The sequence below is a fragment of the Dreissena polymorpha genome, chromosome 9 (assembly GCF_020536995.1).
Source record: "Dreissena polymorpha isolate Duluth1 chromosome 9, UMN_Dpol_1.0, whole genome shotgun sequence".
NCBI lineage: Eukaryota > Metazoa > Mollusca > Bivalvia > Myida > Dreissenidae > Dreissena > Dreissena polymorpha.
Genome location: NC_068363.1, coordinates 4,810,187 through 4,882,275, shown reverse-complemented (window position 1 = coordinate 4,882,275; position 72,089 = coordinate 4,810,187). Strand labels below are relative to the sequence as shown.

The following is a 72,089-nucleotide window of genomic DNA, read 5'->3' as shown; positions in this document are numbered from 1 at the left end:
TATAAGATTGTTTTGACTTTATGAAAAGCCATTTGTCATTTATATTCGTTTTTGAACAAATTTATTGAACTTGATCATGAATCTTTCTTGAACGTGTTTATGCACAGTTCTTGAATGCGTTTATAAACATTTTTTAATATATTTATGAAACGTTATTGAACACGTTGTTCATGAACAGGCCTTGCATTTTTGTGCATGGGTTTGCATTTGCAAAATTAAAGAGCTAAATAGTTTATGTGAAATATGCCTTCACAAAATGCAATTCAGGGTAATACATTTTCAGATGTGCTAACATTACAAGTTTGCCAAGATGATCAGCTAAGTGACTCCTCAGACTCCATACAATTTATTTACCCCATACAATTTATATATAAATTGTGTGTGTGTCATAAGTAGTATGCGTGGTATGACCGTGAATATGATTAACATAGAGTCCCGTGTGTGCAACACATACGATGGATGCATTAAGAGCTGGTGCCAAGATGAAGGTGGTCTTCTACCACCTTGGGTTTGTTCAAATCATGCACCAGGGGTCACATGATTTTTAAAGACATTAGTAAATAACATTTAAAAGTCTTCTTTGAAACCGCTGGTGTCTGTTGTTCAACATTTAGTTTTTTATCGCAATTATAACACTTAAGATTAGATAAAACATGTACTGATTGTCAGAAAAGCTAGGAAAAGTGACAGTTTACAATTCAGCTTCATATGTATGTATCTATAGCATCTGATGTCTTTTCTCGTGTTTCCTCAACCTTCTGAAGCGTCTCTGCTGTCATCCACTCCTTGTGGGTGTAAGACTTGGGGCCCAGTACTTCTTGGCATGTTGAAGTCACTGCTTCTTTCACGTTCTGCCACTTCTGCTCTATCGTCCCTTCTTCAAGCAGCTCCTCTAGGAACTAGAACTTGTTGGAGAGAGTGACCTTGAACTCTTCTTGCTTCCAGGTGTCTTTCAGAGTGGCGGTGTTGTACCGTTGGCATTGGTTGGGCCCCCCTGTCCAACCCTTCTTCAGCTTTAGTTTCAATCGGGCGACAAGGAGATGATGGTCCGAAGCCACGTCTGCTCCTCGCTTGGCACGTACATCCTGAAGAGAGCGACGAAAACTCCTTGCGATGCACAAGTGGTCAATCTGGTTCTCCGTTGACAGGTCTGGTGACACCCAAGTTGCCTTGTGTATCCTTCTGTGGTGGAAAACACTTCCTCCGATGACCAGGTTACTTGTGGCGCACAGGTCGGCGAATCTCTCCCCGTTGTCGTTCAACTCGCCTTACCCTTGCTTTCCCATGATCTCCTCATATCCTCGGTTGTCACTGCCGATCTTGGCAGTGAAGTCACCCATTTGAATAATGATGTTTCTCTTTGTTATGTCTTGTATGATGGTTGACAGTCTATTGTAGAAGTTGTCCTTCTCGTCCTCTGTACTGTCGTTTGTTGGGGCGTAGCACTGGATTATGCCATGTTGATCATCTTCTTCTTTGTAAGGAAAGAGGCCGTTATGATCCGAGGTCCGTGTGCCTCCCACCTGATGAGCGCTCTCTGTGCCGACTTGGAAAGCATTAGGGCTACTCCCTGGGAGTGTGCTGCATCCTCCTGCTCATGCCCCGAGAACAACAGTAACTCACCGGAAGTCAGTCGCTTCTGCCCAGAGCCAGTCCATCTTGATTCACTGATCCCTAGGATGGTGAGGTTGAACTTCCTCATCCCTGCGGCCACCTGTGCTGTCTTCCCGGTCTCATACATGGTTCGGACATTCCATGTACCGATGGTGGTAGTGGTCCTGGTGGAGATGATTGTCTTCGGCCTGATGGCTTCGAGTTCCACCTTCTCCCAGGTCCGTGATGTCTGTTGTTCTTGTTTAAATGTGATTTGCTTGATAATTTAATACAATGCTGGTTAATATCAATACATTTATTGTTATAATTATGTTGTGGTTAATACCAATACATTTATTATTATAATTATGTTGTGGTTCATTCTTTGTTTGACTCAAACCAAGCGACAGGTACGCTCACATAGTGACTTGTAAACAGCACACTTTTCAACTGTATTCGCACATAGAAAGAAAGGGTCAACTAGGTGCTACGTTTCCTTTGCTTACTTCAGTTAGAGGTAAATTCTTTACATAATTCCAATAATAAGGCCTGGCTTCTGGATATGTCAAGTTTCATTGGTTTGTTATAAATAGAAGTTTACAAAGGCTTCATAGAAGTTGCGAATAAAACGTCTCGTGTAAGTGTATATTTTTGCATAATAAAAGTCATAGTCGCATGGTATTTGTGTTAAGCGTGCTTTTTCGTCACGTGGTACTTTTTCGCGGGTGTTTTTGCGTCTTTTTTTCGTCACGTGATCATAAGATGTTCTCGGCAAAAAAATAGTTCATCGAAACGATAGCATGAAATAATTTAGTATGTACAAAATAATTTTTTTCAAGGCGGTAGTTTTATCAAAAAGATTTTTGATTTATAATTTACAAATTATATTGAGTTCAAAATAACTTAAAAAAAGTTGTTTATTGGCTGCTCAATGATACATTGTTTACTCCCCACGCTTGATCGCGCACCGACTGTCAAAACATTCGGTTAAGTTGAGCAGAACAGTTTGCATCAAGCAAGTTCCTGATTGTTGCCTGAAGAACGCACTTTAAAAGTGAGTACATTCATATTTTACAATGATCTGTTGAAAACTGACGATGATGTATGGTATGCTTTGTAAACGTAATATAGCACTACAGGGCAAGTTAACGTTGTTGTTCAAATTCACTGCTATCGCTGGGTTGTTTTGTTTATAAATGTAACTTAATCCTGTGATTGTAATATTAAAAGTATTCAGAGAGCAAACAACTTCAGTGCCTTCAGCGCTTTGATTTCATACTACGAGGATTGCTTAAATCCTATAAAATACATCTCTAATTGTATGAGCACGGATGGCCGATTGGTCAAAACGATAGACTTATTCCAGGGGTCAGTCGTTCGAGCCCAGTTGAGGATAACTTTTTTTTTCTTTAATTTTATTCTTGTTTGTTATTTAATGGAGCTTTTAAGATCAAATGTTTACATTTATGAATATTAAGCATTAAATGACAAACTGTGAAAAGGTCCCTTTTAGATGTTTACTAAAAAGGCCACAAGGTAAAAAATTAGAACTCATTGATTGTTTATTTGATTTAAATGTGATTTTGTTTATTTGCCTTGTCAGCGAGGTTATTTTGAAGTTATTATCACTTTTATCTTTTTTTAAATCATTAATAGAAAAGATAACTTAAGCTTGATTTGGGGAAAACAGGGCTTGATGCATATGCATTATATGTCATCCCAGTACCAGAGACTCTCTTTAAACGAAAAACACCATACAATCAGAAAGTGTCATCCTTGATAAGCTTGTGCGCACTGCACAGGCTAATCAGTGTGCACACGCTAATCTGGGACACCACATATTTGACATGCATTAAGCCCCGTTTTCCCTGAAAGCAGCCAATATGTACAGATTTGAATGACAAACTGGCCAATGTCGTCGCACAAGCTGTTAAACACTATTGATTACATACACACACTCACTGTCTGCAGTGTACCAGTGGTGAAGTATAAACAGGCAGATGCGGTGGTTATCGTTCTTAGCGCAATTAAGAGCAGACTGACTTGCAACGCATACCACTAACCTTAGTTCTTCGCAAGCGAACAACTAAAAACAGATTACGAGATCAACACGTCACTCACTTGTCTGTCAGTATCACATCATCTAGCTCAATGATTTTACATACGGACCCTTAAAACAGTCTTTGAAAGATACCACTTTGTTCCTAAATCCTTATTATTATGCTGAAAGTCCAAAAGAATTATTGATCACTCCCAAATATGCTCAACTTTATCGAACTACTTATCGAACTTAGTTCGTCGAACAAAACACTGTGTTAAAAACACTAGCAATGTTTAGTTGAAAATGCTTTAAACCGAGAAAATGTTTAGTTTAAAATGATTTAAACCGAGAAAATATCTGATATATGTAGCATACAATAATTATAGTTTTTTTCACAGAAAACAAGTAGAGAATAATGTTATACTTGTTACAATTATTTAACGACTTTTGACATTATGTGATCACTTTGTTTTAACCTCATCCATGTGACTTTCTCAAGAAAACATTGTATTTCCTTTCTTTTTAAATTGATCTTTCTGCGAAATGGTGTACATGTAGATTTTGTATTTAATTGAATGCATGTTATTATTGTATATGTATGTATATGGCGATGAGCTTTTTATGCTAAGTCGAAATAAACTATTATGTTCTGTTTTGCATGCGTGAAAGCATGTCGTATTAATCGATTGGGAAATCACTTATATTATGTATCCGTTCGATAGACAATGAGACTCCAAAATTTATAAATACTCATATTACAAATTCAATGCTTTTGCGTAATTTAATTATTTACAAGAAAAGGCCAGACACATCGAATTAAGAAATGTCTTTGAAAATACAATCGGCAATCAAATTAATACTTAGATGTTATGCTCTAAAAAATACAAAAAGACCGATATGATCAGTAAAATAAACTCCCACACTCTGATAAATACAAAACGTACCATTCTTATATTATTCTAAATAGTACATTCACACTGCGCCAATTAACAAATGCAACACGAATGACATTTCGATGATATGAGACTTATTTTACTTCATTATTTGAGTCGCCTTCTGAGAAAACTGGGCATAATGAATGTGCGCAAAGTGTCGTCCCAGATTAGCCTGTGCACTCCGCACAGGCTAATCAGGGACGACACTTTCCGCTTTCATGGTATTTTTAGTTTCAAGGAAGTCCCTCTTTACCGAAAATCAAGTTTAGGCTGAAAGTGTCATTCCTGATTAGCCTGTGCTGACTACACATGCTAATCTGGGATGACACTTTACGCACATGCATTAAGCCCAGTTTTCTCAGATTACGACTCATTTAAATCAATAGATTTAAAGTTAATAACATCAATTTTTAGGATGAATATTTAAGGGAAAATCTTGCCTTAGGTGATTTATCGAACTTAAGTAAATAACTAAGAAAATACCTAAGAATCTTTGTGGATACGGACCCAGGAGAGGTTTATTGAAACTCTTTCCGTTATGATTGATTGTTCGCCGATGGATCCTCGTCCGTAAGAAAAATATAACCGCGCCCTCTTGTTTTTTTTTTAAATAATTAGTTGAGACGTCCACATAACAATGGTTTACGATGATACTCATTCGTTAAGAACACTAATTAGCTCATGGAGGATAATGAACTGTTCTGGGGGCCGTTTCTGGTACAATGCGTAACTTTACGGACGAAAATGTACGTACGTATAAAGTTACGTACGCTTTTCTGAATGCGTAAGTGCGTTTCTATAAACCGAACGTAGCGTAAAACTTAGTTGCTATGTTTGAATAATCTCTAAACAGAAGTCTGGTGATTGCGCGGACCTTATAGAGAACATTTGAAAAAATTCATAAAGTAGATTTAATTTGCTTTCTCTAACAAACTTTCGGTAGACTAAATATTTATACATTTATCCTTAAGAAGTACCTTTTAAATAGAAAAGTTCTTTCCCTTGTTTGCGAAATTGCGATGAAAAAAGGGGTCAACTGTAAAAAAAAGTTCAATCTCTTGATTCTTTTAACATTAAGTGTGGCCATTCTTTGTTGTGCTGGATATGCTCTTTGTTAAAAAAAGAGATGATTCTTACTGAAGCAAATCTTTTACGAAGGTAAGTCAGATATATTTCAAACTGGAATTGCTGGAGCAAACTGGAAAAAAATGGATGGATAATACTGAGAAGACAGGCATGTGTATTGTAGCTTACACATCTGAATTTACAGAAACATCATCAAGGAGTTTCCTGACAGGAATTCAATTTACTGGAAGGGTATCTTTGATTATATTTAGTGCGTCACTGAATTACAAATGGAATGTCCTATAATGAGAAGAACATTAGCAATGGCCTCTGTAAAGAAGATAGTATTTTTTAACATTTCATTTACTGATCAATGATAATGTACAGTAGTACAGTATGGTTTTAGAAGAATTAACAAACTCTGTAGCTTGTATTCACTTGTCGCACTTCTAGATAATTTTATAACAACCAACATCATGATTTTACCATGTTTATATTTATACTTGTGTGCAAAATATTTATAAAAAAACAACAACAGATTTTTACTCATAAATTCATTTAAAATGAGAATCTTTTTTCTGTGATAAATTAACATTTTCCATGAATGCTTCTATTAATTTGAGTCAATAGGCATTTGCAATTATCATAAAGTATGCTTCTTCACATATATAATTATATTATATTTTTTGTTCAATAATTAAAAAAAATGCATGGATTGGTAAAAAAAAACGCTGGGCTGTAAAAGCTTGTCAGAATTTTCTATTTTTGTAAAGGTCACAGTGACATTGACCTATAACCTATAGACCCAAAATGGGTGTGGCGTTTAGGGTTTTAGCACATTGCCTACAGCGGACGTTGGACAACTAGCTGGCTAGGACAATAGCTCGGGTTTTCTCTCTCCGAAAACAGCCTCGCTAAAAATACAACTTTGAGCATCTTACAACTGTAACTTACCAAAAACAAATCTTATTGGTTTAAAAGTCATAGTGTTTTGACAGTTTTTGTATAAAATGACATATTTGGTACATTTCAATAAATGTTTCTAGTAAATTTACTTAAGGGGTGTTGCGGCAGTTTATTTAACCGAGGATATATTTATAGCAACACCGATGCTATTCTCACAACCCAATAGTTTTGTTATCAGAATCATCACAAATTAATGACCGAGTAGGTTCATAATAGGTACTCAGTGGTTCGATCCCAGGTGCCGTTAACTTTTTTTTCTTTCATTTATTTCATTCTTGTTTTTTTTCTGGAGCACTTTAGTCTTGTTGTTAACATTAATCAATTAAAAGCATTTAATCACAAACTTCAAAACATGCCGAAATTTGACAACAAGTCCCTGTTATTGATGATTATGGTTGAGTTTGATACTGTATGGCCTTATGTTTGTGATTAAATATTGAATAAGTGTTGTGTTTTTTTGACGATGCTGCGAAGCATCGTCTAAGTTATCATATTGTGAAAAAATTCTTCACAATGGCAACCTATGTAAAAGACCGAGCCAGTCCGATTGAGATAGCTCGATTTTTCTAATCGGCATACCTCGCTGATTATCATTGATAAAGGTAAAGGAAGCTCAGCTATAAATAGGACAGCATATTCTGGGAAAAGATTTAATAATAGTTTGAAAACGTTAATTTAAAATCAGTTATATTCAATCCATTATATGTGTATAGATCAATGAAACAACTATGCATTTTTTGTATTGTATTTGACATTTGTCGTAATTCAGTAAATAAATTGCGAATTAAAACGTGTATAATTAACTTTCAACGCGATCATGAGTGTAAAGAAAACGAATTATTTCGAACCTACCATTTGTAAACGTTGTAGCGACTATGGTATATAAACAGCATAATAGCCGTATTATATTTATGATACTCGCTCTTCTGCGTGCTTTGTCATTTTGCATATTTAATAAACTTTTCAAACATAAATTACAGAGCCACATCAGTGCACATACTATGTTTGACAATTCATTCGTTTGTTGGATATTGTTTGCTTTTTTAAACACATATTAGGTCATATCGCGGAGATTTAGTTAACCTTACCATGTGTTCATGGGCGAACTCACGTATTCAAGTGCTCTTACGACTATGTGCTCATACCCACTTTTGATCGGGAATCATCATGAAATTATTGCCGTACTTAACGAACAAACATGCCTAAGCTTATTGAATTAGAGAAAAATAACAATAATCAAAAGAGAAAAGTATATGTTCATGCACATGGGATTGTGAAATCACGTCCGTACACATAGCATCATTAACTTAGGAAAGGAAACAACGAAATATAAAGTTTGGTATGATATACATGTGAAATTAAAGAGCATGGTATAATTAAAGAGCATGCCAAGTTTTGAATTTATATGCTGAAACGTAATGTTATAACCCACACACGTTTAACTGTAACAGACAGTTTTTTAAGAAGTACAGAAAAAACACGTCGAATACCTTCTTAAAGATATTTCTTGTTATATTTGATCGAGAATGTAACCCGCCTCCCAGTTTCGCTGAAAGGATCAAGTTCCCCTCGGGTATTACTTCCCCGTACCCCCAATTTTTTTTCGTACCCTACATTTTCCGTACCCAATTTTGTTCGTACCCAATTTTGTTCGTACCCAAATTTTTGCTCGTAACCAAATTTTTTTTCGTACCCAATGTTTTTCCTACCCAAATTTTTTTCGTCACCAAACCTTTTTACGTACTTAATTTTTGTTTGCATAATTTTTGTACCCAACATTTTCTTACCCATTTTTTTTCTTACCTATTGCCAAATATCTGCTGTTTATTTGTATATTTTTTAATCTATTTTCTAAATTTCGTATGGCTTTTTACGCATTGTTTATTGATTTTTCAAGTGTCTTAAGTAAATATTTGTGAGGCTTGTGCAATGTTCTAAGAGTTTCTAAAATACTTTAGAGTTTACTTAAACCATTTACTTATTGGATCTGTGTGATTTTATAGGACAATGCGATAAAAGTGTTTGTCATCGGCAAATTACATTTTTAAGGTAGCATTATTCGTGGTTGATCACTTGAAAACAGAATGCCCGAATAACGCCCTTTGTTTCACCAGGTTAATACTGTATATTTTTTATTCTAAAACAGCATATTCATATTTTCCCATATAATTTGAGTTATTAAACCACTCAATACAAGTGCAGAGCCTTATATTATGAACATAGTTTAAGTTAATTGAATAAAATGTTCTGTAAAATGCAATGTTTTGAGAAATGTTGTAAAAAACAAATCTTTTCTACCTTAGTTTGCACAAATCTTCTATTCATTATCTAAAACTACAAAAGTGTGATATTGAAATTCAGAAAAGTTTCAATACGAAGTTTTTACTTTATTAATTTGCTTTTTATTTGTAATTCTTAGCCCAATTTGTTATTTGAGGGTATACCATATTGGCCCTCTTGTATCCAAAGCATACAGACAGTTAAGTAATTTAGCTTTAACTTCTTGGTTAATGTTCAATCTTAACAAACAAATGCAAAGTCCTCATAGTTTACGCTGACGTAAAAGATAAAGAGAACAAGTATTATCAAACCAAGATTCAAGAACCAAGCCCTATATAAATATAAGGGTCCACGCGCCGAATCACAGCTTTTCCAAAGATAACACAGCATAAACATGAAGTATCTGTATGATTTATTTGCCATTTCCATCGATAAATCACGTTCGGGGGTCTTAACAAGCAGATTAGCTGGCTTTTATATTAAGCCTATTTTATCAAACGTGGCATTTTGTTGTCATAGCTTGCTTGCATATGTAGTGTCATTAATCAAACTTTATCATGTCAATAGTTTTTTTTATCTAGCTATCAGGCAACAATAAAAATGTTTCTCAGGCTGGATCGCGTTTACTTTTATAAAGCCTGTTTTGATTTTCGATCTCTGGCAGAATTTTTTTTAGTGGTTCACTTGCGGACAACTAAGGTTAATACTGCGCGTTGAAAATCGGTCTGCTCTTTACTACGCTAAGAACGATAACCGTCGCATTTGCCGTCTGAGGCTATTTATAGATGCTGATAAACAAGTATAGTGGGATGTTGTGTAACCTCGTTCATAGTGCATGCTGCTACATGGGGGTTAAATTTGATATGAAACATTCTGTTTTTCTCAGCAGATAGCGGCGATCATTTGTATTAACGGGTGCTAACAATGCAATAGTAGAAGGTTAAGTTTGTTTACATTCACAGTTCTCAATTAATAAAACGTTGAACATGTAGGCAATCGATTAAATATCCTCGATACACATATTGACGCATGCGCATCTACGTTGTGTGCAAACATTCTTATTGGGCTGTTCACAATATGAATGGACGTTTCCGTACAAGCTATTCATATCCGGGTCACTTATTACATTAGTTTGTTATAAAACAACTTATTCCAAACGCGCACGTTTATTTTACGGATTTTAGCAGTTCAATATAATTTTGAGACTGTAGATGGATATGCGATGTGGTACAAATAGAAAATATTTATGAAACAATTGCAGCGAAGAAGTTTTAACTCGTCGTAGCGATCCCCAGACCAATTAATTCACATTAAAAATGTATCTGCACTAACACAAATTTGTAAACAAGCGAAAAAATTAGTTAACATAAATGTACTAATATACGTGAGAGAAAACTGAATAGCACAGAGTTTTGCAATGCTATTTGTAACAAGCGCCCGACATAAAGGATATAAATCTGGAGTCAAGGACTTGCTCGCACTTGATAACGAACAAGTAGTAAACAAACATCAATATAATTCATTGTGACAGGTTTATAGTAAACATGAACGATTTGGCTTTCATATTCCCCTGATACTTACATGTGTGCACCAACAGCTTCCTGTGCAGCGGTCCCGCTAGGTGATGCGGGAGTCTGCGGACACGTCCTCCTGTGTGTAAAAAGTAAAAACTTATTTTATACAACTTGTATTTAGTGTTTTCACATTGAACGTTCACCGTATTGCTTACATATCAAGACAACTGCTTATATTAATTCTGATTTCAATAATCTGAGGACTGTAAAACATACATGATTGAAAAAGCACACAAAGACAGAATGAAGTATGCAAATAAAGACCATCTGATATCGATAACTATTCCTCCTCTATCTTATGTGCATATGTGATATATAAATAATAAATACTTTTGAGTATAATGGTTCTGTAAAATAATTAACTTATATAATCATAGTTTAAAAGCAAACCATGTTTCAGGGATAGCAAACTACGTTAATAAAAAGTGAATGAACATTGTTATAACTATATAATGCTGAAAAAAAGAAGCACTCAAATAATAGAAAACGTAGCTAACTGACAACGCCTACAGTACCGGTGTGAACACTCTATTAACTTTATTTAAAGGATTCTTTTGCCTATATTTCTACCACAGTTGCAAATATAAAGTGCAGTTTCATATTATATATTTGAATCACTTTTGAAGTCCCTTGAAGCTGTTTTCCATTGAAGAAAATCTAATTTGTTGTACTATGTAAGTGTGCGTAGTAAGGCAACACGCTTTTGTGGCAGTAGTAAATCGGACAAAATGTGCATATAAACATAGTAAATCCATTCAATTAATTTTAGATTTTTATTTTTATTTGTTTTTAAATTTTTGGATCTGTTAATGTACATGAATGTACAAAACACATGTTATTAAAGCATGCGACCAAAAAATGGAACTCAACTCATATCTTTTGAAAATGTCGATTACGTGTATGTTGACCTAGTGGGAATGTTTTATCAGGAGAGTTTTCGACACCATCTTTGAGCTTAAGAGTACAACGTTTTTTACAGCAATAATACCTCGTTTAAATGACACTCAATATAAAAAATAGTAATCATCTTTTAAAGACAACCCATCGCACACGATGCTACTTTCTAGATTAAAACTGGCAATAAATCAGACATGGCCGTCATTTCAATGCTGTGTTATCTGTGTAAAGCTGTGATTGGGCACGTACACCTATATGATAATACAGGACATGGTTTTTAGAGGTTTAAACGTGTTTGCTCTGTATCATTAATTTAGTAACAGGACCATGACCATTCCTATTAATATGCCTGCACAATATGCGTAGGCATTCGAAAGAGTATGAGTGATAGTTTGCAATAGGTCACTATTTTCATACATCAATATTTATGTATTTCTCCGTCCGATTGAGTTAGCTGAATTTTCTCAGTCGGTATACCTCACTGATTAGCAATGGGTCTTTTCGTAACAAACGGCGAACAATAGTTGTCGTTGGTTCGGGACGGTATCGAGTAAACAGGTAAACACATCTAACGAGAACACGGTTTGCACCTCAGATCGCTGGAATCGTTATATTTACTGGTCATTTCTATTCATATTTACGTATTCAATAATATCTTCATTAATTGATCAACTTACATTTCTAGTTTGTTTATATTTGTATTATAATTCTGCTTTGCAAATATTATTTCGCGACCCAGAACTTTTTCATCAGTTAAAGTACAGAAACTTTGATAATAGCTTACTGCTTTTAGAACTGTACCCGTTGCATTATTCAATTGATACCCAACATTTTTTCTATGCTGTAAGGTATTTCATGGATTCATAACCAGAATTAATATGTCTTTAGGTTACATTTTGATTGATATTCTTCTGTCACTGTACCATTAAGTCTTAACTATCAGTGTCTGGAAAATTTAGTTTAAACAGCAATTTTCATACCAGTTTAGTGTAAATTTCTTGATTTTTCTGTTAGTAAATTATGCTGTTTTGAACTGTTTTCTGGTTTGAATATTTTCTTTAGGATACTGTGTGAGAGTGATGTGATTGGGCATAGTTCAGTGTTGTGTTGATTATTTTTATGTCCACTGACCAAGTGAATTGACTGAGTTCTTCTTCGGATACAGCACTTATTGTAGATAAAAGATTGTGTGCCCCCAAAAAACAGAGTTTATCTATTTAGCAAGTGCCTTATTTGTCTGCTTGCTTAAAGATTCTGATTTCCTTTTCAATCGGTTATTATTTAGGCATTATAATGTTAAAGATTAATTCATGTGAAATGGAATTTCTTGCATGCTTTTTATTATAAATTATGAATATTTATAATTAGTGTCTCTGTTAATTATTGATTTTCACACATACAGTGTAAATTTAAGTAGAGAATCATTATTGTATTGTCTTTTAATTGAATAAATTATTACATTTTAAAGGGACCTTTTCACAGATTTGGCAGGTATTGAAGTTTGTAATTAAATGCTCTATATTGATACATTTAAACATTCGATCAAAAAAGCACCAGTAAAATAAACATGAATGAAATTACAGACAGAAAAAAAAAGTCACCCTCAGCTGGGCTCGAACCACTGATCCCTGGAGAAAAAGGCTAACGCTTAGATACTCGGCCATCCGTGCTCACATAATGATTGATGTATTTTATACTTTATATAAGCAATCATCGTAGTGTCACAAAATATAACGACTCCAACAGAACTCTCCAAAATATTCAATTATTTCGTGTTGAAATGCTTTATAACTTTCAGGTTTTTAAATCTTCAAAAGATTCCTTTAATAGATTGTTTAGAGTAGGGTAAATATTCAGTATTACTGTTTCCTCACAAATATCATAAGTGCAACAACAATGTGCGTATCTGAAACATTTTCTTTTTAATTTTGTCAATTTACCAAAACGTGAAAAGGTCCCTGTAAATTTATATTGCAAATCTGGGGGAAGTTTTGTTTATTTCAATTCTATCTGAGCTTGTGTTAGTATTGCAACATTGTAACAAAAGAAGTCATTGCTTTTTATGGTTAATTTTTTCATTCAGCAATAAAGTTTAAATGATGTATGCACAACAAATGTAACTAACAGGTGTCTAGATACTATTCTTAAACTATTAACTAAACAATACAAAGAAGAAATAGCTTACATATATTAGGAATAATTTTGGTAAAAGGGGAAAATTCTCAAAATGAGCAATATTTCTTTATCTCATAATTTTTAGAATTGTTTGCAAAAACCTTGTGTAATCCAGTTATTATTTGGGAATTAGTTAAAGGGTCTTTACATGTAAACAACTGGTTTATTGTTTAATAAATCCTATATTGATTGCATTCATTACAATCGTTTAATAAACCAACATTATATTTGCACCCAAAACATGAAGGTTTGTTAAAAATTGAAAAAGTTATCATTGGAGATATATGAATCACCTATGTCATGAGCTCTAAATAATGTAATTTTATGTATTATGACTTATTAAGACTTGAAAACAGAGTAGTAAAAGGGGACATTAAATGCTACTTTCAACTGTTATTTTTAATTCATCTATTTTTTTTTTGAAAAAAAAAGAGCTATTGTCATCACCTGAGCGTCGGCGTCCGGTTAAGTTTTGTGTTTAGGTCCACATTTCTTATACAGTATCAAAGTACTTACTATCATGAGGGGACTGTACAGAACAAGTTGCATAACTCTGGTTGGCATTTTGATGGAATTATGGCCCTTTTTTACTTAGTTACTTTGAATAGTTTGTTAAATTATGTGTTTAGATCCACTTTACTTCTGAAGTATCAAGGATATTGCTTTGAAACTTTAAATACTTTTTTACTTTCATGAGGGTACTGTACCTGGCAAGTTGAATTTGACCTCGACCTTTGAATGATCTTGACTCTCAAGGTAAAATTATTAAATTTTGCTAAAATTGCCATAACATTTATATTTATGATCAGATTTGATTCATACTTTGACAAAACAACACGTACTTGATATACCACAACTCCACCCAAAACATCCCCCAAGCAACACCCCAGAATCCCCCCCAAAAGATTATTTCTTATTGTTTTTCTTATTTTCGAAAGATTATCTAATAAATAACCACACCCCACACTATACCCCCCTCTAACCCCGACCCCCCCCCATTTTTTTTTAACATGGCTAAGAATCCTTCCCCCCTCCCCCATTTTTACGGGACAGGAACCAGACACGAAACTGCCAGGTGGCACACAAATGATGAAATTGGGAAAACCCCAACTGTAGTTATTTTTAGATTTGATCGAGAATGTAACCTGCCACCCAGTTTTGCTGAATGGGTCAAGTTCCCCACGGGAACTACTTCACCGTTCCCCAAACAAATGTTTCGTATCCAATTTTTGTTTCGTACCCAATTTGTTTTCGTACCCAATTTTTGTTCGTGCACAAATTGTTTTTCGTACCCAAACTTATTTTTGTACCCACATTTTTTTCAGACCCAACTTTTTTTTCGGACCCAAATTTTGTTTCGTACCCGATTTTTTTATGCATAATTTTTTCGTACCCAAAATTTTCGTACCCAATTTTGTTTTGTACCCAAAATTTTCGTACCTACATACATAATTGTGGTGATGAAAATAAACTTAAATTGATACTTTAATATCCATCCTCTTCAAAAGCATCGTCACACCAGTACTGTGAGTACTTTGATTTGTAAACTGTTGTGATCCCAATTAAGATTCTAAACAATCAATAATGTTTATGCATATCTCTTACAGTCTATGTACCGGTACTTGTGTTTCATCTTATTGCTGTATTTTATGAAATTTGACATAGACGGTAGGGATAGTTAAACAAAAAAAAATCTGTAAAAAGTGCGGTGACCCCCCTTTTTTATTTTTGTTTTATGATAACAATACGTAGATGAACATTTTTGAGCAGTTTCGCAAAAAGTTATTAGATTGAACTTTTTTAAATTCCATTCGTGTGGTTAAAATAGTAAAAATTGACGTGTTTTGGGGTGACATAAAAATTATAAAAATTAAATTTCTTAAAATTTAACTTGTGTTCTCCATTTTTTTGGTAGTTTGTGGTTTAATAAAATTGTATATGATATATCTTAGCTTATATAATGTCTACATGTTGCCAATTTCATAGGTTATTAATCATTTTTATGCAATTAGAGATTTTTCAGTTTTAATGAAAAAGTACATGTTATATAATGGTGAATAAAATCAAAACAAGGCCGGTGACCCTATGTTTTTATTTCATTTTTCATGTAATATAAGTATGTATTACTCAAATATAAATTTTGAGCAAATGTTATTAGATGGAAAAAAATCAGCAAAACTGCAGCAACACCCCTTAAACACTGAAAACTTTTCAAACCTACTTTAAAATTAGCCATTATTAATATTCAGATAACTTAAGTTTTAGTTGTTACAATAACCATTGCGCAAAGTTAACCAAGTGTGTGAGCTTTGACCTTTACTTCCAGTTCATAATTGCAGCGCTTAAACAACTGAAGCTTGATTGATCATTGCTGGCCCCGTACTACTTCAAAGTACCCGGGGTACTCTTAAGTACACTTCAATGTACCCTGGGTACAGAATTTTATTCCTGCCTAAAGTTTGATATCACCAAACGCACTTCTGAATACGAAACAATATCCTCTTTGAACAAAACCTAAATCAATATGCTTTTTTGAGTACGAGTTTCGATAATATCATCGCGGAGGCCATTTCACAGAATGTAAACGGAAACATTATTAATTTGAAAATAGAGCCAACAACAGCAGATTTAGCCTAAGTATTCCTGGGTATGTTTAAGTATATTTTCTGTACCCAGGGTATATTGTAGCATACATAAAAGTACCCAGGGAACTTTCAAGTACTAGTCCGAAATTATATATATATGTTATATGTTATAGCAAATTCAATTAAAAAGACATATTACTTCTACTTCTTCGGCGAACACAACTTAAGATAAAACAATGAAATAACAATCAATTTGAATTGCTACCTTGTACAAATTGAAATTATAAATGTCTTATACCAGTGGAAATAGTTTCAATAACCGAACTTTCTTACATTCGCCAAATAAGCCCACTGCAAATGAGAAACTGAATGGTGCATATACAAGTTTTATCGTTCACCCATGTGTAACTGCGTATTGTGGTCGTTTTGAGGTGTGCAGTCACGTCTGTATACATCTATTTTGTAAATTCTAATGTATATTCAATATATTCAATATTTGCTCATCTCTACTACAAAAGTGGTATCGTCATTAATGTAAACTTAACACATAATTCCTTACTGTTGATTTTAATGATAACTTCTTATAATATTTACATTTTCTGTGTAAATGTATGTGTTCAGACGATATACTATGTACAAGTCTGGAATAAAAAGTCTGTCTGTCTGTCTGTCTGTCTGTCTGTCTGTCTGTCTGTCTGTCTGTCTGTCTGTCTGTCTGTCTGTCTGTCTGTCTCTCTGTCTGTCTGTCTGCCTTTCTGTCTGTCTGTCTGTCTGTCTGTCTGTCTGTCTGTCTGTCTGTCTGTCTGTCTGTCTGTCTGTATGTCTGTCTGTCTGTCTGTCTGTCTGTCTGTCTGTCTGTCTGTCTGTCTGTCTGACTGTCTGACTGTCTGTCTGTTCGTCCGTCCGACCGTCTGTCCGTCCCCCCGTCCGTCCGTTCGTCTGTCTGTCTGATCTCTGATAATCGTGATGTGGAGTCAATGTAGCTCGCCAGAACTTGCATTGTGTCGTGTGAATCTGCCCACTCGTCGTTCTATGTCGCAGTGTTGCATTCTTCTGTTGCTCGAACTCGCCAAGAAGCGGCGATAATTTTAAACCGTTGAATATTGTCGACGCCTATCGTACACGTAGCGAGGGCACGTCTCATGACAATCGTGCACTCTCGAATAAACATCTTCTGCATGTCTTCACGTCCCGTAGAATTAAGCTTTCTGTTGGCATTCTAGGGCATAACTCGACTTTGGTGTGCATTTAGGGGGGGGGGGGGCTGGAAATCGCGAACGACATATGCTTATAAACTCGTGCAGAATCGTCTACACTCGATCATTCTCGAAGTCAGTTATTATATCTGCGATTGATATACTAACAGGAATATATAAATATATATATTGACTGAGCTCGTCTAAATGTTCGTGTCAATGTTGAAGAGAACTCGAGCAAATGTCGTCCTTAAACGACCAGCTCATCCACTTTAAGGCAAGTGAAAACTCGCCCAACGGCGTACAGAACATGAAGCATGATGATGATGATGATGATGATGATGATGATGATGATGATGATGATGATGATGATTTGATATCCCCCATCCATGTTTGTTCAAATATTGATTTAAATACACTCGGTCATATGCAGTCGGCGTTCTTATTGATCTACTTTAGTCAACAGTCGAAGACGAACTCCGTAGGGTAAGGCTACTTAAGAAATGCTTGGCATTATTAAACTGTATGTCAATAAATCAACAGTGATATTTGCGAAAGTTCTTAACGTTTAAGTAGTTTATTAAAACCTAAAATGTATTGCACTTGTATTGCAACTTGTTGAAGAAATACGATATTCGGTGACTCTTTACTGGGATGTTCTAGATTGTATTTATCGGTACTGGCAATTTCTTTTTCTTTTTTGATCTATTTAAATTAAAACAAATATATCAAGGGAGGATTTTGTTTGAATTTGTTTGACAAGTACTCGTCGTAAGCAGTACATATCTTGGGAACTTTAGCGTGTCATTCATTAATTAAAATAAAAAACAAATATATCAAGGGAGGATTTTGTTTGAATTTGTTTGACAAGTACTCGTCGTAAGCAGTACATATCTTAGCAACTTAAGCGTGTCATTCATTGATTTAAATATTTTTTTAATAAAATAGCAGCTTCATGTAAAGTATTTTATTCAAAATTAAATGCATTTAGCATTAAATGCCAAAGAAACAACACACACTTGAATTGTAACCTTATTTTGAAACATGATTCGAGCGAGTGATTCTTAATATTCATTAGTTATGACATATATTTACAACTAATTAAATATCTTTGCAAATTATATCGGCACAAAAATAAAACGTTATTATTGTTTTCAATATAAAACAAATCTTACAAAAAGACAACTATGCACATGTTTTGTCTTATGATATTATGCAGGCGTTATGAAGATCAAACATTAAATTAATCAACTAGCACACAGTCGAAAACAATGAAGGTGTTGAGTATTTAAAGCCACACACCTGAAATAAAATACAATTATTGTAGTACCAGAGCTGACAAAGACCAATCTAACTGAACTGAGCTAACATGTCGACAGATTGTATCTCACAGTCTCTACAGTATATTTTATTTTACGCAGTTTTGACAAAATGATATATGCATGATATTATTTTCAAAGAAATGGATCTTGATGCAGAACTTCTGCTTAAACTGTAAATGTGCCAAATTCAACAATAAAGTGACAACCGTATACACATTTATAAGAAGCGCTGTTGACATATCAATTAAAATTGTATACAGTAATCTACGTTTTTGTTAAAAGTTGCATTTATATTATACTGCTGTGTCAATGAATGACAATTATACAGTAATCTGTGCTAAAATTAATTGAATAAATATTAGCACAGACTACTGTATAATTGTCATTCATTGACACAGCAGTATAATATAAATGCAACTATTTACAAAAACGTAAATTAAACAATTCTAATACATAATTCTTACAGAAAAAGTATACTTTTACCCATGTTTACAATGAATCAATTCTATCACTCAGCAAACGTCACATTCGTTGAGTTCAACTTGGCGTCTTGTGATGGATAAAGCCTTGTTCAAAACGAAAGTTGAATAAATTGTCAAAAGGAAAATCGAACAAATCATAACAACAATCGATTCGAACATGTAAAATTTCCTCTTTTAGCAAAACTCCAATCCACAATCGTACACAATAGATCCTGCACAATCAACGCAGGATTTCCGTTACAATATCTTTCCATGCCCTACCAAGTTCTTAATATAGATAAAGGTTTAAATTAACTAAAATGATGTTGCGCTCGTAGATTTCGTAGTCTACGTTCGGTTCTCCGAAATATCGGTGCATACGCCGCCACATTTACGCTAAATTACTGATAGTGCTGCAAACAGGCACACATAAGTCGCTTATTTAGGGGAGTAATTGGCCACTGATCATAAACAAAGAGTTTTATATACAGAAATGTTCGTCTGGGTCAGTCTGTAGATTATGGTATGAGATTTCATTTGTTCGAAAAGTGCTGGAAGGCTTCAAAATCCAAAATTGCGTCCAAGATGGCCGTAAAAAGTGTCCTACTCACTGTATACATTACAACTTTTATTTTATGTGGGGAATATTGCTATCCTCCTTCTAAATCAACATTAAATGAAAGGGGTGTGTATCTTAAATGCTTTATTTACATATTACCATGTAATGGAATGCATTTTTGTGCATATTTTACTGACAATCAGCAAAAAATGCTCCAATTTTGGGGGCCAAGTCTAATATCTTTATGTATAACTATCAAGTATTTGATTAAAATGTACTTAAAATCAGGTAAAATTAATAAGTGTATTAATATCCTTTTAAACAAATGAAAAAGAAAACTTTATGGTCAAGAATACGATCCAGATATCACTAAATAATATTTTAATTGATGAAGTGATTCGAAACTGTACTTTCATTTGATACATTGTGTTAATTCATAGCTTCAAACTTAAATTATGATTTTATACCAGTAAAATGTTATCCATTTAAATGAAATTATATACCTTTTTTATGAACTGAGTCAACTTTAAACTCTGAAAGCTGTGACAACTATAATAATATAAAGACTTATTTGATTTTAGACACTAAACATTTGTTGAGTTACTCCCCTTTGATATAAATTTACCATACACATAAAGTTAGCAGACACCAATGTCTAACTTGTTTTGTCATTTTCACAGTTTTCATTTCCATGTACATCTAATATGGTAAGTATTTAACATGTTTATTCATTGTTCGTTTCATAACTACATGCTATGTTAAGAGATTTTAATTGATAAAACTATTTCTCAAACATCATCACAAGGAAATTTGTCTGCAATGTCATTGATGTTATTCATCACATATATTTACTAAAATCCGTTTAAATACATGCAAAAGTAGTGTGCGTGAAAATTGAAACCCTAACATGAAACCTACACTGTCTTTTGTATTTAATAAGATGTGCTAATATTTGTTTTTTCCAAAACTTGAGTAGTACTCGGATAGGTACTAGTAAGCGGACATTGTTTTCACTCATTTTATTATTTTGTGAATTAACTTCTTTGAGTTTTTTTATATTTTTTTCTGTTGATGAATTATTGTGTATGCCTAATATATGTTAATTTCTGCTTATTCTGAACCATTGTTTGGAATATATTAATAGGTTCGACAAAAGAACTTCATCAGCCAAGGGAATGCCACAGTCTTCGGGGAAGAACACATGGCTACATCTGGAGAGAGCTTAAAGATCTACTATGACTGCAAAGTAAGAAAGTATGTATTGTTAATTGTAATTCTGTTGATCCATTATTACAGTCATTTATGAAAGAGGTTTGTGTATACTAAATAGTTAGATATAAATGTACTTACAATGAGAACACAGGCAAGTTATAATTATTATTAAATCAAAGATGATTTTTGTTTGCTTCAAAAAATGAAGCAGAGGAGTGTACTGAAGACATATATGACAACCGTGTGGTGATCCTGGTCTGGTATGACAATGATAATGATATTCATAAATATCATAGTTTGATTTCTCTCAAACATGATCATTGAGAGTAGAACATTAATGTCATTTCAAATTCTCTATTTTTCTGCAAAGGATTTCATATGTATTTCTGTTTTTTCAGGCCCAGATGGTCCTATGATGACTCAACAATGAATGACAAGGAAAACACAAAAACACCTTTTTAAGACGAGGTCCACTTTTGAGAACTTTGACTGGAAATCATAGTGCTTCATTTGTGGTGAAAAGTGCAGCCGTCATAGAGACAATACATCAAGAAGTTTTAGCTGAAGTTGGTCCCTAGGGCCAAACAAAAAAAATTGTGTGTTTCGGGAAACGGCTGAAAATGTTTTTAGGTAGGGTAGGTATTTTTTCTGGTCTTTGCGATGGCTCACATGCTTTTGCAATGGGAATATCCGGAAAAAAACCCATCGTACCGAAGTATGAGCGTCCTAGAAATCGGACCATATTCCGTTTCTTGTTGAATTCTCAAATGCGCATAATTAAATTTGTAATCCGAAACACTCTTCCCTATTTAATTTTTACTCGACGTTATCACATTCTTCAAACAAACTGTAAATGTACAGTGTGTTTTAATCTTTTCTCTGGAGAAGAGCGCGCGCAAATTATTCCCTACATGAACAACGTCACGTCAAACTCATGGAAAGCGTGCGTGCATTAAATTTCCTTTTAATGATCCGTGGTACATTTTAACAGAATGATATAGCGAATGATTTGGAATTTGACATTTCCTCAAAATTAATTGCAAATCTAACACACTTTATATTTATCGTTACGGACGTTTACATTAGTCACTATTGAAACAGTTATTATACTGGTGCAACAGAAAATCTAGACGAAACTGGATTAAGTGTTGGGTGTTGTCAAAACGAATCCCTGAATAAACCCCCTTTGGAAGAAACACCTTCCCTAAAATACAGCATAGCGGAAGAAACCCCCTTTCACATTTTGCATAAACGGAAGAAACACCCTTACATAGCGGAACAAACCCCCTTCCAGTTTTCAGACAGGCGGAATAAACCCCCTTCATAACTGTTATTCAAACTGTTCGAAAAACATTGACACGTAATTCGATTCACAATTTTCCTCTTTGAAGCAATAATAAACATTTTGTATATTACATGCTCACATTAGTATCACTACATTATATATATGTATATATTAGAGACAAAATATAAACTGTGCAGTGACAATCTTGTATCAAGCTCGTATGTACCAATAGGGGTCGTCGTCGACCGGGTTTCATGTTTTAGTTGTATACGTATACCAGGCCACTTTTATCTACTGAAAAGCATTTAAAAAAACAAAATTATGAAAAAAATAGTGTTTGATGTTTAACAACAAAAACACAAATACCACTTTTAAAAAGTCTTATAAGCGGTACGTTGACCATATCTTGTGTCAATTTCATAGATCTATATGTGGGCTTTTAATTGCTAATTATATTTTTTAAAAACAACACACAACCGATTGACATAATTATACACCGAAGTTTGACAGGGAGTTCTGTAGGAGTCACGCTGTTGGGCGGTCGGTCGATTGGTTGGTCGGATGATTGGTTTGTTTGTTTTTCCGAATCAAATGTTTAAAGTTTGTTGAGCGACCTCATTTGTCAAGCTATTGAATCGAAACTTGGAATATGTAAACCCCTTTAAAGTGAAGATGTGCAATACACTTTTTCATGAGCAGTGATCCACACGTTCTTGAGTTATTTAGCCTTGATGGTAAACCTATTATGGCAAACGTATACAATTTTCTCCGTTTGTGAAGTGATCTTTTTCCATATTTCTTAAGCGATAGAATTGAAACTTGAAATATGGCAAAAACATGAAGTGTATGATGTTCAAGACACAATTTTGTTTGCTGTTTCAAAGTGGTGAGAGGGTATGTTAAGTCATGTTTGTGACAAAGCTGTAGTTTATGTACGTTAAATGCATCACGTATAACGATCACGAAGATTAAACATAATTAGTTTTAACCCAATTCCAAATCATGGAACAATTGTTAAGAGTTTAATGGGCAGATATATTGACTTTAATTTAACATTATTGAAATAATGCATATTGCCACTTTTAACCTGAACGTGTTTTTAAATAAACCTTGTAAAATTTTACTTGCAAATTATCTGATAACCTGTGTACTTATTATATTATGCTTGCAAAAACTGTGCATATTTGTTTTAAATGAGACACTCAATACATATATATCAGCACATGTAATTTAATCATGAATAAGGCACAATTCTAATATTGGGAGATTAATCTCCAAGTATAAACATGCTTGACATTGATGTCAATAGAAGCTACAAAGTGGTTCATTTCTGCAAGATTCTACACATCCATATGGAACGCCTCAGCTGTCTCGCCTATATACTTTTATTTTCGTTGTCTGCATGTCTATGGTCGTTACGTGGGATTCGAATATCGTTAGGTACAAGCAACAAGTTGTAGAGTGAAATCTGCATTGTGTTATATATAGTTCATCTATCGTTCTGTACAAACAAAATTCCGTCTTGTAAAGTTCGCATTTTGGTAGGTGCAATTATCATTGTATTATGTTCAGAATTAACTTTGCTCTGTACAAAAAAACTTTTTGTTGTGTGCAAATTACACATCGTTATGTGCTTTAGATAATGCGTTATGTATGTATGACGAGTTTTGCTGTGCAATATACAAATCGTTATGTACATATTTCAATTGGTTTTATCCGATTTTATTGTTGTTCTCTACAAAGCGCACTTTGTTCTGTGCAATACACACTCCGTTATGTAGTTACACTGTAGTGTTTAGTACGTTATCAAAACCGCTCTCTATGAAAAACAGTTTGTTCGTTGAAAAGTAAAATTCGTTCTGTAAATTCGGCAATTCGCTTTGTAAATCTTGAAGTTGTTCTGTGTTTACAAATGTTTATTATGTGCTTATGGCATTTCGCTATGAACAAGTGTTTTTCGAGTAAGTGAACAATAGTTCTGTATATTAGACTGGTCGTTTTGTGCATTTTACCGTTGTTCTATATAGACTATGGTGTTCTATGTGTGCAACTTTGTAACGTATCCTTATCGCAGTTGATTGTGTACAATCCTTACCGTTATCTCGAAATGACTACACGTTCTGCGAACACAACCAACTGTTCTGCAAATACTGTAATGTGTACTGTACATACCCATTATTTACCTGTATTTGTACATAACCTTCAACCAAAATATTGAAAATGGAGGCAATGGAACGTGTTTTAAGAAGCGTTAACTTGGATGCACATTTTTTTAAATTCAGGAGCGAAATAATAACCCCTGACCATATTTGTAAACTGACAAGGAAAGACTTTGTTAATCTTGGAATTAATAGCAATGCAGATATGATGAGATTACGTGTTGAATGTATCCCATTTGGAAAAAAGAACAAGGTGTTTAAGTTCGAAATAACAAAGGATATGATTCATACATTGTTGGAATCGGGCTTTACTGTGAAAGATTTGGCTAAAATGTTGGATGTATCAGAGAGAACAGTGTTTCGCCGAATGAGTCAGTTCAACATATATGTGCACAGTTTTACTGATATTGACAACCAAACGCTAGACAAACGTGTCAGAGAGCTTATTACCGAGTATCCTCGCTGCGGAGAGAAAATGATAGGACAGATACTTCGTGTGAGAGGAATAAAGGTACTCGTACATTTCTCTTACTTTCATTTACGTTATTTCCAAATATACTTACTATACTTATGTTACCTCTATGCCCCTCTGTGCATGTTGGAAAGCAGTCTATGACCAGGAAGTCTTATATTGATTCCGAGGACATTATATACGTGTGCAGCTATAATGTAACTGAATTACGGATACCCATCAAGTACCCAAAGCTCTGCCCATACTTTCCAGGCCCGTAGGAATAGTGAGTGCACCTAACCCAAAAATGTACTATCATAGATTTTAGAATTGATGTTAATTTGAGTTGATATGTTCATAGATTTATGTTTCTATTTTACCTTTTTGGAACGCGTGAAACATTGTCAGAGCACACCAGTGCCATCTAGGAATAGACATTTTCTTGAGGGACCCACCCCCTAGAAAGACTGTGCCCCTTCAATTAAATTGTCCTTCATACGGGCCGTCTTTCTACTAAAAAGCTATGTCTAGTAAATATGGGCCATTCCATGAGATAATCGGATATAGTGACATCTGAGTAAAGTGCATTTGTTTGGAATTGTGTTTGATCAGGTCATATACAAAAGCATTCTAGTAATAATACGTCGATCACTCTTTCTATTCCTACATTCACGTACTCTCACCATAGTAGGCCCACTTCACACACTTGTATTCAAGCTACTGACTGCTTTCCCATATGAAACCTACCCAATGCAGCCCGTGGTATATACTTATTCTAGACACGCATCAATAGCTCAGTCACTTTTGAGTTTCTTTGCATAGGGTTTTACATCGTGTCTCCATTATTTCAGATATATTGAGCTACCCGGCTAATTAGTGACTAGATTGATAATCTGGATAGAAATATCGAACTTCCGCAAGTCACCCGGAAGAATTCTTCTCACGAAAATCCGAAATGGTCGCAAGCGGGCATTGCCTTGTGATTTCAAATCAAGTACTTTAATAGCTAGTGCACGGAGGCCTCAGGATCAGTCGGTAGTGTCTGAGTCTAAATACATGGGTTGGATGTTCGAAATACGACTTGGCCGGCCAACATTCTCTCTGACGTTTAATGACGGGATTTATTCGTCTAACACCACTCAACTTCTGTATTCACGTGGAAAAAGCAGTCAGTGGCTTGGCAATAATATTTTGGATTACTGGTAATGAAATACAAGGGCCATTGATAGGGGTACTTGTCGCCGTGATATAACCGATAGAATCTCCACAAAGGCGTAACCCCAAATCCCCTTTCAATATTAATATCCGTGTGTTGCTATTCCTGATCCATTATCATTCAGTTTTGCTTGGAAAAATTTGCAAAGACCGTAGTCAATGCACATAGTATTTAGATGATTGCTTGACGGTATTATCTAGCTGAAAAAAATGCATATATATCCTGTGCAAAAAAATATTTTCGATTATGGATTCTTGGATATTTCTGCATATAGTTCAGTCATTTTAGAATATGCATAAGCAAACGAAGCAAACAATATGTCACCATATATTATAATTAGATATATATTGTTATTCCACTATTAATAAAGCAGGCGATAAAGGAAAAAATACAGTCCGAAAAGATCCAGTTGCGATCATGACAATTTCAAATTGAACCAGTCATAATTGTCATTGGAAATGCCGACATGCGTGATTGACTTTGGTGAATGTGTTGATGAGGTCAGCAGTATCATATTTCAAATTCGTAAAGTTCATACTGCTTGATCGACTAAGATCCAAAATAGTGAGTTGCCTTCCATGGAAACAGACTACTGAACCATGTCCCTTATAAAGAGACAATTTAACATCTTTTTTGCAAAAGACAATTTCAAGATAGAGTCGGCTCTCCTATTGTCTTGATTTATTTTACAATCATAAGACAGATTATTTATACTGTATTGCCTTGGTGATTAGAACGCTACCCATTGTAAATGATAGGTGGAAAAGAAAATGTTAAAATGTCTCTTATTAACAAGACTATTTTGCACTCCGTACAGGTAAAGAGGTCCCAATTAAGAGAACGACTGCACATTGTCGATAAAAAAGGGATTCGAGAGAGACGCCACAGACGTTTGCACAGAAGAATCTACAACGTGGAGGCCCCAAATTATGTATGGCACATTGATAGTAATCACAAGCTAATTCGATGGAGATTCATTATTTCTGCAAGCACGGTGTTATAGTAACTTTTTAATATGGAACGCCTCAGCTGTCTCGCCTATATACTTTTATTTTCGTTGTCTGCATGTCTATGGTCATTACGTGGGATTCGAATATCGTTAGGTACAAGCAACAAGTTGTAGAGTGAAATCTGCATTGTGTTATATATAGTCCATCTATCGTTCTGTACAAACAAAATTCCGTCTTGTAAAGTTCGCATTTTGTTAGGTGCAATTATAATTGTATTATGTTCAGAATTAACTTTGCTCTGTACAAAACACTTTTTGTTGTGTGCAAATTACACATCATTATGTGCTTTAGATAATGCGTTATGTATGTATGACGAGTTTTGCTGTGCAATATACAAATCGTTATGTACATATTTCAATTGGTTTTATCCGATTTTATTGTTGTTCTCTACAAAGCGCACTTTGTTCTGTGCAATACACACTCCGTTATGTAGTTACACTGTAGTGTTGTAGTGTTATCAAAACCGCTCTCTATGAAAAACAGTTTGTTCGTTGAAAAGTAAAATTCGTTCTGTAAATTCGGCAATTCGCTTTGTAAATCTTAAAGTTGTTCTGTGTTTACAAATGTTTATTATGTGCTTATGGCATTTCTCTATGAACAAGTGTTTTTCGAGTAAGTGAACAATTGTTCTGTATATTAGACTGGTCGTTTTGTGCATTTTACCGTTGTTCTATATAGACTATGGTGTTTTATGTGTGCAACTTTGTAACGTATCCTTATCGCAGTTCATTGTGTACAATCCTTACCGTTATCTCGAAATGACTACACGTTCTGCGAACACAACCAACTGTTCTGCAAATACTGTAATGTGTTCTGTACATACCCATTATTTACCTGTATTTGTACATAACCTTCAACCAAAATATTGAAAATGGAGGCAATGGAACGTGTTTTAAGAAGCGTTAACTTGGATGCACATTTTTTGAAAATCAGGAGCGAAAAAATAACCCCTGACATTATTTGTAAACTGACAAGGAAAGACTTTGTTAATCTTGGAATTAATAGCAATGCAGATATGATGAGATTACGTGTTGAATGTATCCCATTTGGAAAAAAGAACAAGGTGTTTAAGTTCGAAATAACAAAGGATATGATTCATACATTGTTGGAATCGGGCTTTACTGTGAAAGATTTGGCTAAAATGTTGGATGTATCAGAGAGAACAGTGTTTCGCCGAATGAGTCAGTTCAACATATATGTGCACAGTTTTACTGATATTGACAACCAAACGCTAGACAAACGTGTCAGAGAGCTTATTACCGAGTATCCTCGCTGCGGAGAGAAAATGATAGGACAGATACTTCGTGTGAGAGGAATAAAGGTACTCGTACATTTCTCTTACTTTCATTTACGTTATTTCCAAATATACTTACTATACTTATGTTACCTCTATGCCCCTCTGTGCATGTTGGAAAGCAGTCTATGACCAGGAAGTCTTATATTGATTCCGAGGACATTATATACGTGTGCAGCTATAATGTAACTGAATTACGGATACCCATCAAGTACCCAAAGCTCTGCCCATACTTTCCAGGCCCGTAGGAATAGTGAGTGCACCTAGCCCAAAAATGTACTATCATAGATTTTAGAATTGATGTTAATTTGAGTTGATATGTTCATAGATTTATGTTTCTTTTTTACCTTTTTGGAACGCGTGAAACATTGTCAGAGCACACCAGTGCCATCTAGGAATAGACATTTTCTTGAGGGACCCACCCCCTAGAAAGACTGTGCCCCTTCAATTAAATTGTCCTTCATACGGGCCTTCTTTCTACTAAAAAGCTATGTCTAGTAAATATGGGCCATTCCATGAGATAATCGGATATAGTGACATCTGAGTAAAGTGCATTTGTTTGGAATTGTGTTTGATCAGGTCATATACAAAAGCATTCTAGTAATAATACGTCGATCACTCTTTCTATTCCTACATTCACGTACTCTCACCATAGTAGGCCCACTTCACACACTTGTATTCAAGCTACTGACTGCTTTCCCATATGAAACCTTCCCAATGCAGCCCGTGGTATATACTTATTCTAGACACGCATCAATAGCTCAGTCACTTTTGAGTTTCTTTGCATAGGGTTTTACATCGTGTCTCCATTATTTCAGATATATTGAGCTACCCGGCTCATTAGTGACTAGATTGATAATCTGGATAGAAATATCGAACTTCCGCAAGTCACACGGAAGAATTCTTCTCACGAAAATCCGAAATGGTCGCAAGCGGGCATTGCCTTGTGATTTCAAATCAAGTACTTTAATAACTAGTGCACGGAGGCCTCAGGATCAGTCGGTAGTGTCTGAGTCTAAATACATGGGTTGGATGTTCGAAATACGACTTGGCCGGCCAACATTCTCTCTGACGTTTAATGACGGGATTTATTCGTCTAACACCACTAAACTTCTGTATTCACGTGGAAAAAGCAGTCAGTGGCTTGGAAATAATATTTTGGATTACTGGTAATGAAATACAAGGGCCATTGATAGGGGTACTTGTCGCCGTGATATAACCGATAGAATCTCCACAAAGGCGTAACCCCAAATCACCTTTCAATATTAATATCCGTGTGTTGCTATTCCTGATCCATTATCATTCAGTTTTGCTTGGAAAAATTTGCAAAGACCGTAGTCAATGCACATAGTATTTAGATGATTGCTTGTCGGTATTATCTAGCTGAAAAAAATGCATATATATCCTGTGCAAAAAAATATTTTCGATTATGGATTCTTGGATATTTCTGCATATAGTTCAGTCATTTTAGAATATGCATAAGCAAACGAAGCAAACAATATGTCACCATATATTATAATTAGATATATAGTGTTATTCCACTATTAATAAAGCAGGCGATAAAGGAAAAAATACAGTCCGAAAAGATCCAGTTGCGATCATGACAATTTCAAATTGAACCAGTCATAATTGTCATTGGAAATGCCGACATGCGTGATTGACTTTGGTGAATGTGTTGATGAGGTCAGCAGTATCATATTTCAAATTCGTAAAGTTCATACTGCTTGATCGACTAAGATCCAAAATAGTGAGTTGCCTTCCATGGAAACAGACTACTGAACCATGTCCCTTATAAAGAGACAATTTAACATCTTTTTTGCAAAAGACAATTTCAAGATAGAGTCGGCTCTCCTATTGTATTGATTTATTTTACAATCATAAGACAGATTATTTATACTGTATTGCCTTGGTGATTAGAACGCTACCCATTGTAAATGATAGGTGGAAAAGAAAATGTTAAAATGTCTCTTATTAACAAGACTATTTTGCACTCCGTACAGGTAAAGAGGTCCCAATTAAGAGAACGACTGCACATTGTCGATAAAGAAGGGATTCGAGAGAGACGCCACAGACGTTTGCACAGAAGAATCTACAACGTGGAGGCCCCAAATTATGTATGGCACATTGATAGTAATCACAAGCTAATTCGATGGAGATTCATTATTTCTGGTGGTGTTGATGGCTTCAGTCGTTTTGTTGTTTTTCTTAAATGTATCGATAACAACTAGTCCAAAACAGTATACGGCTGCTTAAATGAAGCTGTAGCAAAATATGGGATTCCAAAGAAAGTTCGAACAGATCAAGGAATGGAAAATCTTGATATTGCCAGATATATGCTGGACAACGGTTATGGAATGATAACAGGCATGAGAGAATGTGGAGGGATGTGTACGAAGGTGTTCTGTCTTACTTCCATGACCTTTTCTTTTATATGGAAGAGGAAAGTATTCTAGATCCTCTGGATGAGCGCCACATATACGCACTGCATTTTGTTTTCCTTTCGAACATAAACCATAAACTTGACACGTGGAATGAGGCGTGGGCAAACCACAGATTGCGAACTGTTCGTTCTACTCCTAAACGTTTGTTTTTAGCAGGAGCAATAAACGTAAATACAGACCGTCCTTCTCAAACAGCAGACGAAGCAGATACCGTAATGCTAACCAGCTATTACATGAGTCCAGGCCGATATTTCAGCAATCAACATATATTGTTTCTCAACAGTGTCAGCAGGAGTTGGAACATTTAGATACAGATTTTGAGATTTCTCGATCCGGAGTCCAGATTTTCATTCAAGCTGTACACATTATATTAAGACATGACAGTTTTCCAAACTAATAGTGTAGAAATAAATGTATGACACTGTTCTTTTTCATGATTGTAAAACTCAGAATGCTTATTTCGCCATTTGCATTTGTAAACCGTGTATCAAGCACAATGAGGTGTTAATATAGCTAACCAATAATTCCTCAAAATACTCTTATGGTCCAAACAGATCACTGTGTCACTGTAAAACTAAACTAAGTGATTGAAAAGTAAACAGCATTTAACTGAGTGTTGCACTGATCTATTAATATACCATTAGCGAAAGGCATTCGATGGAATTAAGGCTGATGCCGCCTTTATGGTAAATGATCATTGATTATAAAAGAGCACACACACACACACATCAATGCCAAATTAAAGTACTGATAATAAAATGAGAAGGTGATGTTTAAAGTTATTACGGACTCGGTGTTGTTTTTGACAAGACTTGTATAATTTGACGATTCAGATAAAAAAAACTGAGTATAGGAACATTTGCTCATCATAAGCAAATGCTAATTTCCTATCATTTGCTCGATACTGCAAATAAACATATTTATGGTTCAAACACAGATGCTGTCACATTATAATTATTTAGAAATGCAGAGATGGCCCCATGTGATAAAACATACACGATTGCTGATGTATGTTGGCTATGTTTGTTCTTACGCACCCGAACCTTTGGTTCTGGCGGCATATTAAAATCGCACCGTCCGTTAGTTAGTTAGTCCGTCCATCCGGTTTAGTTTCCTCAATAAGTCAAGCATTTGTCATCAGAATGTGCAAGGCAATAGCATCTAGGTCAAGTTCGATTGTCGGCCAAATTGACCCAGACACTCCTGAGTTACGGCCCTTGAATCATCGTAAAATTTGGTTTTTTCATGTTTCCGCTCAATAACTCGAGCACATGTCATAGGATCTTCGCCACACTTCATGAAAATGTAAAAGGCAATAACAGCTAGTTCAAGTTCGATAATCGGCCAAGTTGACCAAGACACTCCTGAGTTACGGCCCTTAAATCATCGTAAAATTAGGGTTGTTCTCGTTTCCGCTCAATGAATCAAGCAATTATCATCTGATCTTCACCAAACTTCATTAAAATGTGTAAGGCAATAAAATCTAGGTTAAGTTCGATAATCAGCCAAATGTACCTTGAATCATAAAAGAATTGCGTTTCCGCTCAATTACTCATGTAATTTTCATCGGATCGTCACCAAACTTCATGAAATAAGATCTACGTCGAGTAACAAAATTCCGCCAAATTGACTCAGACACTCCTGAACTACGGCCCTTGAATCAACGAAAAAAAGTGTCTTTCTCGTTTCCACTAAATAACTCAAGCAATTGTCATCGGATCTTCACCAATCTTCATGAAAATCCGTTAAGCCATAAAATCTAGGTCAAGTTCGATAACCAGTTAAATTGACCTGGGCACTTCAGAGTTACGGACCTTAATTTATAGCAAAATTTGCCAAATATATAAGCCATTTGTAAAGGTACTGATATCATACATAAGTGACAAATATCCGGTTTTAACCTAATGTTTCCATCAAAGCATCTTCCTATTATCAGAGCATCTTCGGGGACATGTCTTATCCTTCGGAGACAGCTCTTGTTTCAGTTTATGTTTCCTTCATTAAAACAATGATACCATAGTTTTGTAACGGATTGGATTAACTCGTAGATATTAAGGGGAGCTTGATTGTATGACATATTTCAGTTTGTTTGAATGTTGTAGTATGGCTTTCTTACAATTGTTCAGTTATTCCTTCTCAACATTTCACCTACTCACGATTCCTACGTTGCAAACGTATACTTCAATACGAATACATGCCTTATGATATCAAAGGACACTCTATCGTAAACTGGTAAAAGTCGGAATCCTTCCTCGATTCTTTCCCGCTTTTTAAAATAAATAGCCCACGTGTTGCATATCTAATAGAAAACGATTGATGCAATGCAAATAATAGAATAAACAAATCTATATATTCAAAAAAGAATTTGTAACATTAAACAGTTTGTAACTAAATGTAAATTACAATCAATCTTTGATAGTGTGTGCATGCAAAAATGAGCATGTTCAAACGCTTGTCCTAAAGAAATATATAGAAGGATTATTATCGAAATTTGAAAACTTTGTATAAACTGTTTTTTTTTTAAGATAAGAAATTTCTATTTCACTGCAATGTTGTGAATTTACGTCTGCAGTGCCCTAAAGTGCTTTAAATATATCATTTTAGAAGTTTGCGCTTTGGTTCCTGCAGAGTCATATATGCGTCTTGCAGCAGACGGTATTTGAAAAGCTTATGAGATAATGAGACATTGTTCATAATGGTGGATTTCTCATTTCATAACATTTTCAACTGCTAATTATGTATAAAACAACCCATCTGTTTTAACGTCTTGTTTTGCAAATTCGTAACAGGTTCGAGTGACTTAAGTTTATTGAGCACCCCTGCCTATACGTTTTTTTCGGCGTAAGCTGTATTAAGCCAGCTTTTCACCCTGACTTGACCTTTGTAAGTGTCCAATAATACTCAAATAAAATTTCCCGCGGCTAGGTACGAATGAATACACTTCATTTATTCCATTGGCTGATTTGAGTATAACACAAGAACATTGGAAACATATCCGCGTCTTTGTTACACTGTTTTACTGCATGAAACAATTTTATCTCTAATGAAAAGGCTCAATAGATAGAACAGTTTTACAATCAATTTTCGACATAAATACAGTTTGTGCGTTCACCTTTTATTTTCAGATAATTACCAGCGCAAAAGCGTTTATACTAAAGGCTATGTTGTCATATTTAGTACTTACTTGCATTGCATTTCAACCCGCGAGGTTTCGGGTCAATTCGCGGCCATTTGTGAAAGTCAGAGTTTATATTACAGTTCATCAACGGAGTTCGCAGAAGGGGTTGCGATCATTGTGTTACACCGGTCTTACTGACAATAACGTAGTGACTGTAATGCATTGCATTCCAATCCGCAAGGTATCAAGTTCAGTTTGCGGTCAGTTGCAGAAATCTTTATATAAACGCCGTCTCGTAAACTTTGTGCACTTGAAGTCTGTTTTGATCAGAAAGGTACTAAATAAAGATATTCGGCGATATTGTTGTGGTATGTCAATCATCGATTTTTAATTTGGTTTCAACATTGGCATGATAAGGACCAATTTTGATAAAATTAATTAGAAATATTTATCCATTTAGACCAGTTTATTAAGCATGAGCACAATAATTCACTATACTATAATTATGCAATTAAATAAGATTCGAGTATTGCCGGCTGACCTATATGCACTCGTTTATTTTCATGTTTCTTGTGTTTTTCTATTCTGTAAATATAGATATCTGAGTAATAATATCACATAAAGCAAAATAAGCCACGAAATCTGGCGCAACACCCCGTAATTGATTTGCTTATAATGTAGCTAAGAACTGCGCAGAAAAAAGGCATCCGCTACTTTTTATCTCATAGAGATAACTTTTGATCGTTCATAAACATCGACCACAATCAACGCCGTATATCTTTTTTAAAAATAGTTCTTGTTTATATTATTTTACAGAAAGAATAAACAAAAAGAAAGCATTTTGATAAGCATTCAACTTTTAACTCAATCTAAAACACTACACACGCAAATCTCTCAACAGTCAGGTCAGTGTAATACTATGGTAAGTGCTTTTAAATTAATAAGTACTTACCGTCGTATTGCACTGAATTACTATGGAACAAATATGCAATTAGACATATGCAGATTAATCAAATAGGAACTTGAATAATTGACAAGAGAACAAACAAAACATGGAAACAGAGAACAATATCTCGTTATTCTTCTGAAGAGTATCTTACACTGCAAATACAAAATGAATGTAAAAATGCCAAATTTGTTGAAGTGCATAGTCATTCAGTCATAAAATAATTAAATGTGAAAACTGAATACACTATGGTTGTCTGGATTTACACCGTGGCTGTATTATCTCAAGTAGTTCTTATCCCCTGTCTCACACATTTGATCAAATTCATTGCAGTCCAAAATAGTCATTTGGGAAGGCATAATCATACAGGTTGAACAGCTCGGTGTCATTTGGAATAGCCTCAATCTCGGAGGGAATGGTCAAATTTAAGCGGTTGATACATGTATTGGCGGATGGCAAAAATGATTGGTTTTCTGAGAAGTGGATGGATGGCTTCAACGAAAATCCCAACACATGCTCTTCTTCCTCAGTTAATCTGCACTAATCGGAGCAAATTATCAGCTACATTTGTTCGAGTGGACAGAAACCAACGCGTTTATCTTGTAATCTAAAAGTGCTCAGTTTAAAAAAATTTATAGGGCGGTTAACTGCATTGCTTGTAAAACTTGGTTGACAAATTAAATTGTTGCAAAATTCGGCCCAGATCTCCGATTTCAATCTGAAAAAGCCATATATACATGAACATAATAATCTGCAATTCTGTCGTATGTATTTCATTCCCCATAGTAATACTGTATTCGAATAGTAAAGCTTAATGCGAGTGAACTCGTTTATATTCGAGGTGGAAGAAAGCTTACTTATAGCCCTCTACTGCTTGATAACCCAAGCTAAAATAAGTCGTAGCTTGCTGATTCAAGCCGAAATAGGTCACAGTTTGCAACTTCGATGATACGCGTGTCACAGTACAGCATGCTTAAATATATGTAGTACGTTTGAAAAAAGAGTCTTGCTAAACTATAATTAGTACTTATAAAACAATGTGTCTTTTATTTCATTGAAACGAATTTTGTTTGAAGAAAAAAAATGTGTCTGTTCAAAAGCGCTTCGTGCGATATATATGTTTACTTATTTTTGCGTGTGTACTTAATCGATTAACTCTTAAGGCTTCTAGCGCAATCGCTTGTATAATTCTATCTATGCAATTAATTATAGCAAATTGTTCGTTAATCTACCGATTACAATGCGTTTTTGTTCAGTAACGTGTTCATCTAAATATTTTTTTCCAAGTGTGTTTGGAATTGGATTAAAGGTAGAGCCAAAAGTGTGCTTCTGCTCGTTGGCGCTGTTCGGCAAATGTTGCTGTAATTTCACCCGACTTATATTTTAAGTTGCGTCCAAATACATCCTTGCTTGAAATTAATTCCTGAGTCAGACAAAAAATGTGATTAAAGTCATAAAACTTATCCTTGGCGGTAAAACAATTTGGCCGCCTGTGAGAAGTTTGTTTGAAAAGCTCCCCAAAAACAAGGATATTATCATTAAGTGTGGGAAATCTTAACTCAGCACAAATGTTAAGACAATTATCCCCATCAAGTGATTTCTACTGATAACATGTTCTGATTTCTTCCCCAAGATGTTTGTTTTCACTGCTGATGTGTGCACAATGATTTTATCTTATCTGAGTACACATTGCTGTTCGTTAAAAACATGGCTGTCTGCGGGAGGGGGTAGCAGCTGTTATAACATGGGTATAGTTAAACCTTGTGACACTCTAGAAGTCTGATGTTTTGCACAATCATTATGAGACTTGCATAGAACCTTTTTTCAAATGATATATCAGCATAGTTTGAAAATGGCCCTTGTCCTTTTAAAAACATGGCCGCCGTTGGGTAGGGCAGTTTTCTTATGTGGCTATAGTGAAACAAGGAGGTGAGGCAGTTGTTCGAGGCTATAGTGATATATTGTGGACGCGCTAGAAGACAATCATCATTAATTGCAATCAGAACATCTTTTAATGATATCTCGGCTGAGTTTGTAAATGATTCCCGTCTGGTTTTTCTTCTTTTGCGCCTGGGAAACCATGTAAACACTTAAAAACACATATCATTTTGTCCAATGATCATTAACTTTCTCAGAACATTAGTTCTAATGACTTCGAGGTCGAGTATGAAATAAGTTCCGGTCCATTTAAAAAACGCTTAGCGGTTCTACTGACCTATTGTGCAGACAGAGATGTTTCAACAAAAGGGATTAAAATGTGCGAAAGCGACTCTTTGCGGATAATGGAGCGTGTCTGTCCAAATCGTCAATACTATGCGTATCCTTGGAAATTTATGAAATTCTACGCTGGATTATAGTGTGCAATCGATAATTGCCGGGCGTAAAATCGGATGATTGATAACGATAGCGGAAGTGGCAAATGCGCGGTTATTTTCGGGCACTATTTTTTTCAGAGATCTTTTTTTTACAAGACGAAAAAAAGTAGGGTCGGGACCAAAATCGTAGGTAGGGTCGGGTTACCCGAATCACACATTTTTTTGTTTGGCCTAGTTGAAACTTCTATATCTTCAGACTCTAACTCTATATATCGCAAAGTGTAAGATATTGCTACTGTAATAAATGATGTAGCAATTATTGACAGATTGGCAAGTGTTCCAAATGGTGATCTTGTAGCCATTGAGGCTCGATATCATAGAAAAAAGGTTGTTTGACTAAATACTACCAGTGTAATACTTAAGCATTTTCCGGGCTGACACCCAATAAGGCCACTTCTGAAAACCAAACAATTTCATACACAATAACTGATGAAATAATTAAAAATCAATTTGAGCATTCTATTGTTGTTGATAAAAAGGTGTTCTTCTTTCCTACATTAAAAAAACATTTTGAAATTGCTGAATCAGAAGGATGTTCAAATGATGCAAACTCTTATAAAAGTTCCAATTTGAAAAAGTTGTTTGAAAAATTATGGCCAGAGGTATCCTTTATTCATCAGCATGAAAAGCCTGACCTAGTTTGTTTGTCTAGTTTGACTATTAATGATGCTTTCAGAAAGTCAAAGGAGATGGAACAGGTCATTCAAGATGACAATGAGTGTTCATACGATGAACTACCAGAGTCAGAGGACGACACAGATGAAGCTGTAGTTCATAAGGTGATGGGTATTTTGAGAAGACGAATTATAGAGAATAATCCTAAATTTGATGACTTCTTTTACGCTCCAGAAGAAATCAAATTGACAGATCAGAAGCAGTTTGTGGAGCCTCTTCTTTACAAGTCAGTGTGTTGGTTACATGACAAAAATGCTACAAGGAAGCTTCTGAGAGGACCATTACAAGATGTCTAGCTGTTGCTTGTGACCTAACTACACTTGTCACGTAAAACCCATCCCCTACACACCTGGGCTTAGGGATACACCTCAACAGCCGCCATCTGATTGAAGATATGTATTCTCTTGTTTATTCCATCTCATATCCAGATCTTCGGTTATTCTTGACATCAGCAGCCCAACAGAACATTGCATCACACAAAATAACATACTCTGGTGGTATTGTACCAGACAATATACTACCTAGAGACCAAAGGGGGAAGCTTGTAGTGGCAGTTGACGATAACTGGAATCTGAATGAGCGAACAGTTGATGGTAAAAGGACAACTCATGCGATGACAAGCATGTTGGTCAGCAGTGCGCCAGCCGAGTCAACGCGGATTCCACAACTTCCGAAAGCAACAAGTAGGACGTTTGACAGTCAGTCACTTTCTGGTTTACAGGAGTTGTTTTTCAGTGTTTGTAACTTGAAAACATAATTTGTGATTTGCATCATTTGTATTAGTAAATACAATGTAAAACCTCATAATTTACAACATTTGTAAATAACGTTTATGAGTCTGTATCAAGCACTAATAACTGGTTGGATTTGATTGTTGAATAAATATGATAGATGGAACACTGCATAGCTGTTCTTTACATTTGCCTTGATAAGTCTTAAAGTATTTATTAAAGATTAAAAGCAAACTTATTAAACTTGATGGTTATAATGCCAAATGACTTTCCACGAACCAGAAAAATGGCCACATAGCGTATGCAGTCTTGGTTACCATGGTTACCAACACAATTTTAGGCATTTACTTTTGTTTAAAATGAAGCTTGTAAATGTGGCTATATAATAAAGAGGTTAGTTATCACAGCAAATGTAAAGCATTCGAATTTAAAAAGAAAATGATATGTCAATACTCAATTTTTCGTTTATTTTTCCATTTTGACCATGAAATGACCTTGACCTTGACCTTTGGTGACCTTGGTGATCTGTTTGGTAGAAGCCCTATATCAATGGATTACTTCTATCAGATATTAAAGTCAGTACATATAGGTGTTCAATAGACGTATTCAATTCAAATTTATAAGTAATTGAATCATAAAACGGCGGCCATCTTGGACGCCATCTTGGATTTCTAAGCCCTCCAGCACTTTCCAGAAAAACGACATCTTGTTTTGAAATTTACAGACCCTGATGAACATTTTTATATATTAAACCTTCTGTTTATGAGTTGTGGCCAGTTAGATGTTATAAAGCTTAACAAATTTGCAGCACACGTAATTTGACGTGCAAAAATACGGTAAACGTAACTTTACGAAGTTTATAGAAACGCTACAAACTGAACGTTTTGCACTTACGCATGATTTTTGAACGTACGTAGTTTTAAGAAACGGTCCCCAGGAGACTAATTATCGTCGGTTGTTTAAGACTGACTGACCAATAAAAACCAATGTATCTTTACATTTAAATTTATCCCTTATATAAACAATTAATTCAATTGAGGATCGATACTAGTTTTCAAGTTGTCATATCGATTATTTTCAAAATGCTCAAACCCATCAAATCGTTTGGCTCATGCGCCCATGTGTCAGTTTAAAGTACAATTTCGCTCGATTCAAAATCAAGTAGAGTACTAGCTCACAGTGTGATCGGCAATCGAGATACACCGATAATCTTCGGAATTCTCCGTAATAGGCAATTTGCTGATCAAGCAAGCGGACCGGGTAAGAACATAAACTTAGTATGTTAAATCGAGTGACTTTTTATGCCCCCGGTAGGGTGGCATATAGCAGTTGAACTGTCCGTCAGTATGTCAGTCAGTCCGTCCTTCCGTCCGAAAAAAACTTTAACATTGGCCATAACTTTTTCAATATTGAAGATAGCAACTTGATATTTGACATGCATGTGTAACTCATGGAGCTGAATATTTTGAGTGGTGAAAGGTGAAGGTCAAGGTCATCCTTCAAGGTCAAATGTCAAATATATAGCGTCTTTCCGTCCGAAAACTTTAACATGGGCCATAACTTTTTCAATATTGAAGATAGCAACTTGATATTTGGCTTGCATGTGTATCTCATGAAGCTGCACATTTTGAGTGGTGGAAGTTCAAGGTCAATGTCATCCTTCAAGGTCAAAGGTAAAAAAAAATCAAAGCGGCGTTCTCATGAAGCTGCACATTTTGAGTGGTGGAAGTTCAAGGTCAAGGTCATCCTTCAAGGTCAAGGTCATCCTTCAAGGTCAAAGGTAAAAAAATAAATCAAAGCGGCGTTATCATGAAGCTGCACATTTTGAGTGGTGGAAGTTCAAGGTCAAGGTCATGCTTCAAGATCAAGGTCATCCTTGAAGGTCATCCTTCAAGATCAAAGGTTAAAAAAAAAATTCAAAGCGGCGCAATAGGGGGCATTGTGTTTCTGACGAACACATCTCTTGTTATTACTATATTTACTCCATACATATTGAGAATTTATCTAAGGAATGCAAGAGACAGTAACTTTAACGGATTGGGTTGTGACTTATTCAGTCTGTTAAGTGTGAGCTTTTGAAAGAACGCTCTTTGCAAATTGACATGACGCCTTATCTATAATCGCTCCGCCCACTAGAATTGATCCACCAATCAGCGATCGATTAATCGGGCGTACTCGTTAGCAACGACCTGTCCGCCATTTTCTAGACAAGCTACATGTTTAGGTTCACTTTTATTCCAACGAGCTTCTTTTGTTTTCCTCTTTAAAAAAACGATTAAAAATGGTTAAACGGTGTCAATGGGGATTATGTAACTCGGACAATCGATATCCTGAAAGGTTAGTTGGTGACATTTAATTTATATCGTTTCCAAAGCCGAAAAGAGATCTTGAGAAGTGTAAGAGATGTATAAATACATGCGGTCGTCACCACGAACAACTGAACGTCAACACTGTCAAAGACAATTATAATATATTTTTATCGGATATACTAGCAGATTTAAATAGTTTATGTTATCGATCTGATTATCACATAATATTTCACTTTTTAAAAAATAGTTTTATCAGTTACTATGTCAGAAGCGAGGTTCATCTGCATTACTTAAGGTTCATGGGGGGGATAAAATTCATTAAAACTTCGCTTTGGATTTTCTTCATTCAATGTGGTACAATATGGTCAAACTATATATCATTTTAAAGCTTAAGACGGATAGAATAACATAAACACATTTTTGACATTCAATATTTGTGTGCTTTATTCATATTTTGGTTTAAAACCAATACATTTTTACACTAATTTACAAAATCTCAATCTAAAGTTAGGAAGGATATGCACTACCTTAAGTTGAATAAATACAAAGCAATATACATATACAAGGTCAAGTTAGCAACATTTCACAGAAAATTATTGTCATAAAACAACAAATGAGTTTTTATTCAACTGCCTTTTTTGGATAAATTTCATAAACACATTTCTAAAAATAACTAAAACGTAACTACTTTTTAAAAATCCAGGTATGGTGGATAATAAGAGTCACAATTCTATTTCAAGGCTTAACAATTGTGTTATTTACCTCTCAACCAAATTGCAAATTTTATACCATCTCAAATTGAAATAGATTGCAGACGACATATAAAATTGTAAAGGAATATAAAGAAATTGGCAAACCGAATGATTTTATATTTCGATTCCTTCTACCCATTTTGAAAGCGTGGCCATCGCTGTGCTCCGTAGAAAAACGTGCAAAACAAATCGGTCGAAACCACGTGCAGTGGTGAGAAAACCGGGTATGTGTATACACATAACTGAGAAAACACATAACTTATTTTGACAGTTGGGTGGCAACTAGTAAAACAAATATTAACATTAATCAGCAAGAAATCGCACTAAATAACAAAAATGACCACGTAGAGATATCATCACTTACCCTATTTCAAATATTTTCCAGCTGAAAATTGTCCCCGTCACGTCTTTTTTAGTTTATTTGTATTGTTTTTCTGGAGCCGATGTGCATCTCACAGAATATCCATCCAACTTCCGTTGTTTTCACTTTCGTTATTAAAAACTCCGTTTAAAAGAATTATTTCTACTTTTAGATTGTTAAAGCGATGTATTATTATATATTATCATTATAATAGTATACCGTGATGAATTGAACGGAGTTACGTATCGATCTTTCTGTCAGTCTGTAAGCGTACTATTTTATGCGCAATATTATAAGTAATGTGATTCGACAACAATTGTAAACATTGGTGAAATGCTTCTTACATAGTTATTCTTTTGAGTGTTTATGAGGTCTTATCGTGCAGTTTGCATACATCAACGGAAAGATTACAATCCAATGCATTTGTCATCGTCAACCGCTTGGAATGTCAATTAGGCGATGAGTGAGTTTTTAGCATGTTTCTTTCTAATTTATTAATTTAAAAATGGCTGCCCCCATGGTGATGAAATGACATGTGTTCGAGTTTTGATATTTCAAGATATGTAAACTTTTTTTACTATTTAATGGTAACTTGCCCTCGTCAATGTCGATATTAATCACTAGTTATATAATTTTCCGCCGAAATACGTGGAATAAACATGATTCAGATTTTTGAAAATAATGTATATTTTATTGTTAAAATCGCTTTGTATTTTGATTGATTTTGTGGATGTTATGATACCTTGATGTACAAAATTTGTAGCAGTTTGAAGGAAAAACATCCTTTAAAGCATATATGTATACATTTTCAATGTGGCACTCTTCCTTTAGTCAAATTTGAGTTCAATGCTAGGGGTCCCACATTTTTCAAATTGAAGCCTCTACATGAACCTTAAAGAGAAATAAAACCCAGCATGAAGCATGCTGGGTTTTATTACTCTGATAGTAATGCACTTAATTGACATCATACATGTTATTTGAAGGTGACATGTGATATATTATCTTATTAACGGTATCTACACATTTGCACTCATGTGGTGTCACCAATAAACGCTTTTAATCCATACTAGGAGCTCGAATGCCTAGATCTCATTTTTTAAACGAGTTTCGTTTATTTTGTTCGGATTAAAAAAACGGAAATGAAATATAGCAAAAACGGTGTAAAAAGGGTTAATGCAGCTCTGACATTTGGTATCCAGAAAGATAAGTTAAATTAATTAAATTTATACCATTTCCAACGCAGCAATGCGGTCTTGACAAGAGCGAGTGGAAGCTTCAAGAATTACCGAGATCCCCTTTATAGAGGGAGGCGGAAAACGACAACGGGCGAGGCATGGTATGGTATTGCGCAAGGGGGGGTTAGAGGGTTAGGGTTAGGGTTTGGGTTAGTGTTAAGGGTCGGGTTAGGGTTTGGGTTAGCCTAAACCCAACCCTAACCCTTACCCTAACCCTTTTTTGGGGTTATCACCCCTGACCATGCCTCGCCCGTTGCAGTTTTCCGCCTCCCCTTTATAGAACATTAGTTTATTTCACAAACTTGAAATGTCATATAAGCAATAACTAAGCATTATTAAGTATGTATTATGTCACGTGTGCATGTAAAATAATTGAGAATTTTGGTACCCAATTTGTGTAACTTTACGAAATCCCCGTTAAAAATCGCGTTTCTGTGTGTGTCAGAAACAAGTGAAAACCATTTTGTTATTATTTTAATAAAGACGTATCGATAAATGCTATTGTAAAAGAGTTATTATTACTGATATTAGTTAACCAATAAATTCGGTAACTTCGGGGAAGTCGGTACCTGCGCGAGCGTCTGATATTGGTAGCCTTATTAATTTATAAAAGCCTGACCGTATTCCATTTCGTACAACGCTAATTTTATGTCAGAAAATGTCCAAACTTACTGTGTTGTTTTTGCGCTTTAAATTATAGTGATTGATAAATGTCCCATAAGCAATGTCTAATATGATTAATATCACTTTTATACGCAATAACATGTGGGTTTGAGGTACCCACCCGTCGTCAGAAAGCGCGTAAAACTTCACCGAATTCCCAGTTATAAAGCGCTATTTCGTGTCAAATACACGGGTAGGGGGGAATGTTTCGGTAATAATTTTGTTAATAACACGGGTAAATACCGGTGAAGTGTTAATTTATTGCAAATACCACCATTACACGTAATAACGGGTTCGATTTCGGTAAGCGCGCAAGCGTTTGAGAGCGTGTTTAATGTACCGATTTACCCGTTATAAATAGCGGATGTTCTCTTTAATCGTATATTGTTTGCATTTGCAGAACAACTAAATGGCATCAACCCCTTTACAAGTGTAATATGGAGTTAAACAAGTCCATAAAATCATCCGGAATATCGCGTAAATCTATATGCAGTCTATAGGCAAAGAAGCCATTTTGGTGTTAGCGTGTCTAGGTTTTCTTCCCGCTGAGCCACGTGATTAAGTGGGCGGAGCGATCACTGATAAGGCGTCATGTCAATTGTGCACGTGTCACTCGACATCGCTCTTTGCAAATTGTGCAAATTGTGCAATTGCGCAAATTGTGCAACGCAAGCGAATGCCTACAAATACTTGAGCGAAAGAGGAACATAAAGCGTGCAGCGGGTATAAATAAGACATTCGACAATTTTTAGTTTGAAGGTGTCTTTCCCAGTCTTAGGCGATATACAAACGCGTGCAGACGGTTACTACGAATTCGACATAAAGGTGCGTACTAGATAAATAATTTAAATAAGTATACAATTATCGTATTTAATATAACTTGTTATTCTTTTATTTTATTTTTTGTTGCTTTGTATCCGTCCGTACTTATATAGCAATTGTCATACTGTACAGGATGAAGTCAGCGCTTATATGAGTCGTGTTCTGAGAAAACTGAAGCTTAATGCATGTGCGTAAAGTGTCATCCCAGATTATCCTGTGCAGTCCGGACAGGCTAATCAGGGACGACACTTTCCGCCTAAATTGGAGTTTTGCTGAGAAGAAACGAAAAATGTCATAAAAGCGGAAAGTGTCGACCCTGATTAGCCTGTGCGGATTGCTGTTGAATCTGATTCGATTTTACTAAAAATGATTACTTTATAGTTGATTCCGAGTAATATGACCATTCTACGCCCCGCGTGACAGCTATATTTCAGCACTGACGAAATAGAGGAAAATTTATTCCACAGTGGTTTATTTCGACAATGCACGTCTGATAATGGGATAAAATTATGTATATATGTCTATTAATTTTGTCCCCATATTGCGCGTTCTGAAACGTGTCCACATGGGCCATAGTTGTAGTACAATTTATTGTTTTCGCGTGCTTAATGAGTAACTTTACAACGGCAATTTTATTCTTTTTTTAAGCTATAGCGTATATTATGTTAGAATAAATATTGCCTGATTGCAGTACCGTCTTAAATAATGGAAGGCCGCATTTGTTACCATGACCAGCGGGCACGCTGCTCGTATGGGGGACGCGGTCTCACGTGGAGTCTCAACATGGAGCAGAGCGCCCTGAAACGCCGCTTCGTGTCCGTGAACGGCAACCGCCCCTCTTGGTTACCCTCTTGGTTACCCGGCGGGTCAGATGACAGAGACTCCGAGCAGGACACCGACGAGACCGGTATGGCATCCGTTTGCTAATACATTCATGTTCCTTCGTCCTTTTTTTATCCAAGAACGTATTCTCAAGACTATGCTTGGACTTCTAGACTTACGTCAATAAAAAACTTCCCAGTTTGAATATAATGCCGATGCACAATATTATTTCTTTTCGAAATAATCGCATCCTTATCGTGGTCGGCGTCAAGAGGTTATTTATAAGTTTCATAACTTTTAGTAGTCCTTAGTGCTATTGCTTCTACCAAGTGTGTGTTTATAAACGTTGGACACGTCAAGCGTGCGTGGTATGAAATGAATGTGATGTGTTATCAGAAGAAGTCCTTGAGAATATCATGTTTCCAAATTGAAAGTCTGCTGATATGAATTATCAACATGAGAATGGAGGTCAAATTTATTTATTGAATACGGACTTTTACAAACCTAGGGGTAAACACTGTGTCTATTGTATTAACATTTGCCAAGTGAACAATTTTTGTTAACCGCAGGTATTATTATATGGGCGGTGATCCGTGTAAAAGGTGGTTTAATGCATGTGCGTAAAGTGTCGTCCCAGATAAGCCGGTGCAGTCCGCACAGGCTAATCAGGGACGACTCTTTCCGCTTTTATGGTATTTTTCGTGTAAAGAAACTCTCTTCTTAGCTCAAATCCAGTTTAGGTGGAAATGGTCGTCCATTATTAGCATGTGTGGACTACACGTGTTATAAACAGAACAGACGCACGATCCATATTATAATAACACTCAACAGAGTCCAAGTTCATGCAATTTAAAAAAAAAACACATTAGTTCTGATCAGCGTTGGTCACTTTTATTTCTTTTGATGTTTTTTAAGAAATGACTTTAATTAATGTTAGTTTGGAAGTATAAATAAATTAAGTCTCACTATTTTCATTTCTTTATTCTTGAAGACATCTATTCACAGACAAATAAAATTTTAATAAACTAATAACTACCTGGTTGATAGAAAGGAAACAGTATAACCGACGGCACGAAACCGTTACACCGTTTTTAGGTGATCTCACGCAAAGGTCCCATCAACGATAATTTTGTCGACTGGTGTAGTAAGGTCTTTGGTTATTATGCTGCTGAAGTTTCAATGCATTGGGAATTTATTGAGGCGCCCAATCGCCGATGTATTGGGCCTTGTACTGAGAAAACTGGGCTTAATGAATGTGCGTAAAGTGTCGACCCAGATTAGCCTGTGCAGTCCTCACAGGCTAATAAGGGACGACACTTTCCGTCTCAACTTGATTTTCGGTAAGGAGGGACTTCATCGAAACTAAAAATGCCATAAAAGCGGAAAGTGTCGTTCCTGATTAGCCTGTGCGGACTGTTTTAATCTAGTAGGAGAAAATGTTATTTGTATAAAACAGTAACGTTTTACATGGAATAACACAAATAGATGATTAATAACATACATGAAGACCAAATTATGTTTAGCGCAACGCTGATAAAGACGTTTGTAATCACATATGTCTCAGAACCCAAAAATAAACGTTTTCTATGTGGAGAATGCACACAAGTGGCAAATTTCTCAAAAGTGAACATCCTTTACGCTTTACCCCAGAGCATAGACCATCAAGCAGTTTTTACAGAATAACTTGAAAGTAAGAAAAGACAAAACTGAATGTTTCCCAATTCGCTAAGTCAACGTATTTTTAACAAACGTGATACTTGCATTTATTAATTCGTGTTTACTGTATGGACATTTTCTCAACATTTCGTTGGACGTTAATAGATTCTATATCAATGTGTTCTATCGCTGGTTATTAAAGTCTTATAACTTCATGCAATAAAATCATTAAAACTTCGAATCCTATAATATTAACGGCTAAATTCACTGAGACAAATATTAATCTCTTGTCTAATGTAGCCCACGCCTGACGTTGCACTTACATACAATCAGGCGCTGAAAGACGAGTTGAGGTTAAAGGGGCAGACTATGCTACCATCACCAACCGTTAAGAAACAGAACACTGCGAATCCCATGTCATATCTCGAAACGGACACAATTTTTCGTGATATTGTACAATAAATACTGACATCGCCAACCTCTAAATCGTTTATTGTTCAGACGTTTTGCAAAACAGGATCGAACCTTAACCTACGACTGGTACAAAACATCAAAGGACAATAATAAGATAAGTTAAAATAACATATAACTTAGACTTCTTAGACGTCTTCAAACATTGTATCGTTACTTTAAGAAACTTTTACAAAGAGTGTCTAAAGAGTAAATATCATGTGTCCAACATTTTGTCACAGATTCGAAATATATGATAACATTGTACATAAGGGGGCAAAATAACACTACTAGAGAAGACTCTGACTGAAGAAAACAACTCATTTTTCTTTTATGAGAAATCATCATCAGAAATTAATAAAATTGTAAAGCGGTCCAAACTCAAAACGATTTGAATTATTTGTGTGTGTATGTTGATTCGTTATATTCTATGCTATAATGATGATTGATTTTATGAAGTATCAAATGCATGGCGTAATGTAACAGCTGGGATTGCCGATTGGTTAAGCTTTTAAATCCAATGTTCAGTGGTTCAAGGAGGTGTAAACTCTGTTTCGTTCTTCAATTATATTCGTGTATCAAAACAGTAAATGTGAACATTCTTGATCAACTCACATGCAATGCAATCGATCAAATAACAACTTAGTTTACAGTGATCTTATAGTCGATAACCCAAGGACTATTGAACATGTATAATACTTACAATTCTTGCCAGGCATTTATGATGAAAGTTATCAAGCTTTGAAACTAAATGTTCGTTTTAGCACCCGATAAGAGTGCACCAGAAGTGCTGAGTGTAGCGGCAGTAAACCTCGACATCCGGTCTAACGTGCTGCGCCACCACACGGCGGAGTTCGACATCACAGACGCCGCAGTATACGACGAGCGGGAGTTTCTTGTCGCACGACGCGGACAACCTTTCACCGTGATCATCACGTTCAACCGGAAGTACGACCCGGGTGCAGACGACCTTCGCTTTGTCTTCCAGTTCGGTAGGTGGATAACTATCGATTTAAACATATCCCGGAAATTCTTGTAAAAATTGTTTGAAGCCCAATCATTTACAAAGTCAAAATAAACAGATTATTTTCTCTAATTGCGAGTTCGATTATATTTATTTGATGCACGTCACAATATTCATTAAAATGCACGTCTCTCTATACATTGAAATACACTTCGGTAACATCTGACTAATGAAAATAATCACGTCTAACTCAAATTTCATAACAAATCACTGAGCCAACAATGTTCCGTTGTGATACAAAAATATCTATGCTTACGCAGTGCTAACCTGAATGCAATCAAAATTACCTTGTCAGTCCTTAACATCATGCAACATTACCTTGTCAGTCCTTAACATCATGCAACGACATAACGTTGTCGCTTGATTTCCTGCCCAGGATCCCGTCCGCTGCCCACCAAGGGGACGCACGTAGAGTTCATACTCTCGGCTGATGACGTCAAGGGCGAATGGGGTGGATGGATCAGCGGCGAGGCCGACAACGCTCTGACAGTGGAAATAACGACCCCGCCGACGGCGTTCGTCGGCAAGTGGTCAATGAAGATTGACGTCGTGAAGCGTTCCGACACGTCCATTAACGTCTATCGATATGAGCACAAGGACCCGATTTATATCCTGTTCAACCCTTGGTTCAAAGGTCAGACTTTTGTTATGCCCATACACTAGTAATTATACTTTTTTTCTTTCGCCGTTGTATTTTTTAAAGTGAGAATTACTTAAATTAGAGATCGCATGAGCTAAAGCAAAATTTTGAAAACACACTTCCCTACAAAACACTACACAGGTGAGCGATCTAGCGCCATCTGGACCCAATTGTTATTTGATAGCTATAACGGTTTAGAAAATCGGTGACGCTTACAAACAAACTTCTTACCATGTCTTCCGAAATCATAGGTAACATAGTTTGAGAAATGGATACAAGTTGTAAAGTTAAAAACTAGATTCATGAATATCCATTTTATCATCTGCTTTAGAGGATGGAGTCTTCATGAAGGACGAACATCTCTTGAACGAGTACATTCTTAACGAGACAGGCAAGATATATTCGGGCGACTACAAAAGGATCTCCCCTAAGCCATGGGTGTTTGGCCAGGTACATCTTACGTTATGATGGTGCCATTTTCGAGATTTGAGTCGTGTTCTGAGAAATTTGGGCATAATGCATGTGCGTCCGCACATGCTTATCAGGGACGACACTTTCCGATTCTATGAGATTTTTCGTTAAAATGAAGTCTCTTCTCAGAAAATATCCAATTTTGGCGGAAAATGTCTTGCCTGATTAGCCTGTGCGGACTGCACATGCAGTATGCCCAGTTTCGTCAGAACGCGACTCATTTCATAGAGTTTAGAGTTGAGAGTTTATTTCAAAATACATTAGGCTTTAAGCCCTTGAGAACACACATATTACAGCAAAGTATATACACAGATAGTCAATGACGTACAGAATTTTTAACAGAACCCAGAAGAAAGTCTTAATATAATTTTTTTTATACAACCTGATCATGAAATAACAGATTTTAAATCATAGCTTGATGAATGTTGATAATTATTTTGTTTTTAATTTATTCCGACAATATTTTGCTAATTAAAGTTACTCTTTACTACCATTGAATGGTACCTTCTTCTTATTTTTTTTTGTAAAATTTCTTTTTGTACAATTAACATGCATTTATTTTATATATTGACACATAGATATTGCCAAATTTAAAATCTAAATGTACAATACAATTATATATAACCTTGGTTTTGGATTAATTACATTTAACACTTTTTTTATAAATTGATGCGTGCCATAACTTTATTTCAACTTTGTATGTATTTAAGACGTTGTACATGTGCATAATGTATCTGTCTTAATAAACTGTCTGTTCAGTTATAAGAAATGAAATTGCACTTATGTCCTTTGCCCTATGCCATATTCTCGATGCTCCGAGTTCTGGTTGATATTATGCATTGCTTTGTTCTATACATTTGCTATATCGCCCATGTTACATAATCATATATGACCCATAGTCAATCTGCTTATGTTTAATTGTAAATGGCTAATGATCCAAAGTCGATGTTCCATGTCTAATGATTGATATTCGATAAGCTGTTGAATAACTCTTAAGTAATAATCCTTATTCAATTACTGAAATTAATTAACGATGTTCAATTAACCATACGCCACGTTCCCTGTTCAATTATCCAAATCAATTACCAATAGCCGTGCTTAATGACCCGAATTCAAGGTGCCATATTTGAGCCGTGTTCTGAGAAAACTGGGCATAATGCATGTGCGTAAAGTGTCATCCCAGATTAGCCTGTGCAGTCCGCACAGGCTAATCAGGGACGACACTTTCCGCCTAAACTTGATATTCGGCAAGCAGGGACTTCCTTGAAACCAAAAATACCATAAAAGCGGAAAGTGTCGGCCCTGATTAGCCTGTGCGGACTGCACAGGCTTATCTGGGACGATACTTTACGCACATGCATTAAGCCCAATTTTCTCAGAACAAGACACATTTTAATATCTGTATTCAGTTATTATTGGTCATTTTCAATGAGCCATACTCAGTTATCCATGTTAATTGAACCATTTTGATGATCCATTTTAAAGAGTGCATGATTAACGTTCAAGGTCATTTGCAATGCTCCATACTAACTGGTCTAAATCCATATTCAGTGAGCTTTAAATGTTACATAATTCATGTTCAATAACCAAGCGATATAAAATGTGTGCGGACTGCACAGGCTAATCTGGGACGACACTTTACACACATGCATTAAGCTCAGTTTTGTCAGAACATGACTCAAATGATTCATGAGCCATGCTCAATGTTCTATTATCCGTGTTAGTAGTATTTTTATATGTGTTTCACCATATTTTGCAATGTTCTATGTCCCACTTTCTATATTATATCTTCAGTTCACGGGTGACGTACTGGACTGCTGTCTTTACCTGTTAGACAAGAGCGTTAAGGATCAAGCCCGAGGAGATCCGGTGGTAGTTTCACGTGCGATCTCAAAACAGGTAGGAAGCAAACCTTATTTCAGCTTATTCGAATAGCCACCCATTCCATTTGGATACCACAAGCTTAACGTTCAACTAAATCATGGGGAAAGGGGGTTTAGATTTTCATTGATTTATCTAATAATGCGAAGTGTTAATTAACATGTGAAAAGTAATATAAAACTTTTGCTTAATCCCACGTCAACTATGAAACGGTGACAGAAATGCTCATGTCCTCAAAATATCACCCTTACGAATAGGTTAGTGTACTTAATAGTGACTTACTTAGCCCGTACAGTTTATTACCGTCGTGTTCATTCTTGTTATTTTTTTAATCGTCTAAAGGTGAACAGTAACGACGACGGCGGTGTTATGGCTGGTAACTGGAGCGGAAAATACACGGGCGGCACCTCACCGCTGGACTGGACCGGAAGTGTGGCCATACTTGAACAGTTCTACAAAACAAAGACGACCGTCAAGTTCGGCCAGTGCTGGGTATTCTCTGGACTAGTGACCACGGGTAGGGGACACGAGAACAATTGTTTTTATAGTGATAACCTTCCGTTGACAATTGAAAGAAGATCAGTCTCCATTACACATGTGATGGAAACACTGTTTGGTTTTCAACGCTTAAATAGCGTCATTTGATGCAAGTGACATTAAATTTGTTCACGACTGGATACTGGATAAAATACTACATGTTTTATTTTATGAATCATTGGATCATTTTATAAGGAACATGTTTAATGTTAAAGTAAGGAATAAATATCTGTCGAATTGTAAATCTTTGAAATAATACAAAATTAAACTGAGCAGGCATAATGGTAACATTTGCATTTTGTTAAAATGTCCAGTAAAATCTGCATCCCTCTTTCCAGTGTGCCGTGCTCTTGGGATTCCCGCGCGCAGCGTGACGAACTTTGCGTCTGCGCATGACACGGACGGGAGCATCACCTATGACTTCCACTACGACGCGGAATTAAAACCACTCAAGGAGTATGACGATTCTGTATGGTGAGTCGTCGCGGACACATACATTCATAAGCTTTTAAATTTAGCTTAAACCTTTTTTTTATTTTTAGATCAATTGCTTCGAAAACCTTACACATATTGAGTCACACTCGAGTAAGTTTCCTGATTAGAATCAGGGCTTGGTGTCTACGCAGTACATTAAATAAAATAAGCAGTGTTACAAAAATAGGCATGCCTTCAAAAGAAGCATACAATTTAATGTTTTTCATTTATTATGTTGCTGTAGACCATTTTCCGTAAAAACGAGTACGGGTTGAACATAGTCAAGTTAAGTAAATAATTGTATTTAACGATTAAAATTTAGTAAACAGTATAGGTCGAACATTTCATTACCTTTACTGGAGCCAGTCGGTGTAATAAAGGCGCTTATTTAAAATGTAATTTTATGAATAAAAATATGACGTTGATGCGAAAGTGCTTACATATGGAAAGTAGTCCTTCGACAATATACCCCACAGGAAACCAGCGGAGGTAACATTCGAAGAACTGAATTTTCTACTGAGTGAAACTATTGTACAAAAACGTTTCCAAAACATACAACTATATGAGAATATCGTGTGAAATAAACTACTATTATTGCTCCTACTACTGATTTTACTACTACTACATTTATTACGACTAATATAACTTCTACTACTACTGTCACCAATACTTATAATATACATTCAACTATCCTAGGCGTATATTGCATGGGTCCCATGTCCCTGCGAGCCATCAAGGAGGGCAATGTAAACCTGCCCTATGACGGCCCCTTCGTGTTTGCGGAAGTGAACGCCGACAGGGTCGATTGGTTCCTCGGCAAGGACGGGGCCATAGAGCGCAAGCAAGTTGTCAAAAACAGGTCAGAAAGTGTTCTCTTGGTTTATCCACCATTCGCAGTGTTTGTTTTTGTTGTATGCACACATTCTCAGTCATTCCACGCTTGCATCTTATAAGATTAACCGCCATTGCCATTGGTTAGGTTTCATGTAGGGGTCTTCATATTTTTGTTCGATACACGTATGAAACGTTTATACGTGTAAGTTTCCACCCAAAACAGCGCCGTTAACACAGATAGTCAACTACATCTACAACGGCCTCGGTATGTTTAAGAAAGAACCTCGTCAGCATTAAAATTAACCACGCTCCCAGTAAATGTGTATACAACTATAATTCAGAAAAAATAAATATGCTTTAAAATGCTTAAAATTGTCCACGTAATATTGCTCGAAACCTCTATGTATTCAAAACTTCTGTCACTTTCAATGATCAAAAACTGCCTTAAATGCGCTCAATTAAAAAAATAAAAAAAACGTACGCAACGTTCTTGTGCAGGACGCACATTCTGATCCGCGAAGAAATGTCGCCGTCACGAACGTCTGTTAATTCCGGTTTCTCACAAAAAATGTCAAACACTATTATAATGCTCTTTTTAGCGTTGGCATGTTCATCAGCACTAAGAGAGCCTTCGGTCGTGCCACCTGGCGGGAGATGCAGCACGGGGACCCGGACAGAGAGGATGTCACCAACCAGTACAAGTTCGAGGAAGGTGATTGTCTTATCTTTATTTGACGGAATATGATAGTATTTTTTAAAAAGCGCAATATTTAAATAAAATTCATACGGTAATTAAGCAATTTACAGTTTTTAATTGATCATTGCCAAAGGTTCTCCAGTAAACTTGCAGCGATTTTTTCATAAATCATAAAGAACACAATATACATTGTCAACGGCAAAACTTATGGCGGCGACTCAAATATCAGTCTTGCTTTAAAAGGGCCTTTTCACAGATTTTGGCATGTTTTGAAGTTTGTCATTATATTGATTTTTATATTGATAAATGTAAACATTCGATCTAAAAAGCTCCAGTAAAAAAATCAAGAAACAAAAAGTAAAAAAAGAATACAAGTAACCCTCAGTCGGGCTCGAACCACATACCCCTGGAGTAAAAACTCGACCAATTTGACCGCTCGGCCATCCTGCCAAATATGTATGACAGACGTATTTTATACTTTGTATAAGCAATCTTCGTAGTTTCACAAATTATAACGACAACAACAGAACTCTCCAAATTATTAAATCGTTCTGCGTTGCAACGCTTTCTATTATTTTCAGGTTTTTAAATATTCAAAAGATGCATATAATCGCTATATTAGAGCATGGTAAATGTTCAGTATTACTGATTCCTCACAAATATCATAATTAAGACGAATATTTGCGAATCTGAAACTACTTTTTTCAATTTTGTCAATTTTCTTAAACGTGAAAAGGCCCCTTTAACAAGATTAGGAGTCCAACGTTCATAATATATATACTATATGTATATGCGCTGCGATGTCAGTACTAAAATAACGCATACCTTATGCTCTGTGATGCACGTGTTCTTCGTGCAGGCTCCGAGGAGGAAAGGGCGGCTATCCGACAGGCAAGCAAGTTCTCAAAGCGGACAGACGTGTATGAAACCACTGCAGAGGTAAAGACGCATATGCCTACAAAATACTGTATTTGCGCCGTGACTGTAATTACTAAACACGATATATAAAGTGTGGAATGTTTCTATGATGGCAGTTACATATATATATATATATATATATATATATATATATATATATATATATATATATATATATATATATATATATATATATATATATATATATAGTTATATAAGTAAAATGTAATAATCCAGATTGTGAATATTATATAATAAAAGTAAAAACACGTGTCTGGGATTTTAAATATATATAGATTTAGCCAACGCGTTTCGCATAGCTCATCCAATGGTAATACCAAAACATTTACAGAAAAAAGAAATACCGAATGAAAATATCGATCAGAAATCAGTTAGAGAAAAGGCCGTATTGAATGACTTCAATATCCAAACAGAATTGCAGTCATTACGTGCTTCTTCAAACTGTGAGAAATTCAAGCGCATCGACGAAGAAATATTCAAATTGATAAATTCAAAATGCAACGGAAGAACAGCACGGACACTGGTAGAACTTTGGAAAACGGAAACGCAACGAAATGAAGAAATTTCACATAAAAGATGGGGAAACAATGAAAAATGGCTTTCAAAATACGAAGAAGAATTCATAAAGGAACATGAAAATAAAAATCCATTCTTTAAAAAACAAGACTTCGTAAACAAAAATCAACCCTCTTCATATGCGGATGCTGTCCGAAAAAATACCACCAACTACCAAAATCTGAAAACAACATACAACTACAACAGTCAAGAAAGAAACACCAATAAACAACATTCGCAAAGAAGAAATCTGCAACAAAATCAAACAAGCTGTTTACAAAATATAGATGTGGAAAGTATTGTAAGAGAAGTTCTTTTAAAAATTAATAATACCAACATCGAATTACATAACAATTTCCAAAGAAACAATTCCACTTCAAACAGAAGCAATATAAGAGATAACACAAGGTCTTCATACAGAAGAAACTATAGAAACAACAACAATACGAGCGACGACATATTACAAGATAACGACGACAAACCAAGCGAATTTAACGTTGATTTTTTAGAAGGAGGCAGGGAGTGGAGCAGTCCGACATAGAAACTTTAGGTAACCTAGCTGAAAATTCAAAATTATTTACAAAAATTTACAATTTTTCAAAAAGATCATTATCTCAAACTGAAATTGACGTCTTATTGAGGGGTTTTAAATTTACATCAACACCTAAATATAAAAATGATTCTTATGATCAAATAAAAGATGTGGATGATTTTCATAGATCACTTAGGCTTAAAGAGTTTTTTAATAATAGTGATCATAATAATACAAACAATTCTATTGTAAAAAATCAAACGTCCTTTCATCCACCTAAACATAGAAATAATACACTAGACCATTATATAAATGTTACTCGAACACTTTGCCTTCAACATTCTCAAATGGAAAATGACACTAAACATAACATATCATTAAAAGAAAGAAAAGCTATAGATTTATTAGCAGAAGACAAATCCATAACTATTAAAGAAGCAGATAAGGGTGGCGGAATTGTTATAATGAATACAGACTTTTATAGAAGATAATTATTAGCAATGTTAAATGACGTTGAATATTATAAACAAATCCCTGATAATGGTAGTCAAATAACACTTTCAAAAATACGCAATTTACTAAAGGAAAATAATAAACTAACTAAACAGGAAAATGATTTCTTAGTAAAATTCGAATGGAAAACAAGCCTATTTTATGGTCTTCCAAAAATTCATAAAAGTAAAATCATTCAGGATGCAATTAAACACAGCAATTCAGAATATATAGAGTTAATGGATCCAGACGATTTAAACTTTCGCCCAATAGTCGCTGGAACTAACTGTGAAACAAGTCGTTTAAGTTCTTTATTGGATATCTTGTTAAAACCGTTTGTAAAATATGTCAATAGCAATATAACAAATAACATAGATTTCCTAAAACATATGCCTTCACAAGTTCCAGAGTCAAGTACATTAGTATCATTTGATGTAATTAATTTATATTCTAATATACCGCATACTCTTGGTTTAGAAGCTATTGATTATTGGCTTCAAAAATATCCAGATTCGGTTAATGAAAGGTTTTCGCAACGGTTTATAAAAGAAGGCATAAAAATAATACTTGAAAATAATAACTTCAATTTTGATGATAAGTACTACAACCAATCTAAAGGGACTGCAATGGGTACTAAATTCGCGCCAACATACGCTACATTGGTAGTGGGATTTTTAGAACAAAAACTATATGCAAGAATTGGATCAATTTATAATGATGAATTTCTTTCTTTTATAAAAACATTTTGGAAAAGATTTCTAGACGATTGCTTTATTTTCTGGACAAAATTTCCCTATGAACTTCAAAACTTTTATACTATTTTAAACAACTTACATTCGGATATCAAGTTTACAATGCAAACAAGCACACTCGAGTTACCATTTCTTGATATATTGATTATAAAAAACAATACTGAAATTAATACTGATATATATTACAAAGAAACTGATTCTAAACAATATCTTAATTTTACCTCGTGTCATAATAAACACACAAAGATAAATATTCCTTTCACTTTAGCGAAACGGATCTGCACCATAGTTTCGAATGATAAACTTAAACTAAAACGTTTAAATGAACTTAAGCATTCACTTATTCAAAGAAAATATCCACAATCTATTATAAATACAGGTATTAAAAAAGCACTTTCCATCCCTAAACATGAATTACTTTCAAAATCAACACAAAAAGACAAGAGTAATATAATTCCATTTATTTCAACACAAAATCCAAAAAATAAAGAACTGTTTGGCGTATTAAAAAACAACATTGACATTTTACAAACAGACCCGGTTATGAATAAAATAATTTCAAATCAGAAGATAATAAAATGTAAGCGACAGCCACCTAATTTAAAACGTCTGTTAACCAAATCTTACTTTTCATCTCAAGAACCAAGAGTATCCAAATGTAATGACTCTAGATGCGCCCTGTGTGGTTATATTATTGAAGGGAATTCTTTTGATTTTAATGACAAAATGTTCAAAATAAAAACTAATATGTCATGTGATATACAAAATGTGATTTATGTATTCTTATGCAATGGATGCAAACAATATTATATAGGCCAAACTGGCGATAAACTTAGAAATAGGCGATCTGTCCATGAACAACAAATGCGAGACCCCTCAACAAGACAGATGCCTTTAAGTAAACATTTAGATGAATGTTCACATAATGAACCAAAATTTAAAATATTTCCATTTTATAAGCTATTTTCGAACAATATTTCAGCTAGGTTAGCAAAAGAACAACATTTTATACATGTATTTAAACCCAAATTAAATTTCATTTAATATTTATTGACGTTATGACGTCATAATTGATATGACGTTATCTCCATGACATTTTGACGTTGTAATATATTGTATTATGCCCTGATGAGCTATGCGAAACGCGTTGGCTAAATCAATATATATTTAAAATCCCAGACACGTGTTTTTACTTTTATTATATATATATATATATATATATATATATATATATATATATATATATATATATATATATATATATATATATATATATATATATATATATATATATATATATATGATAGATTATCTATAACTAACAATGTCACATTTCAAACCGCCTATACTAAATGAGAAACTATGAAATATACATTCTTAATACATATATGTTCCATGCATCGAGCACAATATGTACATCTCATCAGGTGTTTGAACATGATAAGGCACATCCAATCAATTTTAGACGTGATCATAGAAAATATATCTTACATACTCATGACATAAAATGGTGCATTAACCCACAAGCAAAGGATATCCCTAAATGATACAGTTGGGAAACATACAATGTATACATTGTCATTTTTAAATGTATTTTATTATTTACCTGATTGAAGTATTTTAGTATTTGATACAATACCTAGTTTTGTTTGTCGTCGATGCCAGGACGTGAAACTGTCGGTGGTGAGTGACCCGGACACGTTCATGGGTAATGACATCAAGCTGACCGTGACCTTGGAGAATACGGGTCAGGAGCGGCGCACGTGCAACGGCACTCTCGTACTCGGCAGCATGTATTACACCGGCGTCTTCCACCGGGAGCTGCTTTCCCGGAAAATTTCCGCAGTGGAGTTGGTACCCGGCCAAAGTAGGTTAAATGTGATACACGGTTTCTAATTGACGGTGTCTGTGTATATGTATATTTAATGCAAAATGCATGTGCGTAAAGTGTCTTCCCAGATTAGCCTGTGCAGTCTGCACAGGCTTATCAGGGACGACACTTTCTGCTTAAACTTGATTTTCGGTAAGGAGGGACTTCCTTGAAACTAAAAATACCATAAAAGCGGAAAGTGTCGTCCCTGATTAGCCTGTGCGGACTGCACAGGCTAATCTTGGACGACACTTTACTCACATGCATTTTGCCCAGTTTTCTCAGAACACGACTCATATATATGCTAGTATCAGCCTTCCTCGTTTTGCTATAAAAATATGCAAATAGGCTGATTGTTTGTTAGTATCAATATTATATATTATGTAATACTATGGTGATTAAGTAATTAATACATTAAATAATGTGTAGATTTGTCTGTATATAAACTTTTCAAACAACTTAATACGGATTCAATTTAGGTGATACGAGATAAATAGTACGTTTATGACGTCTTAATCATCGTTAAGAGGTTAAATAGAGTAGCAATATGTTAACCCATTTATGCCTAGCGTCTAGAAAAAAGGCCTTGGCAAACAGCGTATACCCAGATGCATGATGCGGCGTCTCATCTGGGTCTGCGCTGTTTGCTTTAAGGAATATCTGTAAGAAATATTCTAAACATAGAAATGAATATACTAGACATCCCTAGTTTTGGAAATAAATTGATCAAGTTTTGAAGGATGGGAGAGTCCACTAGGCATAAATGGGTTAAGCTTTATTAACGATCGTTTATCTTCAAATATGTCACTGAAACAGCGAAGAGCATGGAGTACAGCGTGCCAGCGACCCAGTACCTGGACGACCTAGCAGACCACTGCCTGTGCAATATCTCGTGTGTCTGTATCGTCAAGGAAACGAGGCAACACTGCGTGATCCGGGACGAACTGCGCCTGCGCAAACCGCGCCTTAAAATCAAGGTGATAGACTTATGATAAGCGATTTTGGGGAATTTTAACTAATGTATTAAGTGTTAATTTCCAAAATAAATATCATTGATTATAGAAGAATATATATGGTAAAACCAAATCTGGCATTTAAAAAATACTTGGTTGAGTCTTCTGTTTCAATGTTAGACAACGCAAGGCCAGCCATTTGGGATTTTTGCAGGTCTTTTGACGGAGAGCGTTTCCAAATAAATAAAGAAACAAACCTAAATTTAAATAGACACTTTAGTTGAGTGACATTTCCAAAGTAAAGCTAGACATATTCTAAATAGTATGTTTAAGTTTTGAAAAACTTAAAACTAATACTGTAGACACAATTGACAATTAACCAGTAGACACTAGACACAAATTCATAGCCACATCTGTCTGTTGTTTGTCTCTATTCTATTTTATTCTAGACTCTTCTATTTGAATTATTTAAACATGTGATATTTACCAATACAACTTTAAACATATGATTAGTCAACGAATGCATTGAATTACATGTTCAAATCAATTCGTAATGGACGGTTGTTAAAAACTTATTTTAATGGTCTTTGAACTACATTAAAGTTTTCAGTGTATTTGTGTATGACGTTATTCACGGATAGAGGTTAAATTGTTATCGAGAAACAAAATAAACCTTCTTCACGATGTTTGTTTCTCCATCGTATAGGCGCCGAACGCTGCCAAGGTCGGGGACAGTTTCTCGGTTCAGGTATCCTTTGAGAATCCCCTTCCGGTGACCTTGACCCAATGCGAGCTGCGCGTTGAGGGACCAGGCATTCAGAAACCTGTCGTCTACGCACAAAAGTATGCGTGAAATATGTTTCTCATTTTAATACACTGTGTTTGCTTAATGTTTACGTTTTCCTGATATTTGAAATTAAACAACATTGTGAGTTCTCTGCATATAAGGAATATTTTTGTTGTTTTATCTTTCTAATAACTCGATCAGCCCTTAATATAAAATTTGTGTTTGTCTTTCGTTTGTATGATTAAATAAACAGGTTTAAGCCAAACAAATATTAAAAAATAATAAAATTCCTAGTTTTTAGAATTTTTATGGTGTTTCTCGGTATAAACCTCAGCAAGATAATATAGTCTCGAGTGGAATCAAAATAATATAGTAAAACATGAAACCATATATATTGAAAAAAAACACATTCTTACTGGAAGTTGTCTTCTGTCAGTATAGATATGCATACTCTTACACTATTTTCCAGTAACATTGACGTCAAGAAGATGTTCCTGGGGACGTTTAAGATGACGCCAGTAAAGGTTGGCGCCAAGGAGATTGTTGTGTACTTCAACTGCAGGCAGATTTCCGCCATTACCACGTCACATCCGGTCACCGTGGCATAGTAGTGGAAACAGAGTATGCGCAGTACAACGAAATGAAACGCGGTGTAATGACAATCCAAATTTTAATTAATCGCCAATTTTAGGTTTAAGCGATTCTTTAAAAGACCGCCCAAAGCAAAATGTACTTTTTATTTATGTTTATATTTAAATACACTTTAATAATAAAAATCTAACTTAATGTGTTTTAGGTACACAGTTTTTCAAGTCAATTTGATTCAAGTCGTTTTGCAACCCGATCGCGTTACACGTGGTTCGTTTTAGTTGTTGTTATTATTTTTGTTTGTGGTTTGTCAATTTGATATAATAAAATATATCGTCTATGTTTTCATTTTTAACGCCTTTTCATGATAATGTTTAATGAACCGACATTTTTCATTTGAGTTATTTTAATTTTATGTATAGTGTGCTAGTGAAGTTTCATTAATATCTTATTTTCACGAATTCAGAATTCGCTTATACATTTTGTGTGAATGCGTATGAAATTCTATAAGCTTTATATAATTATACATTATTATTGTTCAACAATTGATGTAGAACTGTGTTACTCCAGAACACAGTGCCAGAATGTCCTGTGTGTACATGTATTCATTATGTTGATAACGGCTGCTTGGTGCATTGATAATTGTTTCGAAATAAACAGAGCTTAATGTATTTGTCTTTTTGCTTTAACTATTTGTGACTGCCGTATAACAACATTATAGTTTTTTTCTTTTATTTGAATAAATTGTGAAACAAATGATAAAATGTATATTGGTTTATTTGTTAAAATTTTACCAGATAGTTTGCCGCCAGCGTTGTGATCAATTTACATAGGTTTACCTTAATTTGAATTAAGAAGCTTTGGACACATTTCAAATGATAATCAATGATGTGACAAGAGGCGATATCGCCGACATGGTGGAATGAAAAAAAATGAAACTGTCAACGTTCCATGGCCACAGGCTGTAAACAGCGCTCCAAGAGAGAGTTAAAGCGGTAGACTAGACATTGGTCTGTTTTCCTCACGATTAAAGAGAACATTCATTGCTTACTGTACACTAGTAACGGGTTTAATTTATAACACTGCGTTGTAATAGCATGCATTTCTCCTATACAAGGTCAACCAAATAGTTGGAAGTATTCTCTCGTTACACATACGGTTAAGAATCTTTGGTGAATATCGTTGCCAAAAATGCATCACAAGAAATGTGTGAGGTGTTCCTTTTTCATAGCGAGCGACTAATTCCCCAACAACTCGCTGCCAGACAATATCACACAGCAAAGCTGATTAGAAATAAGCATCGGCGCAGTGACCTTCTAAATCTAAAATATGGCAAGAACGTGTGGAGAAGACATGTGAGAAGCCACGTGTGATCTAATAACTAACTTGTCTTCAACGTTCTGGTTTGAGATAAATGGTCGGTCAGCATTTCTATCAACAGTCAATAATCAGAACATTCTGATGTTAAACCGAGTGACGAAACTTTGTAATCGCATGTCATCGCCATGATTAATATATAAAATGTGGTTTTCAATAGTGTTTGCGATCGATTTTAATTATTAAAAACAAAAATACCGAGTCATGCGAACATGGGTCTTTGTATATCAATGCCGTCAGCGTATTAAGAGACAAGCCTTCGCATTTCGCATTCTGATCAGAAGCTACCATGTCCGCTGAAGAAAACACGAAACTGTGCTCTACTTTCTAGCGGACAAGGACCAGACTGCGTAAATACACAGGCTGGTCTCGAGCTTCACTGGTCGCATTTGTCAAAAGACCTATTTTCACATCACGTTGCTCAAATGATATGTCTAGGTGCAAATAGCTGCTTATGACCTGCTTCAATATAGGCAATAAATTAATGGATTAGAAACGTTGATATCCTCATAATGATATAATAATTTAGAAAACGATAAGGCGATAAGTAGAATACATTGTAGATACTGATGAATAAACATTTTAAAAAGGAGAGACAATTTGTGTTATAAACTATACATTCTTTAGTTAGAACAAATTGTGCAAATCACATTAAAACGTAATATTAAAACTGAAGAAATCAAAGTGCAATAAATCATATTGTGTTTTGCAACTCAACATCAAAAGACTTTCGTAACCCATACGCGTTTGTAAAAGAGGCATCCTTAAGACTCCGTGTCGTTTTAATATACAGAATGTTAGCAATAATAACGTCATGTTTTTTAACAACTTAATGGATTGCATTGATAGTCAAATCACGTCGATCGGTCATTTTATAAAAAAAGGTTTAAATTGGTTGTCAGAATTTATACCCATATCCACAACGGTATGATGCCAGTTAGTGTCTTAAATTGAAATGTTGGCGAATTATCATCCCAGTTTGCTGTCTTAAGAGCATTCAATGAATTCCTTAAGAAAAAACAAATAATTGCAAAATAATTAATGTGCATTAACTTGCAATGTGAATCAATAAGCTATCGGATACAATACTTATTCCTCATTTATGCTGTATTTTAGGAAAAACACGAACGCCTTAGTACAAACACGCGTTATCATAATATGTTATGTTTTCCAGACTGCAAAGAGAAGTGCGACTTTTTGTACCACTAAATCGTTCATATACAACTTTATGAAAAGTACGCACGTACCTGTACGTTATGTGCGTTGAAAGCAGTATCATTTAAAATAAACCAGCCATGCAGTTGCTTCTGAAGCGCAATGTTACATTCCAAATACTATTCATTATTTATGAAACAAATAATTGCCAGTTGAAATGTGTACCGTTCTCTGTCAATAACAGTATGTTCGCTTCATTTGGTTATTGCTCATTTAAACAAATTGTGTATTCACTTATTTGATGACGCCAATGGCGTCCGGATGTAATATTTAACACCACAGGTAGACGCAAAGGGAACTGGTCTTTGACAAAAATGAAATGTTTAATTTCCGTAAATTACTTCAGAAGTGCAATAAATGTTTCTTGTAAAGACAAAATTCCCAACAGGATGTCTGTCATAAACTGAATGTTTCTTTTATCAAAATGAAACATTTCCGTCTGGCATTTAAACTGTTTTTTAAAAAAAATAGGCGACATGTTTCTGCACACGCCACAATCAACTCCATGCCAAATGCGTGTAGCGTATACCGTGTTTATTACTATACCTTTTATCCAGCGAAAAGATACGCTATGTGTGTAGCAAATCCACCATTTTATCCAACCACTATCACTGATGTCATTCTGAAAAGATTGATAAACGCATTTTAAACATGTTAACAAAACAACTGCAAAAGAGCATGAAAGAAAAAACTGGTGCTGCATTCTTATTCTGACAAATACAAAAATAACATCGCATGTTCACTAAAAATGAAAGAGTTTCAAAAACTGAATTTCTGTTAGCTGTGGCTAAAACTTTGACTCTCGACTACCATAGTAAGTGCACGATGCTTTAATATGTCAAAGTACAGGTTCATTATTCTTTCACACTTGTCTATATTGTGTTAAGTCACGATAAATAACAGTTATTTAGTTGTCTTGAATATCATTATAAATGATTATAACTCGTTGATTGAATGACTCTTACTCTATATTGTTTCCCACGTTACATTCCAATCTTCATTTTATCTAATACTTCAGTGTGACATTTAAATAACATATAAAAATCAATATTTTGGACACTTACTCCTTCTCACACACGTAGCCTAATAGTCTATCACAAAGGTCGTCATTCCAGTGGTAGTCATAGTTACGGAATAACGTAAGACAGTCTTCTTCGCCCGCTTCATGGTTCGGCTCGCCGGCTTGCCAGTCAGATATCTCAAAACTACAACATATAGTCATAAGACATTTACTTAAAGAGCTAAAGTAACATCGTATATTGATGATTAAACCGCGTATAATGACAAAGGTATAACAGTCGTTATCTGCAATTTTTAGTAACGGATGTTGCTAAAATCTGCTTCTACTTACTGTTCTCCAGTGGTGCCCCAGATCCAAGTTCCCTCTGTGTCTTTGTCCGTTCCATCAGCCCAGAACTGCATGTTGCGGTCTGAAATGTTAACTGTTTCGCATTAAAAATTACTAGTTACCAATTTGCAATCGACAATTGGTCTGTCTTTATTGTAGAGCCCACATTGTAACATGTTTGAATATTAAATTTACTTGAACTTTGACATTAAATAAAAATTTTATTAAACACACAGCTATTTAATGAAACGGATCGAAAACGAGAGTAATGAGGCTAATTTGATAAGGTTGCCAAAAGATGCATACTCACGTTTATTGAAGTGAATGTTCCATATATTGGCTAACGCTTTAGGGCTATAGTAACGTAACTGTAGTTCTAAATGTATCATTCATACTTTATTTTAACGATCCCCATTATACACTTTTGATGACAAATCTATACTTTACGTCATATTTTTTCGATATAACATTATATTATGATCACACGTGTATGTGTGTCAAAGCACCGGTTGTTAAATTGTGGCTTTGATATTAATAAGGAAAAACGTTATGAAAATAATCTAAGTATAATAAAAAAATAACTTCTCTAAAAATATATATTCAATTAGTTATTTATGTATTTATTTATATAACAAGGTATTCAACTCGGAATCACTTGAAAACAGGGTGCATCGCTTTGAACAGCCATAACTTCATCAATTGTGCAGCGATTACCATAAACTTGGTCTTACTAAACTCAAAAATGAATTTCCTTTCTGGAAACGTAAATATCGTGTAATATATTTACAAATGCTTGGTCAAATTTTAAGAAATAACACGATACACAACTCATGTAACCTACTCGTCATCGATCAGATCCGATTCAAGCATGAAATCTTCAGGAGTAAAGACACACCTTCGCGTTGGACCAATTAAATCACTCGTGTGTGTTAAAATGTCCGCCAATTGAAAGTATGTAAACAAAGGTAATATCGTAGCCACAAGCTAACCACCTGCGTGTCAAAGTAAGCTAATCGTTTTAGCTAACATAGGAATTGTACACTCATATATTATGATGCGGCATTAAAATGCATTAAATGTGTGAAAATAACATAATACGAGAATATGTGTCCTTACTATTCCCCAGAAAAAAAAATAAAAAAATAGTTCTATGCCATTTTAAGTGCATACATGTTCACTGTTTTTGTCGTTATTTTAAATATTGACACACTGAGAATTTTGAAATTTTTTAAAAATATCTTCAAATTAAAAAAAAAAATGTAAATACTTGTGTTGACGGGTTTTTACAATTTTGCTAATGTATAATTTAGAAAAAAAATAATGTATCTGCTTTTGTTGTTTCTTGACACGTAGGTCCCTTAATAGAAGTAAAATCTGCCTACGTTATTTACATAAGCCATAATGAAAAAGTGGTGTTTATACAAAATACTTCAATTCGAATCCTTTGGGGACAGAGCTTTGTTGGCTAATATTTCTGAATATAATTCTATTGGAGGCAAACTCCATAATTAAATTCTTTCGTGATCCAATACATTGATTACTTGTAATGCGTAGCTTCCGAAGTTCGTTTTGCACAAAATGATTCTCTTCTGATGTCATGATGATCACCAAGTGTGACTGTAGGGCATCGCACGCTTTCTGGATTCACAAGCATACCCATACATAATTGTTAAATCTTTTATTCTATGTGCGATATACTTTACTTTCATTTACTCTGCGAATGAATGAAACTGGATTATAAATAATATAGCGTTTCTTTTTGTGGCACAATCTATGTGAAATCATTGTCATTCAGAATTAATACTGAATTATGCAAACGTAATTAATAAAAATATCAAGCTGCTATTTTAACAACCGGTGCATGTGCAATTTATTTCAATATGTATTTCACTTAAGGGACATTTTTAGTACATTATTAAATTACATTCTTAATGTTTTATTGTTGCATTTTGATTAACGATAAAACATCAATTGTGTTGCCATCGCTCGGCTTATTATAAGTTTCAAAGAATTGATACTGTTTAATTAAAATTGACGCTCGTTTTTGGCCTGGGGCGAAGCACTAAGGCCATAGTAATGATACAAATTCCTGAGACAGTCAGAATTGGATGGCTGCCAAAACCCACGAATGAATGAATTCCCAAAAGTCCGATGTACCAATTGGCGGTCATTTATGCGCAATCAAAGAACAGGGACCTATACAAACAAATAGGTCCCTGCAAAGAAGTTCTTCGCAGATCTCAATAACCCGAATTGTATACAGAACATCACTATATAACATGACAGTGTCATAAAACGTGTAAAACAATATTATTGAAGCAAAATTGCTAAACATTGGGTACGAAATAGTTTTTATTATTGTTTGCATATTCATGCGAGATTAAGTTCCTCACTTGACGGTCTAGGCCGAAAATATACGAGTGTCTACGGAGACAGTAAGAAGAATATTTTCTGATACATTTTTTAAGGTATTAGTACTCTAATGAACTTCGTGCAATATAGCCTTCTTTCGTACATATCCGTCACTCCAAAACGTTTTCCGGGAATGTGCGGAAAACTACGAATATTCTATAAATACGCTAAGAAATACTTAATGTAGGACTCGCAAACAATATACAATGACAACAAATATGGCCGACATTGAACCTGACAGATTGGGTCGTTTAAAGAAAAAGCAATTTGCTATATTGAAAGAGACAGATTAATAAAAGTGTTATTATTGTTCATATAAATGTGACTGGGGTTAATGATAAACGTCAACTAATGCATGGTAGTGTTGATATTTATGAAGAAAACGATTCCTGGAAATACGAATGTCAAACGCTTGAAAATTTTGACCAATGTAACGTTAAGATCCCGTGTCAATTACAGAATTTAATATTGTTGGTGAAGTAAAAGGGGATAAAGTGGCTTTATGCTTGTGTGATGACTGTAGCCATGTGAACGGGTTATCGTACGGCAAAACCCATCACGTAAAGAAGAGTCTTCAACTTTTCAAGAAAGGAATGCCTTGTTTTGCTATCAACACAAAGCTCGGAACAGGAACGTACATGGATTATGCATTTTTTTTTCAAGTATAACAGTTTCATTATTCATAATTGGAGTAAAGTAGATTTTGTAGGAAAATTGCACCCTGTCAGTGATTTTTACCACATAATCAAGCTCATATTTGCTTTCATTTTGAAAAAGAAAATATGCCATGTAAGGAAAATGTTGTGTTGTAAATGCATGGAAATCAAGGACAGCATATTTGAATTTTATGACCAAGTAATGATGTTTTCCTCAAACAAAAAACAAAAAGGTATATTATGTCCCAAATACTAAAATTACTATTCTGAAAATGATATGCCAATGACTGCTACTTGTGTGATCACCTAAATTATGTATTATGGTTATCCAAATTAAAATGCTGCATATTTATTATCTTTTCAGCAATGATCAACAACATTTGTGGTCCAGGAACGGTTAATTACTTTTTGTCAACACTTTTGTTCCAATGATCAATTGAAATTGAACTTAAAGAAAATGGAAATACATGTGGGAAGGACCATTCATCGAGTTTCAACTATCTCCTTTATAGCAGACAGGCTTATAAGATGGAAACAAAGTAGGTATTTCACTGATTTATGTGATTGTTAATGTAGAAGCAATGTTTTGAGTAATAAATACAATGTAACGTTAATAGTCAGTTTCATATCCAGTAGGGATTATACATGTATTTGGTATTACCATTTGGATGAAGAATGTATATATGTGGTGTTTACACTTACTTATTAATCCAGTTTAAAAGGGTGTATCATATAAAATACTAGTAATGACATGCTATGTCGTGAATGTCTGAATAAATAAAAACGATGACGCATATCATAATGGATTGTCACACTTCTCGTGAAACACTAATGTCAGTTCTTACTCCTATACAAGTGCTTGTGTATTTAACATCTGTATATGATTGTTTTGTTAAATAACATGAAGAAAATGTTGTCAATTTATAGAAACAACTTTGAGAAGGCTTATTGAAGCCAAATAAATAAGAAAAGACCAAATATTTTTATTTTAATAAATAAAAATGGTTAAAATTATTCATACACAATTTGCAATTATGCATAATTTTCTTCGACTGAAACTTATTGAAGTTCTTATGAACCTGCCTGAATATAACTACATGTACTAGTCTTATATCAACTTCAAAGGAACGATGGTGTTGTCTTTTCAGTGATATGCTGTTTACCTGTGCAGGAGGAAAATGAAACCAGACAGATTATTGACTCAAATTCAACGCAGAAAAAAAGCTAGGAACTTGCAGTCACTGAGTGTTCTTGTTTACAGTCATGTGTTCAATGCTGCAACAACATAAATATTATAGCTGGCTCTAGACTCAACCTTATGCATCTTAAAATGATCTTTGAACGCGATGGTCTCAAGAACATTTTTATAATGAATAACTATGTAACACACGATGTAATACATGACTGTGTTGAAACATGGAATTCATATCTTAAGTTACCATTGATGAATGCATATTTTGTAGTATGCATTAAAATGTATTTTTATGCCGTTTTACGTGCACTAACAATCTATCTTAATACTTACATACTTGTAATATACACATTTGAATACAGGACGGATTTATTGTTCTTAAGTGGAATTATTGCAAAAATAGACGGACTTGGAACAGAAAAATCTCATATATTTGGACAGATGATAACACGGGACTTCAGTTCACGCGCTTGTATTAAGCCTCGTTTTCATACGACATACATGGTGCATAGTTTTTTTTTAATGTTTATTGAATAAAGGGAGTTATTGAACACGTTAATGAACATATTACACGAATATTTCAGTATTGTCCCAATAAACCAGGTGTGGTTTTACTAATATGTATTACATATATTTAATGTTACAGTGTATAATATTGCTTAATTAAAAAAAAATCATCATGGACAATTTAATCAGATTCCATAAGTGTATAATTTGATTCTATTTCAACGAAATGTTTGCATTAATTAAATACAATTGTTTTTTTTTTATTATCATGAACTACCACTATTTGAATTGTCTTTTGTTTGCTTAAACTCAATCGAATAACATACTCAAGTTTTAACGAGTAACACAACATTATATTTTTTTCTTTTATTGAATAAATTGAGAAACAAATAATACAATTTCCATTGGTTTATTTGTTTACATTTTACTAGATTGTTTGCTGCAAGCGTTATGATCAATTAACATAGTTTTAAACTAAATTTAATTAAGAAGCTTGGAACACATTTCAAATAATAATCAATGATGTGACAAGAGGCGATATCGCCGACAAGGTGGAATGAAGAAAATATGATACATGTCAACATCCCATGGCCAAAGGCTGTAAACAGTGCTCATAGAGAGAGAGAGATAAAGCTGTAGACTAGACATTGGTCTGTTTTCCTCGCGATTAAAGAGAACATTCATTGCTTACTGTACACTAGTAACGGGTTTAATTTGTAACACTGCGTTGTAATAGCATGCATGTCTCCTTTACAAGGTCAACCAAATAGTAAGAAGTATTCTCTCGTTACACATACGGTTTAGAATCTTTGGTGAATATCGTTGCCAAAAATGCATCACAAGAAATGTGTGAGGTGTTCCTTTTTCATAGCGAGCGACTAATTCCCCAACAACTCGCTGCCAGACAATATCACACAGCAAAGCTGAATACAAATAAGCATTGGCGCAGTGACCTTCTAAATCTAAAATATGGCAGGAACGTGTGGAGAAGACATGTGAGAAGCCACGTGTGATCTAATAACTAACTTGTCTTCAACGTTCTGCTTTGTTAAAAATAGTCGGTCAGCATTTCTATCAACAGTCAATAATCAGAACATTCTGATGTTAAACCGAGTGATGAAACTTTGTAATCGCATGTCATCGCCATGATTAATATATAAAATGTGGTTTGCAATAGTGTTTGCGATCGATTTAATAATTAAAAACAAAAAGACCGAGTCATGCGAACATGGGTCTTTTTATTTAAATGCGGTCAGCGTATTAAGAGACAAGCCTGTGCATTTCGCATTCTGATCAGAAGCTACCATGTCCGCTGAAGAAAACACGAAACTGTGCTCTACTTTCTAGCGGACAAGGACCAGACTGCGTAAATACACAGGCTGGTCTCGAGCTTCACTGGTCGCATTTGTCAAAAGACCTATTTTCACATCACGTAGCTCAAATGATATGTCTAGGTGCAAATAGCTGCTAATGACCTGCTTCAATATAGGCAATGAATTAATGGATTAGAAACGTTGATATCCTCATAATGATATAATAATTTAGAAAACGATAAGGCGATAAGTAGTATTATTTGTAGATACGGATGAATAACCTTTATAATCAAAGTACTGACAGTACTGGTGTGACGATGCTTTTGAAGAGGATGGATATAAAAGCATCAATTTAAGTTTATCTACATCACCACAATTGTGCATGTAGGTACGAAAAAAAAATTGGGTACG

General features: G+C 34.9%; 2 protein-coding genes and 1 long non-coding RNA gene across 5 annotated transcripts; all 3 read left to right on the top strand.

Annotated features, from left to right (window-relative positions):
• The first annotated feature begins 23,338 nt into the window (after positions 1–23,338).
• Positions 23,339–39,159, top strand: LOC127846773 (uncharacterized). Of its 3 annotated transcripts, XM_052378281.1 has the most exons (4): positions 23,339–24,816; positions 26,790–26,903; positions 30,277–30,390; positions 37,833–39,159. In XM_052378281.1, the coding sequence occupies exons 1-4, from the start codon at positions 24,367–24,369 to the stop codon at positions 37,866–37,868; spliced, it is 714 nt and encodes a 237-aa protein (XP_052234241.1). In that variant the 5' UTR covers positions 23,339–24,366; the 3' UTR covers positions 37,869–39,159. The 3 variants fall into 3 exon arrangements, 1 of the variants encoding a protein (XP_052234241.1); XR_008033660.1 differs by lacking the exon at positions 26,790–26,903 and having other exon boundaries at positions 23,350–24,816; XR_008033659.1 differs by lacking the exons at positions 23,339–24,816; positions 26,790–26,903 and adding an exon at positions 26,913–28,303.
• A 4,483-nt stretch (positions 39,160–43,642) lies between these two features.
• Positions 43,643–62,414, top strand: LOC127844701 (hemocyte protein-glutamine gamma-glutamyltransferase-like). Its single transcript, XM_052375128.1, has 16 exons — positions 43,643–44,707; positions 45,396–45,611; positions 48,397–48,624; positions 49,033–49,290; positions 49,628–49,746; positions 51,562–51,666; positions 51,991–52,165; positions 52,524–52,659; positions 53,093–53,148; positions 53,356–53,518; positions 54,093–54,205; positions 55,050–55,174; positions 59,126–59,327; positions 60,147–60,307; positions 60,990–61,126; positions 61,540–62,414. Exons 2-16 carry the CDS (start codon positions 45,410–45,412, stop codon positions 61,676–61,678), a joined length of 2,319 nt encoding a protein of 772 aa, XP_052231088.1. The 5' UTR covers positions 43,643–44,707; positions 45,396–45,409; the 3' UTR covers positions 61,679–62,414.
• A 5,816-nt stretch (positions 62,415–68,230) lies between these two features.
• LOC127846739 (uncharacterized) lies at positions 68,231–70,636 on the top strand. Its single transcript, XR_008033637.1, has 3 exons — positions 68,231–68,644; positions 69,031–69,205; positions 69,815–70,636. It is a non-coding gene; the product is annotated as an uncharacterized LOC127846739 (long non-coding RNA).
• The last annotated feature ends 1,453 nt before the right edge of the window (positions 70,637–72,089 follow it).

Bases quoted from the DNA above. Each gene is read 5' to 3' on its own strand.
- LOC127846773 (XM_052378281.1), top strand. From the start codon at position 24,367: ATGGAGGCAATGGAACGTGTTTTAAGAAGCGTTAACTTGGATGCACAT. The intron at 24,817-26,789 runs GTACTCGTACAT...CACTCCGTACAG, and splicing joins TTCGTGTGAGAGGAATAAAG to GTAAAGAGGTCCCAATTAAG. The intron at 30,391-37,832 runs GTATGGCACATT...TGATGCTTTCAG, and splicing joins ACGTGGAGGCCCCAAATTAT to AAAGTCAAAGGAGATGGAAC.
- LOC127844701 (XM_052375128.1), top strand. From the start codon at position 45,410: ATGGAAGGCCGCATTTGTTACCATGACCAGCGGGCACGCTGCTCGTAT. The intron at 52,166-52,523 runs GTAGGGGACACG...CCCTCTTTCCAG, and splicing joins CTCTGGACTAGTGACCACGG to TGTGCCGTGCTCTTGGGATT. The intron at 59,328-60,146 runs GTAGGTTAAATG...TCACTGAAACAG, and splicing joins GGAGTTGGTACCCGGCCAAA to CGAAGAGCATGGAGTACAGC.